Source organism: Diadema setosum, chromosome 14, assembly GCF_964275005.1.
Source record: "Diadema setosum chromosome 14, eeDiaSeto1, whole genome shotgun sequence".
NCBI classification, from domain to species: domain Eukaryota; kingdom Metazoa; phylum Echinodermata; class Echinoidea; order Diadematoida; family Diadematidae; genus Diadema; species Diadema setosum.
Genome location: NC_092698.1, coordinates 19,995,008 through 20,066,915, shown reverse-complemented (window position 1 = coordinate 20,066,915; position 71,908 = coordinate 19,995,008). Strand labels below are relative to the sequence as shown.

Sequence of the window (71,908 nt, the reverse complement as noted above, 5' to 3'; positions counted from 1 at the left end):
TGAGCTAGAGCTTGTTTTTGAAGGTCACAAAAAACTGCAACCAATGTTTTTCTTTCTTTTCTTTAAAAGTGGGGGAATTTAGTAACAACAACATCAGAAAGAAGAAGGAATTTGTCGGTGCAGAGGATCGTCATTATAATGAACTGCTTGGGACCTCTGAAATTTCCTCACTCTGTTGGTTATCTTGTTATATCAGTGATAACCAAAAAAAAAATAAAAAAATAAAAATATATATAAAAGGAATTGGACTTGCAAATTTAGCTCATTGTATCAGGTATCCTGTTATACCAGGGATGAAAGCGAAAGAATATAAAAGAAATGGGACTTGCAAAATTACTGTGTTATATCAGGTATCTTGTTGCATCAGGGATAAAAACAAAAGAATGTAAAAGGATTCAGACCTGCAAATTACCTTATTATATCACATATCTTTTTATATCAGGGATAAAAACATAAGAATGTAATATAGGAATGCGACCTGCAAAATTACCTTGTAATATCAGGTATCTCGCTGTTTCCAACCTTGTTACAGTGGACTCCCTTTATATCGAAGTCCTCGGGACCGGCAGCTTTCTTTTCTTACTGTATGACAAAATTTTGTTATAACCGAACAAATAATAAAAATACATAAGAGCGGATAATGTTGCGGCCTGAATTTTTTACTTCGTTGCAGCCGAAATTCCATTATGACCGTTTTTGTTATAACGGGAGTGCACTGTATAACGCTTTTCCACTGTACTCATCCATGTGGTTCATCACTTTCATGATCACAAGATAAACCTGCTAAATTCTAATAGGAGTATCTTTGAGTAGTGTAAAAATTGTATTAATATTTGCTCATTAACCTGTTGAAGGCGAGTCCCGAGAATACTTGGGCAGGTGTCTATGATAAATGTGTTTTGTAGCAAAGTCAGCCTGTCCACAACGGGTTAAGTGATTCCATCAGTGAATGAAGTAGGCATTCTGTGGAATAGAAATAGATATATATTATTCATTCATGGAAAGAAGAACTACTTTAAGTAGAGAAAATCTCTTTCTTGTTATGCACATTTCCAAAGAGTCCTGTCAAGTGCATACCAGATGTAACACGGCATAAGTGGCTTATATTTTCCTCCTGGGAATTCTCAACGTGAGATACATTGTATTAAAGTGAGATTCTGTTTTCTAGTGAGCAAAATGAAATTGTCTGTTTGTGAATGATGTGTTGAATGCTGAATAATTGCTGGAGAGAAATCATGTATTCAATGTCGACAGCAATTGCCACTAGCCCACATGCTGTCTTTTGGTAACACACTTTAGCTGAGGAACTGACGTTTGCGCTACATTTTTGTTCCGTACATATAGTGTTGTTCTTTGTCCTTTCATTGATACTTGCATTACTATGCTTGGAAAATGGGCCTTTCTCTTATATATGTTCTGGAGAATTTCAGTTTATTTGTACAGACTTGCCAGTCTCAATATGTTGCATTTTCTTTATCAAATTTGGTCCTTTGTTGCTCATTCAATATCTTCCATCCATGAAAATAGATTTTCTAGGGCAGATTTGTAGGATGTGACTCCACAGGTATATGATCTGTAGTTTTAAATCTATTATTTTGCGAAAAAAAAAAATATTTTCCTTTCTCTCTTTTTTTTGACATACATGTATGCATTAATTGATGTATGGGATAAACAAGCTGCAGGCATGTTACATCCAGAAGCACTGACAGAGAGGTACATATACAGTGTTAATCTTTATATGTGATGTAACTCAGGGAAGGAAATAAACCGCTTCTTTTCTAGAAGTACATTCCCACATTCCTTTTATTGATTTTGTGTGTTATATTTCTCTCTCTTTTTTCCCCCTGCCCCCCCCCCCTTTTTTTTTGGGGGGGGGGGTGGAGGTGATGGAGAGGGGAAAAATGCTGATCATTGGATGATGCAGTTGGTGAAGAGTGTGTGAAAATCTGATGTGATGGGGATCTTTTTTTCTTCCTCCCCCACCCCCTTTGAAACCGTATCTTGTGGATGCCCATGTAGCCCTAGGTAACAAACCTAAAATTACCCTTGGATTTTCAAAAATGATTTGTTTTGTTTTTAGAAATGGCATGTACAACAACTTATGCAGGATTGAGAAGAAGAAGAATAAGAAGAAGAAGGAGAAGGAGAAGGAGAAGGAGAAGAAGAAGAAGAAGAAGAAGAGGAGGAGGAGGAAGAAACATTGCAGCATTGGGATTGTGGAACCTTGATAACCAGTTTTATCTAACCTTTGCCTTAGAGATTGCACACTACACAAGACAGAATATACTTGTATTTGGTATAATGCATAATCTTCGTGTGTGTGTGTGTGTGCGTGTGCTTGAATGTGCATTCATATTTCACAGGGTTTTTGTATTATCAGGGAGGTGTATTATTTCATCTTCCACCGTCTTCGTGTATGGGGAAATTATTTCCAGATATGAGACCTGCTATATATTATACAGAAAGTAAAAGTCGAGGAGAGCCAAAATACCATGATTGTGTCCCCGTCGTGGGAGCTACGAGAACGAAAAGGATAGCGAGACCAGCATTGATTTCCTGCTGTGTTCCTGATTTCTTTGTCTAATCAAAGAGATAAGATGTTGGAGCGAGATAATATCCAGTCGATACACATACATTCGTAACATAATAGTACCCATGCAGAGCTGCATTACTACGCCTTGCAAGTTTTGTCTGTTTGTTTGTTTGTTTTAATGGAAATTCTACAGATTAATGTAGAATTAGGTACCACAGCACCTCATTTCTGTCGAAATCTATATCTGGGGGGATTATGGTCACCCTACGTTTATGGTCACCCTAAGACATGACATTTTGAAATTTCGCACTTTTTTTCGGACAACAGTTCTTGACCAGTCCTTATGAATATTCAAATGAAAGTTGATGATGTCATGCCCGCACAATTTTTCATGCATTTACATTTACACATGAAATTCGAAAAAAAAAAAATAGCTAATACAGGTAAAAGCATAGTCCCATACCAAATATATCAGAGTTAACATTTGTTCTTTTTTTTTTTTTTGGATGGTCTTAAGGCAAGGTTTATATTTACAGCTGAAATATGAGATTTTGTGTCGTTTCTGTATATGAAATGAATAAGGAATAGTGAGAGCATGACATCATCAACTTGCTGATTTGAATATTCATAACGATTGGTCAAGAAGTGTTTTTAGAAAAAAAAGTATGAAATTTCAGAATGTCATAACTTCCATACTTCTTATTCCATTTTAATGATTTTTGCACTGTTCTGTGGGGGATTTCTCTTTCTTATGAAACTGATAAAATTCTGGAGTGGATTTCTCCATACGTTCAGGATCTCAATGCTGTCGGTGCTTCTTGACTCCCAACGACATTGCACCTCCTCGTTCGTCGTCCGAGAGGGGAATGTCCGCAACAACAAAGATATCGTCTGATACTTGGTACGCCTCTGTTTGTGTGTGCGTGTGCGTGTGCGTGTGCGTGTGCTTGAATGTGCATTCATATTTCATAGGGTTTTTGTATTATCAGGGAGGTGTTCATCTTCCACCGTCTTCCTGTATGGGGAAATTATTTCCAGATATGATACCTACTATATAGTATACAGAAAGTAAAAGTCGAGGAGAGCCAAAATACCATGATTGTGTCCGTCGTGGGAGCTACGAGAACGAGGATAGCGAGACCAGCATTGATTTCCTGCTGTGTTCCTGATTTCTTTGTCTAATCAAAGAGACAAGATGTTGTAGCGAGATAATATCCAGTCGATATGCATATTCGTAACATACTTAGTACCCATGCAGAGCTGCATTACTACGCCTTGCAAGTTTTGCTTGTTTGTATGTTTGTTTGTTTGTTTTAATGGAAATTCTACAGATTTATATAGAATTAGGTACCACAGCACCTCATTTCTGTCGAAATCTATAATCTGTCTTTTAGAGACAAAAACAGACACACCAGATCTGTCTCAATCTCATATTTGCGGTTTTCAGTGTTACAGTATGCCAAAATATTCCAATAAACAAAAGTTTGATGGGTTTCACGGTATGTGTATTCCAGTGGCGTATCTAGGGAAAACGGCGCCCGGGGCAAGCACGAAAATTGTGCCCCTAATTTCTGAAAAAGTGTTCAACCCCAACCCCATCCCGGTAGGGACTTTAAACAAAGTCCACATGATATGCTTTTTCAAGCACTTAAAAGGGGTATCTTGAGGGTGATTTAAATGTAATGAAATTTGATAAATTTTGGCGAGCGAGCGCAGCGAGCGAGCCGAAAATTTTTGTATTTCAGCTTACAAAACATGGAATTCTTGTCATTTTGTGCTTATCAAATCTTACAATTCTAATCAAGATATAGTGACGGCTTTATAGATAACGATTTATATCAACAAACTGAGGACTTAAAAAAATACTCTAAATTAGTGCGCGCGAGTGAGCCGAAATTTGTATATTTCCGCGTCATCATCACGTTTTGTTCTTATCTCTCTCTTTTCTTTTTTTTTTTTTTTTTTTGATAAATTTTGGCGAGCGAGCGCAGCGAGCGAGCCGAAATTTTTTTGTATTTCAGCTTATACAAAACATGGAATTCTTGTCATTTTTTGCTTGTTAAATCTTACAATTCTAATCAAGATACAGTGACGACCTTATAGATAACGATTTATACCAACAAACTGAGTACTTTAAAAAATACTCTAAATTAGTGCGCGCGAGTGAGCCGAAATTTGTATATTTCCGCGTCATCATCACGTTTTGTTCTTATCTCTCTCCTTTTTTTTATGGATAAATTTTGGCGAGCGAGCGCAGCGAGCGAGCAGAAATTTTTTTGTATTTCAGCTTATACAAAACATGGAATTCTTGTCATTTTTTGCTTGTTAAATCTTACAATCTTACAACTGAGTACTTGACAAAATACTTAAAATTAGTACTGAGCGAGTGAGCCGAATTGTATATTTCCGCGTCATCATTACGTTTTGTCCTTATCTTTTTTGATTTTTGATTTTTGATTTTTTTGATTCGCTGCTCTGTGTAACATTTTCCCTGTTAAATATAAAATGACATGTGTGAACACAATAGACATTGTCATTTTGTCCGCGTCATCACCACGTTTTGTTCTTACTTTCTTTTTTTATATAAATTTTGGCGAGCGAGCGCAGCGAGCGAGCCGAAAATGTTTGTATTTCAGCTTACAGAACATGGAATTCTTGTGTGAACACAATAAACATTGTCATTTTGTCCGCGTCATCATCATGTTTTGTTTTTATCTTGTTTGATTTGGTTTTCTGCCCCTCCCCCTCCTTCCGGACGAGTTTTTTTTTTTTTTTTTTATTTCTTCTTCTTCTTCTTCTTCTTCTTCTTCTTTTCATTTTTCTTTTCTTCTTCTTCCTTTCATTTTTCTTTTCTTCTTCTTCTTCTTCGTTTTTTTTTTCTTCTTTTTTTTTTTCGTTATTTTGCGTCCCCAAGGAGTGGCGCCCGGGGCACGTGCCCCCCTTGCCCCCCCCCCCCCCCTAGATACGCCACTGGTGTATTCTGATGAAGAATCATATTTTCAATTGTTCTGAAAGAATTCATGCAACAGTTTCTGAATCGATTTTATGGGTCAAGGTAGATAGTAAAATTTTAGGTTTTGAGTTAAAGGGATCGTATAGTTTTGGTTGAGACCTAATTTCAGCTTTCTAGCATTTTTTGGTGAGATAATGAGAAACCTCTTTAAAGATATGAAAGAACGTGTAATTCTATGAGGAATTCAGCATTTATTTGATCGAAAATTGGTTTTGAAATGGCTGAGATATCCAAAAAAGAGCAATTCTAATAAAATGTGGGACCCACACATTATTACGATCCCTTTGTTTTACTTTGTTTTTGGATGTGTCAGTCATTCCAAAACCGATTTTCATCATATAAACTTTGAATTCCTCTTAAAATGGTATGCTGTGTACTGTATCATAAGTGTTTTCTTGGTATCTCGCAAAAAGTTGAAAGCCCAATTCTCATCTCCACCAATACTGTACCATCCCTTTAATTGTTGGTGCAGTGTACTTGCCATATGAGGGATCAATTCACCATTCTAATGAAGTTTTTGACAATCTGGTGCAGGATACTATTGATATAAAAAGTAGATATGATGCACCCTTTTGTTTGTTGGGTGATTTTAATGCCAGGACGGGTTTGCTTGATGATTTTTTTTTTTTTTTTTTGATGTATAGAGGATGTGTTGACAGATCAGACTGGATTAGGCTTTTCTAATGATGTTTCTGATATGCATGTAACTGCTGATGGCCTAGATATTCTAACTTCTCGTGATAATACTGATGTCCATGTAAATAATAATGGAAAGTATGTTATTGATGTGTGCCAAAGTTTTGATCTCAGGATTGTTAATGGAAGGATAGGGGAAGATCAGTCTGTCGGAAAATACACATGCTTCAACAAAAATGGTGGTTGTAGCACTATTGATTATGTTATTGTATCTCGCCAGTTGTTTTCTGTAGCATTACACACTTCAGTATTGATGTATTTGATAAATGCTTATCAGATGTTCATTGCCCTGTCAGTGTGACCTTGCAATCGCAAAATTCTAAATCTGCTGATGTCGACACTGTTTTTAATAATTCTCAAAACACTGCAGTAAACAATGCCGATTTAGATTCACAGCCTAATGAAAGTCAACGTTATTTGATATTTCAGTGGAACAGTGACAGCGCTGCAATATTTAAACAGAAAATCAAGACTCGGCTGAGCTAATGTGTGAAAATGTGGAATGTTTAGATGGGAATGCAAATCCAGACAGTATGGATTTTTGTTACTCACAATTATGCGATATGTTCGTCAATGTTGCACAAGATGTTGGCATTTGTGGTATAAGTGGAGACAATCTCGTCATTATGTAAACACAAATGAGACTGTCAATAAGGATAAAAGCAACCATCAGCCTTGGTTTGATGCAGAATGCAGAGCTGCCCGGCAAGAGTATTTGAATGTTAAAAGTCGATTAAAGAGGAAGCTTAAATTTCTGGGCAGTTCAGGAGCTTCTTGTCTATTGAATCATTATGAGTCTACAGGAAAGCTTTACAAGAATTTATTAAGACATAAAAGAAGGACATTTCATAGAGATTTGGCTGAATCTCTCCGTTCATTACAGGCGTCCAATCCGAAAGAATATTGGCAATTATACTCAACAGTAATAATGAACGCAAGGTAAAGAAAATAGGAAATGTTTCATTAGGGGATTTTATTAATCATTTTAGTCGTTTAGGTAATAGCCAAGATGACAAGCCCACAGGTCTGGAAGATAGTACTTCAGATTTTTTTTTTTATTTATTCATTTTTTTTTTTCTTAGGCAGATGGTTCCTTGGATGCCCCAGTCACTTTGGAAGAAGTGGCACTAATGATTAAGAAACTTAAAAATTCAAAAGCCTTTGGAAAAGATTTCATAAGAAATGAATTCCTTAAGAATTGTCCCGTAGAGATGCTTCATGTGTTAGTAGAGTTCTTTAATGTGATACTGGACAGTGATATCGTTCCAACTGAATGGTGCATAGGGATTATCATTCCTATTTTTAAGAATAAAGGTAAAGACACAAAATCTGATAATTATAGAAGAAAAACTCTTCTCAGTTGTCTGGGAAAACTTTTTACTTCCATTTTGAATCATCGAATCTCAGAGTTTTTCGAAGCTGCTAATATGTTACGTGAAGAACAGGCTGATTTTCGTTCTAATTATTCTACAATTGATAATATTTTTGTTTTGAAGACTATAATTGATGTTTATCTGCAAAATAAAAAACGCTTATACTGTGCATTTATTGATTACAAGAAAAAATTTGATCTAATTGATAGATCATCTTTATGGTACAAAATGTTGAAGATGGGACTTAGGGGTAAACTGTTAACTGTCATTAAGAACATTTGTGAAAGTGCTAAGTCATGTGTGGCGGTCAGGGGGGAGATGTCAGAGTTTTTTACTTGTAACACTTGTGTACGACAGGGTGAAAACCTTTCCCCACTTTTATTTGCCATTTATCTGAATGATTTTCAAGAATACATTAGAAAATCATACGGTGGACTGAAATATTTGGCAAGTGAGATTTCTGACCACCTGGATTCTGATAATGTCAAAAAAGCTTTAAATCTTTCTTGTTTGCTTTATGCAGATGATACAATAATTTTAGCAGAAACTCCGGAGGAGTTGCAAAAAGCTCTTGATGCTGTGGATAATTATTGTCAGACATGGCGCTTGACTGTTAATGCTAGCAAGACTAAAATTGTTATTTTCTCCCGTGGGAAGGTTAGAAGAATTCCTGAATTTGTTTATGCTGGTGATCCACTTGAGGTTGTAGATGACTTTGTGTACCTTGGAGTTAAATTTAATTATAATGGTAGTTTTTCTTTTTTTTTTTATAATGGTAGTTATAATTGTTGTTTTACCTGTTTTACTCTATGGTTGTGAAGTCTGGGGTTATGAGTGCATATAGACCAAATTGAAGTGTTCCATAGGAAAATTCTTAAGAAAAGTTTTGCTTGTGAACAAATGTACACCTTATTGTATGGTTTATGGTGAAACTGGACGTGGAGTAATTTGAACCATATTAAATGTCGAATGATTGGATTCTGGTTGAGATTAGTTAAGGAAAAGAAACCAAACACTCATGTACAATTTTCAAATTTCTTCTGCATTTACAAGGAGACATACACTCCCCGTCAAAATCACAATGGTTATTATTTATCGCAAATATTTTTGATTATGCAGGGCTAGGGAATGTGTGGTTTAAATATCACAAGGGGTGGATTTAGTGCTGCATGGATTTCACACACTTCAAAAATTAGACTTTTTAATATGTTTAGTCAAGAGTGGAGAGCAGCCACATGGTCAAATAGAATTTGTACAAATTATGGAATGTTTAAGGATAATTTGATGTTTGAGAAGTATTTACAGGTCTTGTGTAAGAAAGATTATAAGTAAATTCAGATGTCGATCTAATGGATTACTCGTTAATAAGGGCAGGTTTGATGCAAGCCTGACAGATGAATTGCACTGTACTATGTTCATCTGCAGATATAGGGGATGAATTTCATTACATTTTTGTTTGTCCCTTTTTCCACAAAGAGAGACTATTGTATTTATCAAGTAGCTTGACGACCAGTAGACCAAGTGCATTACATATGGCCAAACTATTCAATTCAGCTAATGCTTGCCATTTGAAAAAAAATTAGCCAAATTTGTCAGAATGATTATGTTTCAGTTTTCTTCAAAACCAAAGAAGAAAGACAGTTGTTTTGTAGAAAGTAAAGTAGATGTGAATGTGTGTACACGTAGTGGTAGAGTAGTTAAACGTCCTTTACGCCTTGTTTTGTAAACATGTTTATTTATATCTGTTATTTTCACATGTACATGTACATTATCACTTATATTTTTGTATTCATATATTGTAAATATGTTTGTACTCTCATACCCCGAGATGGGGTCGATAGAGTCAATAAAATCTTACAAAACTTACAAAATATCTAGGGGTATTACCGTCATCCTACCCCAAGCGGTATCATGTATAAACATGATTATTTTACATTATAATGTGTGTCTGTGTATACTTCGCATATAACATGCAACAAAATGTCACCATGCAGAACGGACCAAAACTCCAAGATCAACCGAGTTTGGTGATAACCAAAAGTTAGTATTTTCAGGTGGAAAATTAACCTGTGCGACCTTATGATGATGATGATTATGATGATGGTGATGATGATGATGATGATGATGATGATGATGATGATGATGAAACAGCATTTATGTAGCGCCGTTTATCTGTAGAAACATTCAAAGGCGCCCGGTTCCCACAATGTGTCACTCATCATTCACAAAGTTGCTGGAAAAGATAAGTGTTCAGTTCAGACTTGAAGGTATTGAGGCTGTTGCAATTCCGAAGTAGGTCTGGTAGAAAGTTCCACAGACGTGGCGTAACAGAAAGAAGAGAAGGCTCTATCCCCATACATTTTTTTAGGTGGGTATATTGGGAACATGGAGAGTCAGTCCAGTACAACGTAGTCCTGATCGTACACTCGACGTACACTGATAAGCGCAGATTATGTGAGTTTCATGATGCAGGATCATAAATGTGGATGTGTACTATGCGCGGTCTGTTTTTACGACGGCTGATAGTTTGACAACAATTCCTCCAACGATTGGGGTCGGGTAAAAGAACTCATGACGCGACTATTAATAATTAAAGGGATGGTACAGTATTGGTGGAGATGAGAATTGGGATTTTAACTTTTTGCGAGATACCAAGAAACCACCAATGAAGGGACAGAGGATACCATTCCAAGAGGAATTCAAATTTAATTGGATGAAAATCGGTTTTGGAATTGCTGAGGCACCCCAAAACAAAGCAAAGCAAAGCGATCGTAATAAAAGTTGGATCCCACCTTTTATTAGGATCGCTCTTTTGGGATATCTCAGCCATTTCAAAACCAATTTTCATCAAATGAACCCTGGATTCCTCTTAAAATTACATCTCTTTCATATTTCATTAGAGATTTCTCATTATCTCACAAAAAAATGTTAGAAACCTGAAGTTAGGTCTCAACTGTACGATCTCTTTAACGTGCATATCCACAAAGATTTGTAATCTGCAAGACATATTTTGATGTAAATGTCCAATTATCCGATCTAGATATATTTAGTAATGGGCTATATAGAAAATACCCATGCAAGATTTAACGAAAATTAGATATTTTGCTCGTGTCGTTGTTGGGTTGTTGGTGGGATAGAAGGACCCAACTGATCGGTGACAAACTCGCCAATTACAGTATAATGGACATGGCTGAGTAGTTAGTCAGTATTCCTTTAAACCAGGCTCTTGCAAACGACATATTATCAAATTACACCAAAACAAAGCGAACATAATTATTATAAAGAGAAATTCCATAAATTTGTCATTGTTTCTGATAGCCAAAGACTAAATTGATGCATACATCTGCCATCTTAAGATACCTGAGAGGAAGCTGAAACATCATTTTCAGAATAATGTTGTGACTGCACGAAACTTTTTTTTTTCTTGCTCGGGATGGGCCCCACCATTAATGATGTTTTAAATGCTGATGATGTCCAAAACGAAAATCATGTTCATCGATTCATTATCTTTATGAATCGACCGAGTTATGTATCTGTCCGTCTACATTATGGATAAAAAAAAATTAGGATAGTATTCAAGGCAATTTCGCAAAGAATGATGCTGATGAAACAAAAAGTATAATGTTTATATTATATATATATATATATATATATATATATATGTGTGTGTGTGTGTGTGTGTGTGTGTGTGTGTGTATGCATGTATATATATATATATAGAGAGAGAGAGAGAGAGAGAGAGAGAGAGAGATACATATATACATAATAGATATATATCGATGTCAAACTTTGTAGAAAATTGACATTAATTTAGTCTATACTGCATTTCGATCAGGAATATTACATACACTTATATAGGCCTATACTTAAAAAAAAAAGAGCTACTCCGAATAGTTCCCTTTAAAGGTACGATGAGATGTTCTGAATTGTGACGCCACGTAACGGCTGCGATTACGTTTGGTGCAGCAATCAGAGGCACGCATGTGCTTTTCCCATCGCATTTTTTTTTTCTCGACAGGCGAAGCATTTGAAAGAGCCAGATCGCAGGAGGGGTTAATGACGATTACGGAGCGGGTGCCAGCGAGCGGCCCTGGCGATGATGATGCCAGAGGCTACGGCAGTCATCGCGCCGGATGAGATCCATTTTGCACAATTATCATCCGTAGATTTGGAATTGACCATTGCATCTATATTTATATATACGTAAGGCGTCACGCGAGAGGGTTAATGAAATTTAGCCCCTAGCTTGTGTCGGGCGAATACAGAGTTGAATATTTCTTTTCTTTGGCGCACTGCGGAAAACGCTCAGAGATTTGAACGTGAGTTTCTATTCCTTTTCAGCTTGGATGTTTTCGGACATTTATGCTTTCGATAATGATACAACAAATAATGGGATTTTAAGCCAGGCATATCGTGTTGGTGTGATGTTGTTTGACACTCAAAGTGAATTTGTCCTTTTTGCAAGAAATTATTGATGCGGCGGTCAGTTTGTGGCGGCAAAAGGTCATGATGGTGATTTCCTTCCTCCATGAAGTATGCCAGCAGCGTCACCTGTGTATCGAATAGGGAGGGAGCAACGGTCACACTTTACGCAGGATAGCTCAATTATGGTATCATCCTTCACATTTCTTTTTTGGATGGGGTTGCCATGGCAACGTTGCACTTTTTCGCGCCTCGATGAGTGAGGACTCCTGAATGCCCGTCCGCCTGCTTGCGTCCTGAGAAGAAAAGAAAACCTCGAGCGAAGCAACAGCACCTGGCTCCCCCTCGCGGTTCTCAGTGAAACGCGGCTGAAGTGTGGTATCACTTTTGAATCATTGAATTAACTGGAGCAACACTTCATATATCTGAATAACACGTTTTTCCCATTTTCAGGTGGAATTACGATTGTATAATATTACTAGTATACATTGCAAGACAGGGATGTAATTCGGGTTTATTGGCGACTAAGGTGTATGGATGCATACGGTGTGTGTATTTGTGCTCCTCAAATTTAATTCACTGAATGACTGATGAAAAGCTCGATGCAAGTTGCCTTTCGCGCACCAAGAGGTTTAGTTGGAACGCATTCTCATTTGACACCAATTGCTTATACTTCGGAATAATTTCAAATTTGGAATTCCCTCATATCCTTCACCGCTATAATGTGCATGGAACCGCCGCTCAGTCATGTTGTACATCTTTAGCTCTAAGTTGCGCGTTACGATGAGAAATGGGCCGTGTTGTAATCTATATTATTGGCATTAGTTGCCTTTCGCGCACCAAGAGGTTTAGTTGGAACGCATTCTCATTTGACACCAATTGCTTATACTTCGGAATAATTTCAAATTTGGAATTCCCTCATATCCTTCACCGCTATAATGTGCATGGAACCGCCGCTCAGTCATGTTGTACATCTTTAGCTCTAAGTTGCGCGTTACGATGAGAAATGGGCCGTGTTGTAATCTATATTATTGGCATTCCCTGATTATTATGTGGTACGAAATTCCCAACCTTGCACCACTGGACTGTGTAGGATATCACTTTTAGCTATGAAATGTCGAAAAGTATCAACAGAAGACTTTAAAAAAAAAAGCCGCACACAAAAAAAAAATTGACTTTTTAAAACCAATGATACGTTGTTACAAAATATTGTAATAAGTGATGATAACAACGATGATTATCTTGAGAGACTTTCATGAGCAAAAGTAAAAAAGAAGAAGATAGAAGTAAAAAAAAAAATGAATGAATGAGTACAAACGAATAAAATGAACGTGACGAAACCAACGTATGAACTCCAGAAAGACACGCGTCAATCGATTGTGCTAATTATACTCCCTATGAAAGTCATATGAGGTACTTAACAGGTTATTGAACAGCTTGATGGTGTTTAATTCTGTTTTAATGGCGTCCGGTCTTCTGTGCGAAGACAGCGAGGAAGTGAAACTGAAGCAACAATTCTTTTGAAGGCAGATTGGATTCCCTTTGTCAAATTGCCCAGGCCCCTATGGCTGCTGTACTCTCTCTCTGTATACAAGTGGAAACCAACTGAAGGTGATTATTTATTTGGCAACGATCACGACAGGCGAGCATATCATCACTATATTTATAGAACCGTTTCCCGAATCACGGCATTAAGGCATTAACTGCATTGGAAGTTCTGCTGGAATAATCTCGACCTGCCGTGTTTGGCATCGACAGACGCAACGACGGCGAAAAGTTCTGCTCCCCATGAAATATACTTCCTCCGATATAATACCTGCATACATCTCAACTCTGCGAAACTCTTGGGATTTCTGTGTGTCAAAAAAGGAGAGAAACGCCGGGCTCTGTGCGGGTGGAGTGAGGAACTTTTTACTTCGACTGATTAGTTAGGAAGTCCGAGCATCCGTTCTATTAGGATTCCGAGCGCTTTGTTGCGTCTGAGGTTGCCGAGGCTGCGCAAGAACTTTCTACCTATCATAACATGCAAAGATTGTGATGAACAGCACATTGTTTGCGAAGTGTGTTTGAATGTTTTGATCACTTTCACACATGCAGGCGTCGTCTTTAATGTTGTATTAGAGGTCTAACATGAACCTGTTTTCTCACGTGAGTACAGAGCCTACACAAGTCAGTGATCACTGTACTTATTCGTTCCGAGGCAAATCTTAATTCACGCTTACTATTCTTTGGTATACAGACAACAACGCCAAATTCTAACATTCCATCCAACGTTCATGTACATGACCGAGGAATCACGGTGATTCGAAACGTCCCGCCCTTTCTTGTTGTGTCGTTGACGAATCCGACGTCGCTATAAATAATCGACTCCGATGAAGACGAGGGTTTACAGCCAGGATACCGTCACCAGTATGTCGGGCCAGACTTCTGGTCACCATCGGATAAACACCTGCAACTTGGCTATCACCAGTCGTGGCTACGAACACCTGTACAAACTCCTCTTCATCGGCGATTCTGGTGTAGGAAAGACTTCGCTAATATGGCGTTTCTCCGATAACTCGTTCAACAATGCCTTCATACACACGATAGGTAAGATAACATTCCGTCGACGAAATTGTTGCAAATCAGAATAAGGTATACACGCTTTGATTTAAGACTAATGTGTAACTGCATGTCATAATGAGGAAGTTCATGTTTGAGATAAGACCCAGCAAATTTGCGTACGGCCGAACCCGGAAGGAGTATAAATACCACCCTAAGCCGGATAGCATGTGATTGTCATGATTGTTGTATGTGAGAAGTTATCTATCTACCCCCCCCCCCCACCACTCCTTTGCTAATTTGCATTCTATTCTAAACGATTCTCAAGTTAGTCCCAACATAATGGCCCCTTAGCCTTAAGGAGCTCCTACCATTTTTAATTTCACATACAGTAATGTCATGTTTTGGTATCCACATATACTAGTAAACAGAAACAAAAATGACACCTATTATATGGTAGTGTTGAAGCTGACTTGAATGAAAAATAATGAGAGTAAACCAGCAGACTCGCATGATTGAACACACACACACAAACACACACACACACACACACACACACACACACACACACACACACACATATATATATATATATATATATCCGTTGGGTATATATCTGTCGGGAATATATATAGTTTGTACATATTCTTCTTATGTATGTATATATATAATAATACAGACATAAAAAATGTACCGGGTAGTGAAGATTATGTATACAAATTAGCAGGAGACTTGTAAGGCGATGACATCATCTTTTTCTATAGTTTTTCCTATCATTTTGATTGCAGAATATACTCAGGGTACTGAGGAATGGTCAGGAAACCATGTAAACCCTGCAAATTCCACAAGATATGATTGTTATCGTGTATGCATCCGATTTTATGGAAACTGTCATCGTCTTTACCTCTGATCGGTCTGATTAACTCTACTTATCCCAGTCGGGCTAAATATGAATTCGGAGATACATAATACTGTATACATATACGTGTATATATTACTAGTATGCTTGTAATGTAAAAAAAAAAGGGGGGTGAAATCTTGAAAAATGTATGGGCCCATTTTATCGAGAGAAAAAGAAAAATCACTTATCCAATATCCTGTATAGGCCTCTTTCTTGGATGAGAGGAAATCAAAAGTTACTGGTTACGGAGAAGTCACCATATGCTTCGAATATGGGATTAAATCTGAACACAGTATTTTAAGGAGGAAGTAGATCAATATGAACGAAAGACCCTGCTATAAAGTAGGAGCAGGTCGATGAATCCTATATGAAAAAAAAAATAATGAGACTTATACTGGGTAGATGCACAATGATAGTCTATCGTCATGGTGTTTTCCTGACCTTTTAACACCAACCGACACTGTCTTGATCACGCATTTTATTATGCTGTTTCCGGTGTATTCCTTCTCCGTGATGATGTAAATAAAATTATTGAATTATGTTTTCACCCCTTAATTTGCATGGATGTTTGGGGTCCCTTGCCTTGGGAGATGTGAAAAATGTAGATGTGCTATATTCAAGTACAATATCACTGGGCTATATATACACAAAACTTTGCATTGAGAGTTTCAGGTTAAAACTATCGGCAGAGGAGACTCTAAAATAATACTTTTCCCTGATGGGCGCATCCCCGAGGTGAGTAGTACTTTTGAGAGCTCTGAGGCCCATAGTTTTTACCAGAAAATCGAAATTAGGCACAGTATTTGTTTTATAATTTAGATTTTCAAAAAAATTAACTGCAAAAAAAAAAAGGAAAATATGAGGCGAAAAGTGTAGTGGATGCGACGTTGTGGAGGTATCATGGAGGGCTCGATGTCACAATCAAAGAGTAAATAGGTCACTATAGCTTTGTGCCATTTTATACAGAGTGACCGTAAGAAGCAGCACGTGATGTCAAATTGCCTTGTGATGTCAAAATTGCTTTGTTTCATTTCACAGAATGACCGTATGAAACAGCGAACGATGTTAGATGTAATGTCCATAATGCTTTGTGATCATTTCACAAATAGTGCACTATTTGGAAAATGGCGTCATAAAAGTGCAATGACGTAATTTTCAAAATAGTATACCATGCAGTGCGAAACAGGCCAATGTTCTGAAATAAATAAAATACGTTTAATTGAGTTATTTAAACCAATCAATAGATGATTATTTTTATCTAAATTATGATAAAGATTATACTTCGATGTTGAAAGTGATCGCAAATCATATGACAATATAAGACTATTTCAGAATGTTGGCCTGTTTGATACTCCATTGTATACACTGTACTATTTTGTAAAATGACGTCACTATGACATTTTTGAAATAGCGCACTACTTATGAAATGATGTCACAAAGCAATGGTACTTTCACTCTGAGAAATGTAACAATTTCTAATTAATTCTGAGTTAGCGCGCTGCTTCGTACGTCGCGGTGAAATATTACAATTTCTAACAAAGAAATTGTGACATCACAGAGCAATTCCGAATGCTGGGTGCTGGGTTCGTTGGTCACTTTGTAAAACGTCATAAATAAAAATCCTGCTTAATACGGTCACTGAGGATCCCTCCACAACATGGCATCCACCACATGACTTCTCGCCTCACATTTTCCCTCAACTTTGTGTATGTTTGATGGTAATATGAAACAAAATATACTCTGCCTAATTTCGAGTTTCTGGTAAAACTTTAATCGGGCCTCGGTGTCTCAAAAGTTCTATTCGCTTCGGGGTTACGCCCCTCGACAGTGAATTTTAAAGATTACCTCTGCCTGATGAAGTTTTAACCAGAAATGCTCAAGGCAAGGTAGGTCATATATTTATATACCCTTACTCTACTATTACTATACTACCACTACTACTTTTACTACCACCACCACCACTCCTACTGGCACGCATGATGATAAACGAAACTAATGATATACGAATATTGGATATATAAGCTGTATAGGGTAATCTGAACGAAGTGACAACTAAAAAAGGAAAGTTAATCGAAAGTTATCTTTGAGAGATACTGAATCATGAATGCTGGTATAGCATTACGAAATCACTTCTTTAACCACGAGGCTGTTACAGCAGAATACATTCAGCACAATATAGCAGCTACAGCGTTTGAATATTCCTATACGAAATTCAGCCCTCAACTCGTTGTATCAATAATCTCTGGTTATAGCTTCATGAGATTATAATGACGTGATTGTAATGATTAACAGTGCCTAACTCTAACGGAAAATTTCAAGGCGTACTAGAGCCCCAGCATAAAAATGAGATTTTGTATATCACATTCAAAGTGAAGGGCAAGATTTGATACGCTCCGCCAGACAGCATCAGTGGCTACATGTAGTAACATAGAAACCTACAGGTCCTCGCTTCAGACGCAAGCGCATGAGATTGGCAAACCCAGTATAAGTTTTGCTGGTTGGGAACCTTCAAATTGCAGTCCTTTGAAAACGGAAAGAAAAGCACTCTATATTACATATTCCTGTATAGATTTCCTATCCCAAATAGTCTTCAGACAATAGCTTTACCAGACAGTGCCATGATAGCACAGCTACACAATATTATACTTAGTAGTTTGAAATACCCGGAAGTGTCCTATCTGCGGGATGACGTCATAGGGTCTCCTATAATTTATGCAAATGAAGCCAGGGTGTTTCCAAGTCCGTACTGTAACCGAAGAGTTTTAGTGGGACTATTACAAGAAAAATGGCGAAAACATACGATTTTCTCTTCAAGTTACTGTTAATAGGTGACTCAGGAGTCGGGAAGACGTGTGTACTATTCAGATTTTCAGAAGATGCTTTCAATTCGACGTTTATTTCAACGATAGGTGAGTGTTGTAGTGGTGCGCTCTTCGAGTCTGTCGACTCATCGGAACTTGTCCCACACATAAGCACTGCCTGCCGCCTGCGTGTTTCTGCTGCTTTTGCCTGAAGTTACGCAGCATGCAGCAGCGCCACGGCGAGGCGAGACGCGAGTAGTGTACGTAGTGAGTGATGTGACCAGGTGGTGAATCCTGCGACTCTGTCGTTCACGTACTTTGTCCTTGATAGTTGATAGCTTTTTGAACGAAGAAGGAGAAAAAAGAGACGATGAAGTTGTCATTGACAAACAGTCTTGATACGTCAAACATTTGACATAGATTCTTTTAAAACCCATACTCGTCTTATCGATCTCGAAACTCGAGTCTATTTTTGTGTGTTTTTACCTGCATCGTCATCGTGCATGTATGTAGTTTACTGCAATGCCCGAGTATGGATTCAGGGATGGGTGACTCAACGGGCCACATCTGAAAAACATACCACTGCACTGGTGTGGCCATGTTTGTATAAGAGTGTGGAGGAGAATCCCCTGTTATAGCTTCAAAATTTGTATCACCTATAATCTAGAAGGCATAGAGCCTAGAGCCGTGCCATCTGGAGAAAATCCTGTGGTTGGGTACACTGTCTGTAGAATATGATACAGTACATATTTGATACAATACGTATACATACATAGACGTACAGGGTAGTGGCCGAGCATCACAGGCTCAGGCAGGACCTGATGTGTTGCAAACAGTGTTATTATTTATTTGTTTCTATTAATTTTTTTATATTTTTTAATACTTTTGTTGAAGTGCAATAACAAAGAACGTCAAGTTTTAAGGTGTAGGGGTAGTGCCATCATACATGTGATACTTTTTTATTTTCTATTTATTTTTTTTTTTTATGTTTGTCCCTGAACAATAAAGAGCTCCAAAGAACTGCACAAATCACCCCTTTATGAGCTGACAGTGTGCTACAATGTACGTTCTCTCAGTTTGATACATCCAGGTAACGTTTGTTGTGTTTGGATGCAACTGTGTACTGGACAGTACACTTTAATGTACATCATAATCTGAATCGTGCATTAATTGTTCTTACCAATTAAACCAATGTCCTACAGCCCATCAGGCAGATTTCCTCAATTCTTTGGTTCTGGCATTTGTCAGTGTCTGTAAATATATGTATAAATTTACAATGTGAGCATGAATGATCCCGTAATGCTTTCAACTTCTGCAAATATTTCAATTTGAGACTATTGTATCATGAGATGAAAATACAGAGTACATTTGTAAGAGGGATGATAGGGATTGGCTCATTAGTTTACATTCCTTGTGTCACAGTATTTCTTATGATCTTGTCCATGTGTTTGTGTGTTTGTTTACAGTCCCTTGGAGACGAATGAGATCACCTACTGTGACCTAGGTTATTCCCCAAATAAAATTAATTGATAAACAGATCATGTTGTACAAGCTGCATCTATTGAATAGACACTTTACTTTCATGAAACTTCCACTATTAATTATAACAATCTTTTCACAAGTAGTGATTTGTGAGCCCAATTTTGAAAAAAGAGATCACTCCTTGGCTTGACAATTTTATGTACATACAGGCTGTGGGCGTTGTACAGTGCATAGTCTATGTGCCATCCTTATGTAGTTCTTTTTTTTTTAGATTGTATCGTGCAATTGTAATAGCAATGGGGGTATTCCCCACTGTAGGCTATAACTCAGAGATAGGTTTACTGCTGCTGAGAATACCATGTACCAGAATGACCGACAAGTGACTAAAAGGTTAATTATGAAAACATTTTGCATCTGGAGTAATCTGAAATAAATTACTTGGTGGATTACACTCTGGCTTCTTGTAATACAAGAAAGGGAAAATGCAGAGTGGGAGGCGGTTTGTAATGTGTAGCTGTATGCCCAGTCATCAGAAAACAAACAAACAAACAAACCAACAGGCCACGTGTGAGACTTTGTTCTCTGACTCATGATAGTAAAAGGAAAATCATGTTGCAATCGCCATTTCATTTATGCATGCATAGCATGTCAAAACTTGTTGTTACCATCTATTTTGCAACCAAAGCCAAAGAAGGTAGACTTTGCATTATACTTTATGTGTTTTATGTCTATTGGACAGCAAAACCTCCATGCAGTTGTGTACGCTGTACATGTATGTAGATTATGTAATAATTGCAGAGAATAATGCAGCCAGATGTGCAATGGACATGGCTACTTCAGCGGAAAAAAAAAAGACAAAAAGATGAAATGATAAATAAATGAATAAATAAATAAATAAATAAATAAATAAATAAATAAATAAATAAATAAATAAACATTATTTGGAGTTGAGTTAGGATTTTAATGGCAGGTTCCTACAAGTACTGTTTTTCTATTACCATACTACTTGATGTGTTTGATATTTTGTAAATTATAAAAATGTTGACTTCCATACACTGTCTCACTACCACATACTTTCTTTTGTCTACAAATATTCTATACAGTCTTTGAAAAATCATTTGGCTGTTTCTGTATTTCTGTTCACTCTAATGTGCTGTGCAGGAATGGAAAGGGGGCAGGAATCTCTAATCAAGATACAGCAACTTTGATTTCATTTACACTAATTAGTCATCAGCTGAAAATACTTTGCCATTACTTTGCTAATTGTACTTGTGTACATGTATGCCTGTTTGCTTTGTGTTTCGTCTTCTTTGGTAATTCTATATAAAAATAAGGCTCTCACAGTTTAAAAATTGTGGACCTGTACAGTGTATTTCATGTAGGAAAGTAAATTGGTGGTCTCAAGATCACCAGAAGAACGAGATCTAAAGAAAAGGGATATGATTTGAAGTATTTAACACTAACATTTCTTATCGTATTAAACATGAAATAACATGATTGTATATTTTTAAACAGTCTGTTATGATGCCAGTCACCATTTTACAGCACCCTGTGTTGAAAGTCAGAGAGATTGCTTAAGAGTCTACATGTACGTATGGTAGTTTCATTCAATTTGAAAGCAGTCTCCCACAAATTAGAATAAAAAAGAAAAAACGAGCCAAGTGAATTCATGCAGTTGTACAAAATGTATGTCGTATGCTGCATTGTTAGATTGCACAAATTGATGCAGTGTGAATGTAATGAGTATGAGGTGCACAATTAGTAGCTAACTTGGCACATGCAATTGTTACACCAATCAGAATCATGCACTGTACACTCCGACATGGTGATGGTAACAATACACCCATGCTCTGCGCCAAGTTCTCGAGTGTGTTTTGTCATGATGTTTGTACACTAGTCTGCTAGATGTCCTGTTTCGGATGCTACAGTTAATGAAGGTGTCTAGTTGCAAAGGTAGGGCAAGTAGAAATGAATAAAAACTCAACAATGCAACGAGAGTGGACATCACCAGCTCTGGAATAAAGATTTGTAGTGATTCCCAGGAAGAATTATGAAGCAAAACCCTACAAACTCTCTTTGCAAAATACCGTCGCAGTACAGTAAAAAACTTCAAATACAGCATTGCAAGTCTACGTCCAAGAATCCACGCAGTAATCATTACTTTTTGCATAGTCAAAATACTGCAAGAATATACATTGTACCTTGTAAAAGGTTAACAGTAGCACTTGAAATGAATTAATAAAAACTTATTGGTCTGTAATCTTTTGTGAGTTTACAAAAACTTTGTAGATATGTCGATGGTAATTAATGATAATAGAAATAATGAAGAAGAAAATTCTAATGATAATTTTGTAGTGGTAATGAGCAATTATTATTATTATCATCATCATATTCACCATCACAATATTAGAATCAGTGTTGTAAATTTGAATTTTGATCTACTTCTTGTACCTAAACCTGAAGGCAAAGTTTATTCATTATTGGTAATTAATATTGAAAAGAAAATTGGAACTTACAGATGTGCATGTATTGTACAGCTTGTACTGTAGGTGACATGTCTGACTCAGAGTCATTTTAAATTATATACAGTTTGTACAATAAACTGTACAGTAGAGATAGAAAATATGATTTAGTAGTATGATTAATAAAAGGGTGTTTATTTTGCACCTTATCTCGAGACAACACAATGGAGATGAGTACAAGACATGTAGAAGTCAGAATACAGATTTTGAAAGGATTTTTTACTTGGAAAAAAAGCATGTGAATTTTAGACATCCCAATGATAATTTTAACAGCGTGTTGTGGTGATAGTGAACCTACAATTGTGTACGTTTAGTCTACTGCTTTTAATACTAATATCATCAATTATTCGTCCATGGACATGGGATGACGTGCCCAACAGCTTCGTTACAAGGCCAGCATCATAATCGGCAAACCTCAAAGCACTACGAGCACGAGTCACCCCAACCATGACTCAATTCGCATTCTCAATGAGTTTCCACGTCGGACAACCCACTACCTGGGTGCGATGATTGCGCTCTACCAACATGTGTACGCTGTTTGATGTTGCGGCAGGCGTCGTTCAGCCCCAACTATTTTGCCCGCTGCCAAGAGAAGTTCAAGGTTGTCTTAGGGCATGCCAGACAAGCTGTTGCCCATAGCAATTTGCAAATGACATTGATTAGCTGGAAATTTAAGGAAATGGTAAGCCTACATGTGCTATGATGTGTGAATAGTGGATGCAACTTTACATGAACACATTGCTACAATGTACATGCAGGGGTCGCACTTAACTTTTTTTTTTTAACTAGCCAGGCGGACTACTTAGAATCAATTTCGACACTGAAGCAATATTTTGGCTAGCGAGACGGACTAGTAACTTCAGAATTTTATGATTTTTAGCTGGTCCAACGTGATTTTGGGTGGCCAATGGCCAGCGGACCATCGCCAATTTTGAACCCTGACATGTACTTCAAGTCAATGCATTTAAAGTCTGAGATTGTCCTTAAAAATAATTATTTTTTTTTTCCAGAATCTCTGTTTCCTTTATAAGGTCATGTATTTAAGTGCAGACATCTTTTGTATAAAAAGAACTCGGAAATAGTACACAATAAGAAATATGTTCATACATTGTGTGTGTGATATTGTGACAAGCAAAATTAGTGGTCTATCAAGTTGAGTAATTATAAAAGTTAAGCCCTCATAACACAAATTACGCAGTCCTTGGTAAATTTTGCTTTTACAGTTTGGCCAGTCCTTGTGTTCAAGAATTCATAGATTTTACATTCAATCTGTTAACAAAACCTCAGTGAATTTGATATGAAGTGTGCTGATAAAAAAAAAAAAAATAACAGCAGAAGCGGATCTAGAGGGGGGGGGGGGGTTGGGGGGGTTGCAAACCCCCCCCCCCCCCCAAGAAAAAAAAAAAAAATCCGGGGACCATTTTTTTTTTATCTTATCTTTTTTTTTAAACTTGTAATTTTATTTTTTTTCTATTTATGGCAATGACCTCTATACCTAAAATAGTGGTGTTTTAGATGCAAGAAAACGCCATTTTCACACACAGATTTTCAAAAATTCTCCCTACTGTGGGAGGGGGGACACCCCCCTCCCACACCCTCCCCCCCCCCCCCCCTCGCTCGCTCCGCTCGCTCGGGCTCAGTCGCTACGCTCCCTTGCATACCGCCCCCAACCCCCTCCTTTATAAAAAGCTAGATCCGCCCCTGAACAGAGATAGTAAAAACTTAGTAAATTTAGCAACCAGAATGGCAGGCAAATTGTTTTAAGTGATTGACTGTAGAAATCACCTTATGCATTGTGCATTGCAGTGAGAAAACCAACTACTACAGTATCCGAATCCGATACTGAATTAAACAAACTGACCGCAAAATGATTTTAATATCATTTTTGCCCTATAATACATTGTATTTGAGGTGAAAATGGAGGGGGGGGGGCGTGTGTGACAGCATGGTATTGTCAAGTGCTGGTCTAAATTGGTGTCATTCAAATCGTATCCTAACAATACCAGGTACATGTAGAGTAACTACGGCAGTATGCGGCCTTGCAGCCGTTCGCGGCAGGTACAGCATACACGGTAATATACCGTTAAACACAGCACTGCACTGAGTATGCACACTACACATATGCTAACACACTAGCAATCAACAAAAACCAACCATTAAAATGGGCACGATCTCTGACGAAAATGAAATTTTCTCACCTAAATGACAACATATCACATCCAAAATGAAATTTTCGGTACTTCTTAACATAACAGTTAAGAAACAATGGTCCAAGAAACTGGATTTTCTGTCGTTTTCTCGATGTTCATGGATTTTGAAAACATATTCTCACGTAAAATAGAACTTTCGCGAGCCGATGTGGGCCGCCATTTTTTTCGGAAAGTGGATGTTACCATCGAAAAAAAATGAGAAAAACACGAGAAAGACATCACCAACACCGCCAGATTTGCGATCTTCTTTGCGGCCAATGCATGTGCGCCCGCTATTTTCACGTGCTTTCGCAATGGGAATTGGCGCTTACGCTATGTTCGCGAGACATGTGAAGGCGTTCAGCTACAGATCGCGGAGCACGCGCGTATTGCATAGGGATTGTACATCGTGCCGCAAGCAGAAATACTACGTCGCATATCGCCCTTATCGGCGAAAATTGTGCCGGGTTTTGCCCTGGTAAATCATGAAAACTGCATTGGTCATTGGTAAATTTCTTTTATGAAAACAGTTGCGTTAATTAATAATCTTGTCTATGATATATGAAATGGTTGAAAATAATTTGCCTGATTTGCTTACAAGTTGGAAAAACCCTTAACAATGCTTAAACTGCCGCAAACGGGATATTTTACTCTAGTCATCCTTTTTCCCAAGTGTACTGTGAAATGAAGAGTACTTGTGCAAAACTACATTGTATGCTAGTTTGTTTTATGTGTAGGAATGCAGAGACGGAAAATATCAAGTTTTATGCCACCAGGTAAAAATTGTCTTTGCACAAACAAAACGCTACTGATATTCACTGAAGGAAGTTACAAATGTAGTCGTCAGCTATGTTTAGGAGTGAACAAATTGTGTGTCTCTGGAGAGATAAACTACAGGGTGGAATGATACAGGAAGGAAAGAGACATACAGTAATTATATTCAGGGAGTAATTTTCCTGGTATCACATCGCAGTTTGCTATGCATTTTTGCACCACTGTTACACAAACTAACTTTTGTGTAGTGTCAGTTTTCTTCCACAAAAGCGTACAGGATACCATTCGAAATATTGTTCATCAGCCAAAATTGCTAATCAAATTTGAGTGTGAAAATCATTCCCTGATATTATATTTTGGATATATCTCCCCCCCCCCCCCCCACACACACACACACATACACATACCTACACTGTACACTGTATGCACACATACTGGTACAATGTAGGAGGCTGTGGTTATGGGCACTCACTGTAAACGTCCATATTTTTGTGTGATTAATTTTTCCCGCTAAGCAGCTCAAGAACATATTCACGGGTTCTTGAATTTGCGCTTCATGATTGTCAACCCATTCAAAATGTGCAGAGAAAATTGTTCAGATTTTTTGCGGGTCTTAGAATTCGCGCTAGCCAAAATGCACGAAAATTAATGCACTGTGAAAATTTGTGCATTTACAATAAATGATTGTTTGAGAGGGGTAATACAATGTATGACCACAGGCAGTTCGGTAGCCAGAGGCTTAATGCCTGCTAGCATGCCGTGCCACCAGCGTGGACTACAGTGTATGCACGTACCCAGTTTGTGAGTAAATAGAAGTTTGTATGACTCAGCAGCCAAAATGAGGAAGAGAGAGAGAGAGGGTATGCGAGGTCATAATGCTATTCTCACCCGCCAGTTATGTGCCAGTGATGTCCCTGTGAAATGCGGCAGTAGGGGAGAGATGAGGTATGGGCAACTCATCGGCCTGTCACTGCCCTTCCTCATAGTTGGTCATGTGTGAGATATTATGCAATCGAGCTCAACGCTTTTCTCTCTCCCCTTGGGCACCAAGAAGTGTCCTCACTTGAATCGACAGTGACAGTGTCCCAGTTTTCTTCTGATGAGCTGACTCACCCTTCTCATTCTGCTTCGCTCAACTCAAATTAATATAATTTGGAAATATAACAGTGTGTATGTACATTGTATATGTATACATTGCCCTCCAAAACATATTATTCCCCTTCCAGTGATGAATGACATATATACCTGTGTAGTGTGTAAAAGATCACCATATTTCACATACTGTACTGCCCTCCAAAATATGTTACGGTACTCCCATTCCTGGAATGAATGGCATAGTGTCTGACAGGTCAACTTAATAGCTGTTATTTCTTACCAAATCTTTAACCAAGTAATTTTGTTCAGCTTTCTTACTACCCTTGAATGTATGATCTCTAGATTGTAGTGTCTCGTGTAGATCTTTGACTTGTTTTAAAACAATTGAGTTGGAAAAGTATGCTTGATCCAATGATACTATTAGGAGGGCAGTGCTAAATGTTGAAGAATGGCCTTAATTGCATTCCTTGCAATGTTTGACCAGAGATAAGCTTTAGGAACTCCTTAATGAACTATATGAGCCTGCATTTTAATTTCAGCCTTGGACTGATAACTTGTACTGTATTTGCATTACATTTACAATCCATGCAAGGACAGGCGCGGTGGAGCACCCCAATAATCTCGCAGAAATCCATCGGCAGCCGAGCCTCATTTGCATAAAGTAAACAACATGTACTCGCGTAGTTGAGAAAAAGTAAACAACTTCTTAAGCTAATAACAATTTAAGGAAACCTATTTTCGGATTAAAATTGAGTTAGTTTGAATTTGAAAACATGTCCGAATATGCACATATAACATACTAAAGGATTTGACAATGATAAAATGTGAAATTTTAACGAAAACCTGGCGAGCAAAATTACCAAAAATATGCCTCGAAAATCATCCTAAAATTCATGAAGTGTGATTGCGGAACCAAAGCGCCATTCGAACAGAGTACACCGAAATTTATTTATCTGCTTGCATTTTAAATTTCATACCGTAATATTCCCGGCCATGGTTGTGTCGGAAAAAACAGAAGGTAATGCCAAAAATGACACGAATGCAAAGCGTACAGGTCGGTCCCATGTATATATAATCGCGTCACTGTAGCGTTGCATGTCACAGCACACACAACGCATTGCTGCATGCAGCGTGCGCGGCAGCAGCTCAGCAGTCACCGTACCGCCATGCGACACTCAGCAAAATTGACTGCGTCACATGCAAACCAACAATGAGCATGAAATCCTGAATCTCACATACCACGCATGCCCAATATTACGGGAAAAGAAATGACGTCATTTTCAATTGTTTCGCTGACTACAATTTTCTATTCCAAACCCTGTAGAAACAAGTTGATTTCTCAAAAAGTACAGATGGAACCAAGCGAAAACTTTCACCATATATGGATTGAGGCCTGATGAACTTACGAGTGTATGTTGCCAATTTAGGACACATTGGAGCCCGGCCATAGTCCAGTCGGAAAAAAACAGAGAGCATGTTTTGCGAGAGGTGATTTTCGAAATGCTTCAATATCTCAAGTTCTTGTGCAGCAAATTTCATAATTTTTTCATCAAAAGGAAGGTTTTTAAAAACTTAGATAGTATGGGAAGTTTGAGTTTACTAGCGGCACGCATAGCGGCACAAGGAGAAGGTAAAGATTTGACTTTTTCATGCCCACAGTTTCGGGCAGCCGTGGATGCCCGTTGGAAATTCAAATAGAACGGGGCGATAATGAGATGCAAATTGGGGTGCTCCACCGCGCCTGAGGATATCCTGTACTGTAGATCTCACCGAGTAGAGTTTTTCTTAAATTTTGCATACATTTTTTGAAAAAAAGATGGCTCATGCATGAATATGTGCCATTTTGGCATTGCAGATTAGTGCATTGAGGCAATATCAGTCCTTTTGCAAATATATTGTGAAATACATGTACTTTGATGCTTTTCAAGGCTTGCAAAATACAATAAGTTATAGAATCACTGTTTTGAAGAGATCTGGTACATTTCTGGTTACCTTGCTTTATCTTGACTGTTCAGTTACCGGAACCATATTTTGGAGTATAGCGTATGAGTGGTTGACCTTTTAAAGTTGATTCTACATCTCTGATGTGTTGTTGCATATTATTCTACACCCCCCCCCCCCCTCCCCGGGTGTGTGTGTGTGTGTGTGGGGGGGGGGGGGGGGGGAGGGAAGAGTGGTCAAGGTACTTTTTGGTCATCATGTCATGTCAAGCATATCGGCCCTATGGATGCCTGTGCTGTCCATATTCATGCACCATATGACCACTTGCTTGATATAGGTATATGTAGAATGCATCGTGAAATCACTTGTATGTTTATCATAGTGTGCTGCCTTGTAGATGGATCGTTGGATACAGTGACCCAGTTATAAATCTGTTTCAAGGTTCTACAGAGTTGTGATGCACTTTGCGTTTCAAGTGTATCAAATAGAAATGCAGTTTATGACTTGATTTGTTCATTTTTTTTAGGGATTTTTTTTTTTTTTTCAAATGTAACTGCAGTTTATAACTTGATTTATTCATTTCTTAAAGGTTTTCATAAACTGAATTTCTTGGTCGTAGGTTCGTCTTTTAATAAAATATCAAGTATGGAGTACAGTATTTCTACCATCCATGTGTCATCACCACATCTCTCCCCCTCCCCCCAGACAAACAAGCAAACAAACAAACAAACAAAACAATGACTGTTGAGGCCAGATTGATGAGGCATGCATAAAGCCCAGATAAATGTGCATTCAGCTCGTGGAGCCTGTCTTGACCACCACGTTGAATCTGTATGCCACGCATTCGGTATGGGGCATCGTCAGTATGAGCAGCTTCCATTCACCCCAAGCACAACATCCTGATGTCGGCCTGTTCCAGGGATGAATGTTGGTGTTTTGCTACCAAACAGATTATGAGTGACTCAACTGTATTGATCTAATGTTGGTGACAAATTGTAGAGGGATTGATATGACAAGCAATGCCACACACACACACACATAGTGTGTCTACATTGTACATTGTTGTATACATGTACACATACTGTACATAATGTACATTTGTACACATACACACATATGCAGCTGTATATTGTATGCTGTACACACACATGCACACGCCCAATAATTTTGCATGTTTGGGCCAGATGCAACAGACATACATGTAACTATGGTACCCTTTCAGGGGAAGTTTAAAGTGCTGTTTTCTTGAAACTTACAATAAACTCATTGCCACATCTTTAAATACATTAAATGCACATATTCACATACATTTGTATGATACAATGATAATATGCCTTCAGGATTACATTCCAGTGACTTTGTGTGAGTTTTTGTTATCATCTTCATGAGACTGAATTTAAGCTTACTGACAAAAATAAACACTTATGTATTGAAAAGAGAGAATTGACAATGAAGTACAATCTTGTAGACAAATGTGACCCGCTACAACAAAATGGTCCTAAAGTCGCGCACGGTCGAAGCCGTCAAAATCGAGTTTGAAGTCAGAGCATCAAAATTGGTCAAAACTTACAATTTTCTGAATTTGACATATTATTAGAGACTGACATGTCTTCTATCGTCTGTCGAAATTTTGAAGCAAAATGATGAAAGGAAAGACCAAAAAATAGCGTTTTTCTGGGCCATGTTTTTTTGGCGTTTCAACGAAGCAGAAACTGGTTCGAACATTTGGAGTGAGCGCCACACATCGGCTCCGCCCCTAACAACGACCAGAGTGATCTCATTGGTCAGTTTGCTGCTTGCCGCTAACCGAAGCGTGAAGCTCGCACACTGCCCAGTCGACTGGTGCGTGCTGGCGGGGTGCGCTATGCCCAGCCGCATTGAATGAGCATTTCGGGGGTTGCTAGGGCTTACCTTCTATTGTTCGGAGGTGAAAACTGACTTACGTGTGCTTTGATCGTGATTGCGTCGCAAGGAGAACTTTTAGGGCGCTTTTCTCGAAACAGTGATTTCCCAGACGTATCGACATGCTCTCTTTTAAACATCGATATCTCCGCATCCGATTATTTGTATACGATGTGTTATATATCAATTTAAAGCAGAAAGATTAGGGATTTGTGTCATGCAATTTTCAAATAATCGACCTCGCCCGACTTCAGGATCATTTTGTTGTAGCGGGTCACAAATGTATGAGTGAATGAATAAATGAGCATGGAGAAAAATGATACAGCTGCATTTAAAGCTACATGTACCATTCAGAGAGAAACTTTGGTTTTTAGTGAGTCCCCCCCCCCCCCCCCCCGTCTATCCTCTACTGTTCATCACCCAAACTTCTATGTCTTCTTCAATCCCCAACAAAAGTATACTGTACTGCACTCCAGTTTATGTTGATATTTCTTCACTTTCATTGACATCGTGACTATATTAACGTTAAGATGGAGAAAAACAAAAACAAAACTTGAACGGAAATGAAATGAACGGAAATGAACATGCAGTCCAATGTCTACATTTGCCTGTCACCCATGACCAAGCAAAGTAATCTAATATGTGTGGGGTGTTGCATGCAAGATCTTTGAACATGATGTACTGTTTATAAAGCTACATGTATGGTGATTCCAGGAGGTTAACATTAGAAATTTATTCCTTGAAATTTCAAGTAGTTATAGAACTAAATATTGAAAATGACCACATCTGTAGTGAAGGAACGAATGTGTACAACATAGATTGTACATGTGATATTAGACTTAAAGTAATTGAAGTTGTACACAAGATGAAGTGTGCCATGAATCTATACTTGTGTCTGTATGTAGAGACAGAAAAACCCTAAAAATTTCATTCAGACATGTCTCAGTGTGCTATACTTTCATAGCAATGCTACCAGTATGAGCTCTGCCAAGTATCAAGTGCTATCCTTGAATGTTATTTTTGTTTTCTTTCCCTCTCTCTCTCTCTCTCTCTCTTGCTCCTTGCAGGAATTGATTTCAAGATTAGGACGATAGAATTAGATGGCAAGAAGATCAAATTACAAATATGGTGAGTACGAACATTTTTTTTATCTATTTTTTTTTTCCCCCTCGGCTACTCAGGGTAATTTTCTGCTGGGCCCTTGTAGCCCTAACGTACTGTGTATATTGCATGTGACAATCATATTTATTGACGAGTAAAGAGTGCTATCATTGCATTCACATATCTTGCAATAGACTAAGATTTGAAAATTTTAAAGGGAATGGCTAGTAACTGATCAGTGGGAATCAGTGGGAATTCTGGGGGATGATTGTTCCAATACTTGTTGGATTCATTTAAGAGTACATTATATATCTATTGTTGTGTGAAAATGATTTGCTTCAGAACGGTCTCATATTCAAGTAATATGCAGTTTAATGCCCCGTCACTGTACAGGCATGCTAACCTGGAAACATTAAACTGCACATTACTTGAATATGAGACCGTTCTGAAGCAAATAATTTTCACACAACAATAGATATATATATAATGTACTCTTAAATGAATCCCACAAGGATTGGAGCAATCATCCCCCAGCATTCCCACTGATCAGTTACTAGCCATCCCCTTTAAGCAGATGCTTGTCCGTAGTATAAACGTGCATTTATAGCTGATACTGTTGAAGTGCAAGGCAGTACACATATGAAGAACTTACAAAAATTCAGTGAGTCAAGCCTGTCTTCTACTATTGTTTTTTTATGCAGTTTAACAATTTTTTTTTTCTTTTTCTCCCCATTGAAACATCTGCTCATTTGTAGATGTTTCAGACCTCATCCTTCTCCTCTGTATGAGCTTCCTTAAAGTTTGTATCCTATTTGGTGATTAAGACTGGCACTAGGATATTGCCAGATGCTGAGGGAGATTACACATCTCCAGGAAAAACTGAAGCAGATATTATGGAAAAACCTGCTTCTCAAAGAGTGACAACTGAAAAAAGAAAAAAAAAAAGGAAGATATGAAATCTAGCCAACAGCAATATGGAGATTGAAAATGTAAGGGATAAGTGATAATCAAAAGCTGAAGCCTTGTGCTTGATTCAGTATTTTTACGTGTGGGTCCACTGTATCAAAACACATTACTCAACACACCACACACTCACACACAAACACGCAACACACGCACACACATGTATCTTAAATACCACCGAGGACAGTCAAAATACTTTGTCTGTGTCTTGTGAGGACGTTCATCACAAAGTTGTGTTTGGATTGTGTAGCTTAGTCATACCAAGGAGGTATCACACACTTGGTCGCACAGAATGACTCTTCTCCAGTATACTTAATACATGTGAATCTAAATGTTGTGGAATTGAAAAGTGAATCAGAAGAAGAAGAAGAAGAAAAACTGCATTGATGTAGCAATGTGAACGTGTGGATGATGCTGAACTATTTCAGAATTCTGTCACTAATATATCTTTGAAAGTACATTAACAAACATTATATAGAGCACACACCCTTTTGAATGACTGTTTTTAAAATAATTTTTAGAACTATTTCATTTCAATTTTGGTCAGTTTCAAAAATGTATTATTTGTGCCTGTACAGATAAGATGGGAAAATAACTTTATGACCAAATTTGGGCAATGAGATGTTGACATCATATTTTTACATGTACACTGTATACACACATGTACATGTCTGTGTTTTGTGTGGATTTGCAGCGTAAAGATTTGTGCAGTCTAGCGCTGTCGCAGTGAATTATATGTCGTGTACACTTGTATCTGAAAGCCTGGTGTGGAGACACCACAGCTGCAGATGTTTAATACTGAGCAGAAGGGGTGCATTTCATCTGCATTCTCTCAATATGCCATTCATATGTAAATTTGATCAAAACATAACAGATTTATTGATCACATGGTTATGAATCACATGATGTGGATCGTCAAACTGCCCCATGTGTCAAGCCAGACATACATTCTACACGTGTATCCACTGTACACTCTTGTAACAGTATGTTTGCAACTACAGTAGATCTAAAGTACCCTTTGTCAACTGTGGCTGATGACTCTGGAATACAATGTCATATATGCATGTGGGCATGCATTTTGTTTGGCGGCAAACGTCAACAACCACTCAAGATTCCTGTTTGAAAAAAACAAAAAAGTCACTCGAACTTTGACTCTTGAATCAGTGGTCTGTCAGTGTACTGCATTGCTTAGTCAAAGCAGTTGATGTTGATGACATCACAGATTACAAACAAAGGGTACCGTAAAGGTTGTATCTCAAGTGCACCATTTCACAATGTAATATTCACCAGGTAGCGTTTGCTTTTAGAAATCCGAATCCTATGATTCGAGTGCACCTGTCACTTAACAGGACTTGAGTTTATTGCTTCTTTTCCGTATTTCATTTTACTAGTATTTGACTACATCATGAGCAAGCTGAAATATTTGTTTATTGTAGCGCCTTCAGACTAATATCAATTTGACATTTTCACAGATATAGAAAGCTACTGGTTGGGTATTATTGTCTGTATTATATTGCCAACATTGCCAAGGATTGGTAGTCAAAGATCATATGCAGACCAAAGTCTGCTCTGTGTAGTGTTTGCGTAGATGCCAGGCCTTTAGACCTTTTCCGAGTAGACGCTTAGTAGATTATCTTCAGCAAATTTGAAAGACACATTGCTGTTGAAGCAGAATATGGAAGATGAAAGAGAAAGGTCACTAAAAGATGATGTAGTATGATGACAGACGAAAGGCGACTGCAATAACAAACGAAAGTTTTATTTAGCATAGATTTTAAAGTTATGAATGTTACTGGAGGGTGCTTTGAAATTATCAAAGAAAAAATAACCTACCTCTGTCATTGACAGGTATGATGTGTGTGTTATTTCACACCTATCGTACCTGTCTTGTAAGTGCAAATGTTTTGTAAAGGGCAAAGGACTATGGGCAAAATTTGATAAAAAGTGAGAATGTGTGCAGATAGAGTGCTATCAACATTCAGTCTACACCTCTGACATTTCTGTGAAAATCTATTACATTGTGTATGTTTCCGTAGAATATCTACCATGTTTTTTTTTTTCTTTTATTCAAATTTTGAATATTGTTTCTATGTTTGTTTGTTTTTTCTTTCTTTCATATCATCAGGGACACAGCTGGTCAGGAACGATTCCGAACGATCACAACGGCGTACTACAGGGGAGCCATGGTGAGAGAGCTGACGATATGGACAGGGTCCATCTCATTCCTTATGAATTGCTTCTATAATAGGTGGTAATTTGAGTCCACATAACAAATTGAGAAAGAACAAGTGGATCTTGATTGTGAAGTGATCATGGAGAAGGTTAAATATCTTACTTTTAGGTAGAGATCTTCCCACCCCTCTTTTTTTTTTTTCTTTTTTTTTTTTGGGGGGGGGGAGAGTCTTTCAAAGTCATTGACAGAGGATGCAATAAAAATGAATGTGTCATGTGATATCAAGTTAATCATAAAAAAATATAGTGTCCTGTCCCTGTGGTTATACATGTGTGCTTGTTAATCACTAGTGCTGTATCTGGATAAATAAATTACCTATGGGGGTTTTGTAAGAATGAACAAATGCAAAAATTATGAAAATTTGAGGCAAGAAGGTATTTGAGCATTCAAACAGCAAACTTAAATGCTCTTTCTTCCTTTTCAATTTTTCTTTGTCTTTTTGGATATAATTGTTCTCTTTCACAATTTTTAGAATAGACATGTACATGTATATGTCACACCTGGCCTGGTGTAGATATTTCATAAGTTGTCAAAATACATCAAGGTAACTCGGCTTTACCTAGCCTACTGGTTTTGTGTCGTTGATCTGTTTGGTTCTACCAACTTTGTACCCATGTCTTTCACTTTCTTGTATATCAAGAGAGAATTTTAGCCTGATAAAAGTTACGTTGCTACAAAACTACTGTTAAACGTTTCATTTTGAGAAGAAGAAAAAAAATTGCTACAGTGGATCATTCATTTTTTGTGGTACAAAGCTGAATGCTATATTGTGTATCAACATTGTGTACAAGTAGATATGGGTGCTGTTTGTTATTTCGAAGGTTCGTTAATCCGAAACACACAAATTCTATATACCTAGAGGTTCATTAATCCAAACATTTGTGGTGTTAATTCGAAGGTTCGTTATTCCGAAGGTTCGTTAATCTGAAAATGAAATAGGGTTTGTTATTCCGAAGGTTCGTTGATCCAACAATGATATAGGGTCTGTAACGAATCTTCGGAATAACAAGCTTTGTTACATTTTCAGATAAATGAACCTTTGGAATAATGAACCTTATTTCATTTTCGGATTAACAAACCTTTGGAATAACAAACTTTATCACGTATTTGGATTAATGAACCTTCGGAAAAACGAATCTTTGAATGACGAACCCTCGGAATAACGAAAGTTCGGAATAAAGAACTGTAACCGTAGGTATTTTGTTGGTATGTGCTGGGTCATGCTGTAAATTGCTGCAGGGAGCATCATTGTAGTATACATTTCTTACCTCTAGGGATGGTCATATATCCTGTTTACATGTACAGTAGTTTGTACTTTCTTTGGGGGTCATCTGCATTTTTTTTCCTTATCATGTACGTTGTACGTTTGTTTTCTGAAGGGCATCATGCTGGTATACGACATCACAAATCAGAAGTCATTCGACAACATCAGGAATTGGATCAGGAATATTGAAGAGGTGAGTCAAATCTCCTTGGCTGGATTTCACTGGTAATCTCTCTCTCTCTATCTCTTTATCTCCCCCTCTCAGTCTCTCTCTCTTTCTGGCTATTTTATCTATCCATCTATCTTAACATTAGTTTCACAATAACTCCCAGTCTTTATTCTTCATTCAGACTCCGATTTAGATGTGAACCTGTTACGAATGTGGGCTAACAAACGGGCTGGTGCAATACTGGCAGGTAAAAATGGTGGTCTAAATTTAGTGCAGAGACCACGTTTGAACCGCCCACGAGGATTCACGCAGGGCGGTCTGCGACTCTACACCAATACATGCATGTGGTATACACTGCCATTGTTTGAACTTGCTGCCAAGTATCTGTGCTGGAGCTACATATATCCACAGTGCCAAGCAGGAAGTAAGCTGATGAAGGCACGAATAACCACAGAGTAGAGAGATTAGCAACGTCTGCTAATTGCACGTATTATGTGAAATAATTGTAGGCTTGTTGTTTTTGCGTACCCAATGAGCCGCAATCGGTTCATTGTATGATGTGTTTTACCGTGCGCAAGTGTGCAAGGAATTGATAAGTTACAGTTGCACATCTTTAAACTTGTGTGTGGTAGATACAAAATGAATGATTACATGGTATGTAACAGTCAATGTGTCCGGTGATACATTGTCCCGGGGGGGGGGGGGGGGGGGGGGTAATAGAGAATGGTGTTGATTCCAAGTCATGCCTTGTTAAATTTATTCACAGAATTAATCTTAAAAATTCCCTGAATCTTGCATGTTGCTCTTCCTCACCCCACTGAGTAGCAATGACAAGTTATTTATTTGTGGGGGTTTTTTCATGCACCATTACATGCTTGAATATGGGAATTCTAACCATTGTGGATGATTTATATTCATATTTTTGACCTTTGTACAAGTGTAGGCTTGAATGTATGAATTCCAACCAATGTGATTTGGCAAGTTGTAAAAACCAGAGGTTTTCATGATGATATTCTGTAATGTCTGAGATCTTTGCTGATTGGTCATCCAAAGGATAAACTGCTATGTACTCTCTCTCTCTCTCTCCTTTTTTTTTTTCCATCAAGTTTTACATGTGTGCACACAATTTAACAAAACTATCAGTAGCAAGGTCATGCATATTGAATGTAGGTGTGCTGTACACCTTGATAACCTGAAAGAACATAGTGTAGGTAGAATATGTAGGTGTGAACAGGAATATGACACATTGCTGCATAGCATGGATGCCAGATTGTGGAAGATACAATGAGGCAGATTTGTAACAACAACTTTCACCATAGCAAAGAGGATGGGTATGAATCATTCACCATGCATACTATAGAACATGACAATTTCTTTTGGGGTGGGGATGGGGATGGGGGGGGGGGGGGGGGGGAATGGGGAGGTTTCCGGCTTTCCAGCATCCATTCTACTAAATTATGTTTTACATTATGAGGTAATAACTTCATAATTATAGTGTGAGGTCAGAAGACTGCATGTCCATTTTGCAGAGGATGGTAAATTTAGACATCTGACTACTTTTTTTTCTCTCTCTCTTTCTTGGCTGAATATTTGTAGAGTAATGCATGCTGTTTGTGCTTTACATTGTACATGTTTGCATCCAGCACTGTCAAAAGCTGAAATGCATAAAAAGATTATCGGATTATCCAGTTTGAATACTGTATATGCCATATATTTCGCGAGTCTAAATTTTCGCGAATTGGGAATTCCCGACAATTTCGCGAGTGGTTAAATTCGCGATCGTGGAGTCCTGTACTAAACAGAGAAATGCATACATGTACGTCACATTCACATTGGGATCAGAGTCAATATTTTCGTGTGTCTTAAATTTCGCGAATAGCACCCGACTCGCGAAATTCGCGAAAATAAAAACCTCGCGAAATATTCAGTGTATACAGTAGTATAATTATTTTTAATTTTTAAATGTTAATCATCAGTTTGTCTATACTAGGGAACCATGTATTATATGATAAAGGAAGAAATGCTGATTTTTGCAGAGGGAAAGACAGTTCGTCTTGTCGCAGCCACCAGAGTGTAGCCTGGAAGCCAATTTGGGAGAGTGTGCTGCATCCCAGTGTTGCGCCTCCTTCAATTCAGGAAGTGCAGTGGTGCAGGGATCCCCCCTCCAGCAAGCCACTGGGTTCTGATTCGGCAGGGGGACATTAGTCATCCCCTACCTCCAAGAAGATGGATCATCACCCTCATGTCCCTGTGTTGATCCATCATTCCTCCCATCGGCTGTGGTAGTCTTGACAATTGTCTCCTCAGACCCCTTTGCTGATACCTCCATTGTACAATTTTCCTCCTGCTATCTGTGATAGTCTCCACGCATGTTTGTTCAGACCTCTTTTCTGATTCTACAAACATTGCTTGTGTTGGTATTGACAAGTCTGATAGTCTGAACTTTTATCTCTTCAGATTTCTTGTTTCCCCTGTTCCTCTGATTGGCTTTGATAGTCTTGAAAGCTGTTTCCTCAGACCTTTTTTGGGACCACATTCCACCCATAGGCTGTGATAGTTTTGATGAGTGTCCCTATTGACTGTACACTGTTTGGTGCAGTAGTCTTTGCAGACGTTGTCATTTTTTACCCGTTGACGCTGTTAGTGTTGACAAGTTACTCTTGTAGATTTCCTGTTGCCATGTTCCGTCTACTGGCTGGAGAGAAGTGTCTTTCAGACCTTCTTCTGTGGCTACATTCCACCTATTGGCTTTGATAGTCTTATATAATGTCTGTTCAGATGTTTGTTGCTCCACCCAACCCATTGGTTGTGATAATCTTTTGATTTAACAAGTTTTGCTGCAGATGTCTACTGGCTGCATTACCCTATCCATTGAATGTACATACAAGTTTTGGTGGGTGTGATTTCAGACCCTCATGTTGCAATTTGTCTCATTCCCTGCAATAATGTTTGAATAATGCATCACCCCCTCTTCTTGTTGCAGTGGAATGGGACAAATTTGGAGAGAAGAGACAGACATTTGTGTGGCTGGTGATAATGACTCTTTGGCCCGAATTCACAGAGGTGGTACAAATGAAACCATGGTCTAAACCATGGACAAAAACCATGGAGCGCCAAGTGTCAAACGGAATATTTCGTTACGAAATTGGTCATTTCGTCGTCAAAATGACTGTTTCGTTAACGAAATTATCATTTCGTGGACAAAATGTACATTTAGTTACAAAATGTTGTCATTTCTTTACAAAATAATCATTTCGTCGACGAAATGACTGATTTCGTAGCAAAATATCCCATGCGACACTTGGCATTCCATGGTTTTTGTCAATGGTTTAAACCATGGTTTCATTTGTACCACCTTTGTGAATTCGGGCCTTTCAGTCTGTATTTGGGGAATACCCGTGACAGGAATAGTAGAAAGACATAAAACCAGTATGAGTCACATGTTTAAAGTCAAGTGTCCATGGTCATGATGGAGAAAAGGAGGTCACCATTCCATGACACTGATCTTGATGCAATGCAAATTGATTTTGGGAGCTTTTACTTTGAACTGACTTTGAGTATTTTTGCAGGTACCGTATAGAGTGTGCATAGAGTGTCCATGAATAATCTAAGATCTGCCATTTCTCAAGCATTGAATATGAACGTACACAGAGGCACAAGCATGCACTCACTCACACACACACACACACACACTCCCTCATTCATAATTAGTCTTCAGGAGGAGCATGGTTAAAAACGTAGGACTTCAGACATTTTGTCAGTATTAAAGTGACTGCCATACAATATGTGGATTTTAGGGAACACTGTACTGGTAAATAGCTTGTATTCAATACATACTACATTGCAGTATAGATATTTTAGATATTTGCATCAACATCATCCATTAGTCCATACTTCACTCGCTGTAAAATGTCAGTGATATTGAGAAAATTTTCTGCTTTACATGATTCACGAGAAAGCATTTAACAAGCGTGATCACAAGTTACACAGCATAGCAGATATCCTGCATTTAAAGACAGGGGGCGGATAGACTGAGTTAGACGCATGCTGTCATTGACAGTACTTCAAGTGTGAAAGAAATTTCGCTGTGAAGCAGATAAACTATTTGGGCGTGAAGCATCAAACTGCATGCCTGACTGTTTATTGTGTATTTCACATCCATTATGTCTGGCAGCTTTACTGAAAAAAGGGACAAAACTAAGTAGAAGAAGATTTACAAAATTGCATCAGTGCGCTTGGTATGGAGTTACATGTATGTGCAGTGATCTGTGAATCTCATTTGTTAGCTATACAACTTATGTAAGAATACTAATATACAGTTTGTATGAACAATTCCCATTTTGTGTAATGAGCGATTATTTGCAATTCTACAGTGTAGACTGCAGATGTACAGTTTGAATACGAAAAAGGAAGTACAGTAGCAACATTACGACAGTGGAGTACAATGTAGATTTGTGTCCATAGTGATTCTGTCTTTGCTTGGGAATTTTGCTTTTTGATTGAAATAACATGAAACTGAAAGGAAGCCAGTCAAAGCATGAGAACTACCAGTAATGAGAACAGGACTCACAATTTTTTGCCAAAAGATTTCTGTCACCAATAGTGGTCCATAAAAGGAATGAAAACTTCTAGATATCTCGCGATAATGTTTTTTCCAGATGTCGAGCCTGAGCTTGTAGTGGAGCAAAAGAATAGACCCATTGGTGCTAGCCATTTCCATTACCCGCAGACATAAATGCTGAACATTTTTAATAGTTCAGTGAGAGAGGAGTCTGCTCATTGCTGTATATCCTAACTTTGGGGTCAGTTGCCAGCTTTTAACTCTAAGAATCCCAGAACCCCTGCTACTGGTATGCAAATATTCATAAAATTTGGTGATTCATTCATTTAAAAAATGGTCCACCCTCAGGCATCTTGCACTCAAATATACAGTGCACATATCCCCATTGATATGTGTGATTAAGTTTTTGATAAAATCCTGAAGGCTAATTTTACATAAAAATGCTGCGTGATTATGTGTGTCATCCGTGTTGATATCCTGTTATTTTAACTCATTTCACTTCAATCCACAGATGATAATGGGTGTGGTAAGCATGTCATGGGGGTATTTAAAGCCAGGCAGCTTGTTTAAATATTTTGTTTTGTGTCCAAGAAAAATCTGCGTAGAGATTTGTGTGTCTTTGCTATTTTCCCGCACTTTGAACTCGGGGGTGTTTTATAAAGCTGTTCTGAAAATTACGAACGACTAACAATTGACTGGTGATCAGTTCTTGTGCTGAATTATTGAAATTCTGATAAGTATACAACTGCAGCACATCACAACTGATCACCAGTCGCTCGTAAGTTGTTCATAACTTTAAGAACAGCTTTATGAAACACCTCCCTGGTGTCTTCTTGGTATTTTGTCTTGTGATATGGTCAGAAAGGTCCATTGTGCTTCAGTGGTGTAGGACATTTCTTCATTGTGTTTCCACAGATGGCATTGATAAGTTTGCCACACTGTTATATCACACTCCTCTCCTGGCCTTGGTTGTCTAGCAGATCCCTTATTAATGCTGATTGGCTCCAGCCAAAGCAAATCATCCACTACCGTGTGAACATTACACTCTTAAAAAAACTGCTTATTCAGCTTGTCACTTTCTGTCGATAATTATACTTTTTTCATGTGTATTGTTTGACATATTTGTATGCCTGGTACACAGCCATTAACCTCTCTGTTTGGGTGTGTCTGATACCTAATATGTAAATTTTGAGAAAATGTGCAATGTATTTTGATATCTGCCTGGCTACAAAATAAATCAGTTTGATCAAATCAGTATTAGCCCACTATGATAGATCCTGGAAGATGGTCCATGCTCAACACTCAGAAAAAGTGCAAATTGTTTGCTACTATACATCCATATGTTCACGGCTAATATACATTGTGCATTGTACAGCTATTGTATTTTAATACGAGGCTGATAACTCTTGACTGGGGCAGTTGCGTCTTGGCCCTTAAAGTTCTGTGGGATTTCATTACCAGACTCTACTCTCTGGTCATCAAATTGGCAACTCTGGATTTTACTGCATATGTACAGTATATGTAGTGTATTTGAGTAAGATATATACTTGAAGTCACTATGGATGCATGAAGTCAGAATCCTCTAAAATGTCAATTGCCAAATTTACAGAGGAACTATTAACAGGTTCTTGAAATTATAGTTAAGATTTAATTATTGTTTCTGTCAAATATATACCAGTAGCTCAATGCAAAGTGTACTAAGTGAAAGAAAAGAAATAAATTTGTGATCATAAATTGGTATGAGAGATTGGAAGCATAAGAAAATAGAAAGGAGTGCTCTACCAAATGACATGATGTATCACCAATATTTGTAGCTCTGTTTTCATGGTAATTTTACATAGTTCTGATTGCTCCCCGTAATGTACATAGTAAATACCATTTATGCATATCCAAGATGGCTCATTAGAGGTAATCTCATAGTATTTGAATTTTGATCAGAAAGCAATGTAATTCGAATTGTACTCCTGGAAAATTAACTCGATAATTTATATCAGAAGGACCATCATTGTACATCCTATCTTAATGATTTTTATGGATCATAAACTTGAAGCTTTAAAATATGCCTGGTAAGCATTCAGTCAGTGTGCCATATTTATCATTTTTCAGATGATGCTGGTAGTGACCTAGAAGGAAAAAAAATTGTATTTGGTACTGTATAGGGAGTATATATACGTCATACTTCTGCAGGGTCTAATCATAAATTTTTATCTCATATAACCATGGTCATGTGACCCTGTCAGATATGATTGGTGCACAGAGTCGTCAACCAAGATATTACTAGTTCTGCTTGTGTTTTCGTCAGTACCTCTTTTGCCCTGGAATAGTGAGCATAGAAGTGTAATAATCATCAAAGCTGTCACCACGGTAGCATATACCCCTACATTACTACCCCATACTCTGCCCTCAGTACCTCTTTCACAGACTGTGCTGGTCTGTGGGTCGCTCAAATATTCTACTCACAGCAACCGCCTGGAAAGTTGAAAACGAAATTCAAGGCCTACTAACTGGGGCTTGCGCCCTGGTAGAATATTTGTGAGCAAGCGATGAATGATGTGGAATCTCTGGAAATTTGAAATTTTTTGCCTGATGCATCGAACGTGTGCACCACAGAAGCAGGGATGAATCATGGTTATTTTCAGGTTTCTGTGATTGTTGTTATTTTTGGTTCTTTTTGCAATGAAGAGTCATAAGGAGAGAACAAATATGGCTGTAATTTTCCCACCACAGTTGGAACATCCTTCTGTTTCTCAACTGACTGTCATATACAAAACATGATTACTGTATCTATGAAAAGGATTTTAAGGGAATGCTGGGTAGTTGCAAGTGTTAACAGGGACATGTTATACACAACTGTAGGACACAGCAAAGATGTAAAGTGTACATATGTACATTGTATACTGTGTACATTTTGTACTAATATTATTACCAGGTATTGTGCCATTTTATAGCCAGTGTGTTTTGAAGTCTTTGATTCTTTGTGAGGAATTAAATGTCAAAAGTCAGATGGATAAAGGAATAATCAAGTCAAAGTTTTAAAAAAAAAAACAACAACAACAAAAAACAACAACAAATAAACAAAAAACAAAACGCTTCAGGTTTCTGTGTTGTGCTCACCAGCACAACATTATGATGCATAGTCCCATGTGTCCATATCTGTGTTTGCTTTCAGTCAACATGCTGGGAAATGAAAAGCACAATAATTAACAATGCCAAGACTGACTGTTACCTGCAGCTTTCTGAGGCATTGGAATGCTATTGAATCACATATTCTGGCTAGAAAATATTGTAACTAATCACCACTTAGTTTAGTTTCACACCAAACACATGAACATGTAACAGGACGTACAGCTCATTTATGAATGTTGAAATGCATTGTACAGTACTTTGTGTGCATTAGAGTTACCGGTGATACTGATAGAGTTTTTAAAGAGTTAACTCTACCAAGGTTGGTACAGAATCACTGCAAGGTGGACCGAAGCAGTAAGAAAACAGCAAAACTGTCCCCTATGTGCCAAGGCAGGCAATTTGGCATGGCGCACAAATAATAAGCACCTACTCTTTTAGTTGTCGGTCCAGTGTGACCAAGTCTGACCTGTACACCTCATCACTTCCGATCTGTCACTCCGTTGACTTTTACGTCCATATTTTGTTTATGATTACTTTTACAGCATGCGTCAGCGGATGTTGAGAAGATGATCCTTGGGAACAAATGTGACATGGATGACAGGAGAGCAGTATCAAAGGAGAAGGGAGAACAGGTAATCGAGTTCGCTCACGTCCAAAGTAGATTTTTTTTTTTTTTTTTTTTTTTTTTTACAATTTCTGTAACAATTATATTTTAGTGCTTTGTTTTTGTCAGTTGATTTGTTTCATGATGTGTTCATCACTTCTTGAATGCATTCTTGGCCACGATCTGGGCTGGATGTTCCCCCTTCTTTTCTTTTCTTTTTTCACAAGTACATGTACATTATACACAGCATTTTGTGTGTGCCTTTATGCGTCTTTTTGGAAAGAAGTACAGGTATTGCAACTGATTGACAAATTGCCCTACATTGACATAAATAACCACTGAAAATTGATTAGTGTTTTATTAGCAGCCATGATAACAGAAATCATGGGCGTACATGCTTGAGCAGGAGTCACATCGATGTAGGGCAATTTGTTGATCAGTTGCAATAAAAACATCTTGACGGAAGAATTTCATGATTATGAAGATGTACAGGTATGTTTAGATGTCTTTCTGTGTTCGTAGAACACTGGATAAGAAAAACAACGAAAACGATGCATTGCCATATAGCAGTAGCCTTTTTTTTTTTTGCCTCCCAGAATGTGCTAATTTAGTGGAGTTGCAGAGTGCTGAAGCAACAGATGCTTTGAGAAAAATAGTCACAATTAATCAAAGATCGTCATGCATAATGCCCAGAGCTTATTTGTCTGGAGACCATTTCTACAGGGGCATGTCAATGTAATGAAATGCATTTGCCTGATAACTAGAACAGTTCTGCACAAAATATCTGCCTCCCCATTTGAAAAAAAATAAAAATTGAGCAAATGCTGAAATTTCACAATTTTGGGGATCTGGAGAATTGCTGAACTGGATGCAGCATTTTGGCTCAAATTTGAAGTCCCATGATTTTGCAGTATAGATTATGCTCACAAAATGCCAAAAACAGAAGGAGGTATCAGGCCATACTAAGTAGGTAAAGTCAAAATAAAGTTTGGAATGTGTTTGTCATTGCTGATTTGTTCCATCTTCATTACCATCTTAGTCCTGTAGGTCAAATATTTTACGTCATGTTGCTGACTGTGCTGATTTTTAAGATGTCCATTTTTTCCCCTCTTTCTATGCAGCTGGCAATAGAGTATGGCATCAAGTTCATGGAGACCAGTGCAAAGGCCAGCATTAACGTAGAAGAGGTAAGTAGGAATGAGTGCATGCCTCTACGGTATTCCAGGTTTATTCAGTCATTGGAACATTAAAACAAATTGTTGTGCTACTGCATATCATGAATCTTTTTTTTTTTTTCTTTTAATGCTGCTGCTTTTCTTTTTTTTTAAAGCATTAGCATAAGTATGACACAATGAAATGAAAAATGTTGGATCTAGTGACTGTATAAGATATGATGTGCTTTATCATGCTTGATGGCAGCAGTAAGGTTTTTCGTAGGAAAATGTATTTTATGAGAGGACCTGCTTGAATATGTACAAAGTCATGACGGAACAATCTTAAAATACTGAACAGGCCATCCGCTTTTTTGATAAGAAGAGAACGCTAGCAACGGAGAGGAAATGATGCAAAGTTTTTCACTTCATTTTTTAGCATTCTTTGTTGACAGGTTTTCTTCATGCTTGACAGAGACATCAAGTTGAAAAGTGTTGAGATTTCACATGCTATGCCATTTATTTCATAAAGTGAAGAGTAGCACAAGGACCAATAGGATATGGTGCATTCTTTCCATATTTCTCTTAGCCCTTTATGTGCCAATGAATCAAATGTGCACAAATTTCACACACAAAGCTATGGATGACAGATCCAGTGTGGCATGCAGAGGGTTTATTTCATTCACCTTGTCTCGTTGGCAGGCTTTCGTGACACTTGCCAGAGACATCAAGTCGAAGATGGACAGGAAGATGGACGCCACAGGTCAGCAGAAGACGACCGGCGTGAAGGTCACGGAAAAAGAGTCGCAGAAGAAGAGCGGGTGGAAATTCTGCACTTTATTGTGATGTCCATGCCTGTCGCAGTTGGAGACTGGCCCCGCCCCCTTTCCGGGGGATTCCCCCAAATCATCTCTGAGATAAAATCGCCGCGGGCAGGGTGTGCCAAGACCAGTGGCACAAGGACACTCGGATATCATTTGATGGACCAAGTGCACTTGGTGGCTAGACCAATGTCTTTAAAGGCATAAGTCCCTCTCGCCTGCTCTGGATTATAAATATATACATATACATATAAATATATATATATTATTTTTTTTCCATTCCCATAAGATGAGCACCCCTTAGCAAAGCAACCTTTTCTAACTTTTGCCAAGACTAACATAAAGGGGTGAAGTGTCCTGTGATGGTTTGCCTTTATATTTTTAGCTTCATCCTGCATTACAAAACCTCAACAGCAAACTCTGCTACGGAAAACCCAAATTTCTTTCAAAAGCATAGTTTTTTTGTGGGATATGTGGGAGGTCTTTCTGTATGGGCTGCTTTCTGATGACATTATGATTAAAGGTGTGTGCACAGGAAGTGATGCAAGCAAAGAAGGAAATGCGATTCTCTTCATACCAAAGACTCATTGGTTTATCCTCTACCGTATTGCCAATTTGACTCACCATGTTATTGTGGAAATTGTTTACAAAAAAACAAACCAAACAAAATATTATTTAGTGTTTGTCTGAACTGTGCATTAGCCTAGAAATATAAATCAAAACATGACAATGTATTGCGTTATTTTTTTAGCAGAATGGAAAAGATTAAGGGATAGCAGTACAAATGAAAGAAAACACACACATGTACACACAAAAAGCATGTCCCCTTCACTGAAATGATATGTCAGACAAGTTTTGTCTTCTTGCTTTGGGATATCTCCATGTGCTCAAGTCTACCTATGAAAAGGAGAATGTAACCAAGCCATTTCTCACTGCTTATCTGGAAGCAGAAGGGAGAAGGCTGCCCAGCAACCAGCCTGAACACATCTTATGCCGAGCGGCTCTATAGAAACGAGTAGTGGAGTCCATTGGACATTGCTCACTTTGCTGTCTTCTCAGAGTGTGATGCACCCTTTTAAGGGTACAGTTCATTTTTTTTTTCCATCCCAGTGATTGATGGTGAAGAGAGTGTCTCCAGAAGCACACATCACAAGTGGTGGTGAACCTTAAAGACTTGCTGGTAAATTGTGAATATGTCTGCTTATCTACACATACAAGCTGACATTTTGTACATCTCCTCATGTCTGTGTCGACTAGGAAGTATCAGTAGGTGTGGGTGCTTGTTTAGACTTTGTGTTTGGAATTGAAAGCTATTTGTTCTTTTTTTTTATCAATACACTGTTCAAAAAAGTTACCGCCCCCCCCAAAAAAAAAAAAAAAAAAACTGAACTGTACCCTTATGAACTGTTGACATGCCACGACTCCTAAAAATAATAAATGTATGAAGTTTTAATGGGCATTCTTTGAGAAATATGTTTCAGGTCAGTGAAAATATATGTCTCAAAATTTGCTCCATTTTTCTACTTTTTATGTTGTAAAATTTATATTATGATATACTGTAAGTAATAATGCATGCAAGAATGTTGTACATGTATTGATGATGAATTGTAGCTCCGCAGAAAAAAAAAAGGAGACATGTGAGACATTGTGTTTGCAGTATAGAGAAGGGGAATTCTATCTAGTTTGTTTTTTAACATTCTCTTTTCCCTCCCACTGGTCAATAGTTCTACATGATGCGATATTTGAAGTTGCACTCTGTGTAGTTTCTCACAGAGTCTTGCTGTTTTTGGAATGATTGGAATGATTTACCAACAATGAGGAATTAAAGCACCTCAATATTAATATATTCCTGTGTGTGTTTTTTTTTTTTTCTTTCATTTTTTTTTTCTTTTTTAAGTCAGGACCAATTACTATGTGATATGACACTTTGCCATGGTGTTATGGATATGTGGAGAATATGCAGTCATTATCTTTCAAGATTAAATATTCAAGTGGAAAAGCTGACTTCCCGAAAATGGTAACCATTATCAACGCAAGTGATGTGTATTTAATGTATCGGGGAATATGAGAAAGTGGCTTGGGGAATAGATTGTGGATTATACTTGTGGAAAAATATTTGAACTTCAAAGAAAGCAAGCAACAAACCTATAATAGTTAAAATGTTGAGAAATGCAAAATAATCCCAGGTTGTTCCACAAAGTGATGGGCATTCTGGATGGAGGTTATCAATGACATCAATGTGTGAACACGTGTTGTCCCAAACTATAGTTAATGTCATTTGTGTTTGATGGTTTCTGAGAAAACTATCATGGGGTTTAATACGGGCTGTGTGAGGAATTTCTAAATGCGTACGAACGAAATAGTTGAAATATTACCAAAGTTTATTGAAGGGGGATAATCAAATTCAGTGTATCCATGAAGGAGGATATTGGTGAACTAATGTGAGAGCCAGATAAAAGTTGACGAGTGCTCATGTGATCAGTAATTTTAAGCTTGGTGTGAACTCACCCCAACTGAAGGTCGCATTGACTTGATCACAGTGCCCTCTGAACTGACAGCATTTGCATCACCTACGCAAGCCGACTTGTCTTCAACAGGTTCTCACATTCTGCTCACATGTTTGTGTGTGTGGTGTTGTACGCATGTGTTATGTATGTATGTATGTATGCTTATATGTGTGTGTATGTGTATATTATGCAGGGCTCCACGTTAGCGGTGGCCCAGTGGCCCAAGGCCACTAGAACCAATGTCAGGCCACCAAATTTCTAAAATGGTTATCTTTTAGTGACCCAAGCTGGCTGCTAAAATTCAGAATGAATCTGTATATTTCATTTTATTTCGGGCCACTGCTTTTCCTTTTCAGGCCACCAAAAGTACAAATTCAAAGATTTTAGTGGCCCAAATGGGCCACCAGATAAAAATGTTAGTGTGAGCCCGGGTATATGTGTGTATGTGTCTGTGTGTGTGTATGTGTTTATGCATTTGTGTTTGGGGTGGGTGTGTAGCACAGGTGTGTGCATGTATGGACTTGTGCTTGTGCAAACACATGCAGATGAAGAGATTAGTAAGTGGAAAGAAGGTATCAAACAAAATTAATGGGACAAAATGCATCATTCCTAATGTGGGTTTGTTTTCTGGTACTCTAAACAAATTCTTTGAAGAGTATAGGTCTTTCTCTTAAAAAGAGGGTGGGGGAAGAAGGGATATTGGGAACAAATAGGCTTTCTGCCAGGGAGGTGGGTCCCTGCTTTATGCTGTTGAAACAGGCTCTTTGTGCGGTGCTCACATAATGTAGCATGCAACTTATACTAAAATGGCATGAACGTGACGGACATACACACTCATAAGTGAGATACCTGGAAGATTTGGCCCAGACATTCGCAGAGAATGTAGATTCCCTGAAAACTTCACAGCACTTTTGCCGCCACATATTCTGCCAATTTCTGTTGATGCTAGTCTCAGCCTCATATTTCGTCTACCAAAAATCAACCACAGATGAAATTTGTGTGGTACCACCAGGCCGTGCAAAAGATAGAAGAAGCGGAGGGAAGATTTAGTGTGCTACCTTCAGAACCAGCGTCAAAGAACAAATTGTTGTTAGTGAGGGAAAGAATGTGTAAACGATGCCTAACTTGACCCTTCAATTAGACAGTGCAATGGAAGACTATTGAGTGAGAGATGGTTTTCCTTTCGTAGGACTTTGTACGGTGAACTCCTGTTATAACAAAGTTTTCCTTCATTATATCGAAATTTGGTTATAACCAAACAAATAAAGAATAAAATACATAGAGCGAATAATGTCATAGCCTGAATTTTTGCTACATTGTAACCATAATGTAATTATAACCCTGTTTGTTATAATGGGAGTGCACTGTACAAATCTTTCCAAAAGTCAGCCCAGACACTTGTCCCCTTCATTGCTTGACATTTCATTTGCCATCTTGGGTGTGCCCCTCGTTCAATCCGACAATAATGTCAGAGGCCAGAGAGGAGAATATTTGGGTTTAATCTTTTTCTGGAGTAGCCGGGAGAATCATCCTTGGCTGTCTTGACTTCAATAATGAAACCTGTGCAGAGGGTTCCCCTCCAAATCATTGATTTCACTTTGCACTTGCCGAGTTCCCAGTTCTATTAAACTCATTGATTCAGCCTGTTTGAGTATAAAACTTTCTTGCGAAAGCTAAGACATGCAATAAGATCTGTCACGGTTCATTCATTCATTTAATCACTGCCCGTGATCACAATACGTAAGTGAAATGCCTGATCTGTAAATATAACCTGTCACTGAAATGACAGAGATTGCTGCCGGAGACACTTTTTTTTTTTTGTAAGTTTACTCACGTGTAATCAAATCCACCAAAAAAAAAAAAAACTGCAAATTCTTCTTCCCCCCGACATTCTGTAACAGTAATTGTAACAATGCATCTTTAAGGACTGATGTGTAAATTTTAATTTCCAACAAGTCCTCACAGTAAAAAGAAACGAATGCATGAAAAGAATTGTTATAATTTGCTGTGGTAAGATTTTCAAAAATATAGTTCAATTTCACTTTGATACAGAGTATGCACGTGTGATTGGGCTTTCTGTCGTATGTTTTGTGCAGAGAAGAAGTACAAGTAGTAAGCACTTTTTCATTATCTGTGGTGCTTGCTATTTTTCCAGATGAGTGTAGTCAGATGGTAAATCACATGCACCATGATTTGATGAAAACCATACACTTGCCAGTAATGCACTTGAAAAGTATTTCTACTTTAAATTTGCCTAGCTTGATTAAGAAACTATATTCAGAATTTATATATTGTATAGGTAACTGAGATGAGTAAAGATAGGTAATTTGATGTGGTACGGTGGTGTATGATTCTGTTGCGTGGTGAACAATGTGGCTTGTTATAATCAGCGAATATCTTAGAGGGTGATAGTTGGAAAGAGCCGCTAAGCTACGAGAGAAGTGTTTTTTTTTTAAGGAGATGGCAAGTAGCAGAGGGCAGTCTGTACACATCAATACGGAAATGTACACAATAATTATGTGTGTGGTTGATAGTAGTGTAAGTAATTGAGTGTTAGACTGTATGCCGAGTTGTTGGCTCATCAGTTGATAAGTTTGTGTCAGTTGCTACGAAAGGAAAGGGACACAGGCTATGGTGAGGTGTCTTGGAAGCTCTGTGAGCTGCAGGCCTAATGCTAGAAAAATGGATGATACAGTGTATTTGCAAAAGATGAATTGGGGCGGCAAAATTCAAGGAGAATATTGCTCGACCATCTGTTCTGTTCCTGTAGCAGCTATGTTTTTATCATTTTCACGTTGCAGCCATGTTGATACACGAGAACATGTGTGTGTGTGTGTGTGTGTGTGTGTATTGATGCTATGGTGTGGCAAGTAGTCATGAGGGTTCTCCTGATGTGTATCTTTCTTAGTACATACTATGTGTAATAAGCTTGGACCTGGTCATGGCACAGAGCAATGGGATATTACTAAGTCCATTACCAGGGCCTTAAAAGTTGTCGTGTTAATAAGTGTTCTGTACATGTTGATGTATCTAAGCTGCTGTTAATGTGAGAAGATAGTTGCAGTATGTTCTGTGATGATAATGATGATGATATAATACAGCGAAAAAGAAAAGTCTCTCTTCCAATTCTTTGTGCAGCTTTTGTATATTGAATAAGTTATCTTCTTTCGCCCTTCACGTCAATAGTTTTGCAGATTGTCCCATCATTTTACAATGGGCAAAAAAAACCAAACAAACAAACAAACAAACAGTTTCATGGCTATTCTTTTTCAAGAGACATGTTTTCAGATTTAAAAAAAAAAAAAAATCTTCTCTGATTTGTGCTATTGAAATGGAAGTCTTTACAATCATTTTGTTTTCCGTTCCTGGGTAATTTTGAAGTGAACTTTTCTTATAGAGAAGAATACAAATTCATTGTTCAACAGTCGGAGAGGCCTAGTTCTATTAGTTGTATCGCGTAACTCATAATGTTTGTACGTGGACAGCTGTGAGGTGATAGCAGTTTTGCATATTTAGTATGAAGTCTTTCCTTATTTGTCAATGAATTGATGCCTTCGAGTCCCATCTTTAAAGAATACACTTTTGGGTCTCCCTTTCAACTTTTGTTCAACTCTTAGATTCAGGTTTTAAGACTTCCTTGTATTTCACAAGTGAAAGGAAGTAGATATTTGATATTTTAAGCCAAAAATTCAAGTATCGATTTGATGAGAAAAAGTGAATGAAGACTGGCAACTGCTGACTACATGCAACTTGAGTGTTGAAATGATGTAGTGTCTGTAAGTTGTAGTCCTACATACTCACATCCATGCTAGTAGTTTATAGTAAACCTGGTTGTCAAGGGAGGTTTTCAGTGGTAGTTGAGGAAGTCTGGTCTGGTCTGATCACAGTCAATCAAATCTTTCCTGTACTTGCAAAATGTGGCATTGCCAGTATTGTACATGTGTGTTCAATTTCTGTGTACCGTATATCATTCTCAAAACCTGTCTTCAGTCTAAAATATCCTTATCATCTCAAACATTGGTCATCTGTGCAGTTTGAGGAGATACAAATACTGAGTAAAAATAATCTCTTCGAACATCAAACACAAAATCAGCTGTTCTTGGGAAATTGTCGCCAAGGCAACAGATCCCAGCCTGTGACTGGATGTACTTGGATACAGTGTGTCCTGTAGTTAATTAATAACACTATGTTGATGAAGATGTATGAACAGCAATGTCCTGCTTTCAGTGAAGTGCTGGTGTATATAATTATGCCCTCTATCCCCATAGGGCGCAAGAGCTGTAATTGTGAAGGTAGCTATTAAAGAGGACTGTGTTTTGTAATCAGGACTATCGCAATGCAGTGGAAAACATTGTACAAAAACAAACAAGCAAAAGGAATTTCCTTCTGCTGTACAGAGGACATGGAATTTGCTAGTAATCGGGGTTTAACAAAATCTGTCAAATGGCAGGTAACAGCGCTGTTCATCTTTTCTGTGCATATGACTTCCAAGAGCTGCTGCCCTATGTTTTGCTGTCTGGACTGCTGTAATGGAGCTCTGCTTATATAGTACATTTATGTTCAACCATTTGCATGTTTCTAGAATTTTCACCATTAGGTGACTTGAAATACTTTAAAATGTGCTTCCAAGATGCATCGGTAAGAGAACTAATGACAGGTAATAGATGTTTTCATTTATTTTTCCTTTTTTGTTTTTGTTTTGAACTTTCCATGAGAGCAACCCGTCGGAACATGGGGTAGAAAAGCAGTGACTCTATATGCAGATGTAAAAATAACCAGAAGTCTCGGCACTGCGTTTGCCAGATATGACTGTATAAAGCCAATATGCAAACTTGTGACAGATGTACTCGTCTTTAGTGGTGTACATCTGACAAATTATGTGTAGTGTGTGTACATAGCCCATACTGTTTCCTGGTTGGAAAGCTGCTCTGAGGTCTTGTTGGTCCCGTTCTGCTCTCATGCCGTGTGACGAGCATTTACGTAACCAAAATGAAATGAGTCGCATCTTGGGGAGATTTATGCAGTTGTTTGCGTCAAGAGCACAACACAAGTTGAGCCTGAACTGCCGTTGCACTGTAATAAGAGATAAGTGTGTCAGCAGTTGATCGGCTTTTTGAAGCATTGAATTTTAAATGTGATCACACGATTTCAACATCAGATGCAGGCACGCAATTGCTCATATCTGTTCAATTGACAGGTCTTCATATCTCTCTGGTCTGTATTGCGGCACTTACTACCTTTTATGCAGCGGGGTAATCATATCTCCTCTTCTTCTTTTTTTTTTTAATGAAGACAAAGTGCTTGCTTTTGGGATGCAGTGGGTTTTGCTGGGGCTATGTGGTAATGTATGGAGAAATTTAGGAAATGATGCCAATTGAGTAATGTTAACCACTTGCATCTACTTGCAAACAGAACACTTAACACCTAAGTGTTTACTGTTATAATTTCTAGCTCATCAATTCAGAGATTTTGTGAGGCAGATCCTCCTCTTATGAAATTTTTGGAAAAACACTGAAGTTTGACTTCTCTTCTTTTGGAAAACCATGAAAAAGAAAATAAAACCATGCAGTTATATTAATTTTGTTAAACAGAGTTTGAGTTAACTTAAAACCACCCAGTAGACAAAAATTGTTATTGAAGAGAAATGTCTTTTTGAAGAAACTCAGAGATGGAATGTAGCTATTTGCTATTTTGCAGTTGAAAGAAGTTGGTTAACACAGAATTTTTTTTTTCAAACTTCCCCCAAATGCATATGCAATGTGGTTTCCATGCCTTAATTGCTGCAAAATGAAGCATACTGCTGTTTATTCAATTGAAAAAGAAAACAATAATACAGTATATTGCATCTACTGTTCTAATCCATTCAGATGAAGATGTAATAACAGTTGAAAGAGAATTGACTGTGGCATAATTATTTTACACATGCAAATTACACTTTTCTAGTCCTCAAATCTGAAACACACAATATGTTACTTTTTTGTGTCTTACACAGTGCTTTAGTAATTTGGATCCTTCATTCTCCCATGAATTATGCAGTATGACAATGATTGTAATATCTTTTGATTTCCATAATACAGAGACAGCATAGTGACACAATTTTGATTAATAATTCATGACCATGTCTAATGATAGACTCTTGATTTTGACTCAAATCAGTCCCCGTCAACACAACATTTATGTACGATGTCCATAGCATTTTAACCCATTTAGGATGAGCTGATTTTGCCGTAATATGAATCTCCTATAGACACCTGCCCGAGTAAACTTGGGACTAGTCTTTAACGGGTTATCATGGTCTGGAGAAGGAGTCTCTGACAATTTGTCTCCTCCATTCTTCTTTTCTTTCTTTTTTTTTTTTAGTAATGGGGAAACAGTGCACGTAGAAATGAGACCGTCGTCACGGTGTTACCTTCCTGTATATCTGCAGCTTCATGATAACCTAAGGAAGATGTGGAGGCAAGCAATATTATGAGAGCTTGTGCTGATTAACTTACTTCACTTTTGTTTGTATCTTTTTCAATTACTCTGTGCATTTCTTTGTTTATGAAATCGTATATTGTATGATATCAAAAATTGATTATTGTCTTTGTACAGTAGATATGGAGAGGAAAAAAAAAAGAATAAAGGAGGGAAACGGCATGTCTTACCCAATAAAACTGATCATCACCCCTTCCGCTGCATTGTGCATTTGTGAGTAATGTGTGAAGCCTTATATAGGGCTGTCAACCTCGAGTGAAAGTTTGGAGTGAGACACTGTGAGGGAGCGAGCGACCACACCCAAGGGATCGAAGCGATGGTGGTAGGGAGGGGAGTTGGGGAAGGTGTGAAAGGAGAGTGTCTCCCCCTCCCCCCTTCCCCTGCAGGGAGCTTGACAATTTTACATTTTAAATGGTGCACTCAGGTGCATACCCATCAATAAAGATTTTAAGACATGCATAGAGAGAGCATGCCTGTGGATAAATCTTGAAAGTTTAGGTTCAGGCATATTGAACTTTTGGATTATCAGGGATTTGGGGGACATTTCTGTCTGTTGCATTATTTTCTGTCGGGGGGGGGGGGGGGGGGTTCAGCGTGAGAATTCTTTCATCGGAGTGAGAATTAAAATTTGGTGAATTGTGCATTTCTATTGCTGGTTGCGTAAGAGTTGGCAGCCATGCTTACACCATGCCACAAAGGGGCAACTGGTAAAACGCTGACGGTGTGGGTATTCACTCTGTTGAGCAGAAGTGAGTACAGTGTATATTGTGTGTCTGTGATCTTGTACACTGTATTGACCCTTCCTTCAATTCCTTGGGTAATTTTCAATGGAGGAACCCGAACCCTAACCCATCCACTCCTCGTCATCAAAGTGGCATTTCTAAATTGTAGTAGATTATTGTATGTAGTCTACTGGACAGAAACATTAGATACCTCTGGCTGAATGCATACAGTCTGCAAAAATCAGGAAAAAAATATAAAACTTTACCATACTGAGATAAAAATAGTTCCCTAAACCTTTGCTGCCAACTTAAGAATTGGTTAGAAATACATGTAATTGCCTCATCTGTCTCTTCAACAACAACAACAACAAAATATTCTGTAGAATACATGTGTATAAATATAAAAATATTCTGTAGAATACATGTGTGTGTGTGTGTGCACTTACCCATGGTGGAAAACACACAGATAACCAAGGACGTCCTCGGTTCGCAGACCATTCCAAACGGTCTGCCTTTGCATGTAGGGGTATATGTTTGTAGGTCTTTAATAAACATTATTGTAATAAGTCCTCGGTTGTATGGTAATATACGAATGAGTCCTCGGTTGACAAGAGTCCTATACTTACACACAGGTCCTTGGTTATGTGGTGAAATTCTTGTGGGTAAAACAGGTCTTCGGTTTCCACCATAAACGTGTATGCATGTGTGTTTGTGGGATCAAGCAGGTGAGGAAAATAGTTTCATCCTCCCTAGTGGGGTGGACAGTAAAATGCGCAAATCAAATCCTTTACAACTGATACAAGGTTATTGTACTTAAAGTAATGAAACAGCCCACTCAAAACACACACACGCAAACACACACACAAACACAAGAAAAACCGTGGTCACTGGGCACAAACTGATTTTTGTCACATTGACCCAAGTTCTTGACTCCTTTAGCTGCTCACAAGAGACCAAGTGCTTACATCATGACTGCAGTCCATTATGACTAGACAGTCACAACTCACATGATCGCACAAAACAGCAAACCAAGCTCACTTGTGCCCTCGAATTGACAACAAATAGATGGGGCTGACATGTTCCACACAATATCATTATTCCCTCCAGATTTCACTTTATACAAAATTACATTGTAAACAATTGTACTAAGCTCTGTACATCAAACCTTTGTAGGTTCAAATCTTCCGCCTGTCTGCCACAAACACATAAAGACAATATATCAATGTCGCCTGCCCACCAGAAGGGCCCTAGCTTGAAATTTAGACCCAAAATAGAATTTCGGTTTGTGACATAATTCAACAGTTTGAAAGCTTTATATGATGTAACCATCATCGATTTGTGATTCTTCAAGTGCGCAAGCCTCGGGGTCCTTCCACAAGGCAGGTAACAAATAATGCAGACATCTTCCAGATATTTAAAGGTTGCAACATCCATCCACTGCACTCATAACATCTTAGTCCAAAAGTTTCAGCCCGTTTCTCAGATGTTCACGGAGGACAGACTTTTTCAGCTGTATGTGCCCCAATGGGACATGTTGAAGCTTTCTCATTAGCATCTCTACTCCCTCACAATGTCTAAATTCCACTTTTCAGGGTATGTCTCCCTCTCTCTCTCCCTCTCCATTTGCCCCTCCTTCCCACCCACTCCCCCATCTGTAATAGATGCTGAGGAGAGTCTCACGCAAATAACCTCTGGACAATTATCCCAGACCCTTCCCCTGACCTTAACCCTTACCCTAGACCTAAACCTAATCCTCACCATACCCCATTAAGTCTAACGCTAAATCTAACCCTAATCTTTACTCTATCCTTGTCACTAACCAGTATTTAGCCGAGGGGGGAGGGGCATTGCCCCGATACATCTGAGGAACATATTGGCTGGAAAGTGCCAATGTTTGCAATGAGACAAGGGTGAGGGTATTACAACGTAGTACAATGTAATACAAGTACATGTACTCAACTGTTCAAGTAGCTTGTAGAAAATGTCTGTACACTATGGCCCGAATTCACGAAGGTGGTACAAATGAAACCATGGAGCGCCAAGTGTCGCACGGAATATTTCGCTACGAAATTGGTCATTTCGTCGACAAAATGACCGCTTCGTTAACGAAATTATCATTTCGTGGACGAAATGTTCATTTAGTTACAAAATGTTGTTATTTCGTTACAAAATAATCATTTCATCGACGAAATGACTGATTTCGTAACGAAATATTCCATGCGACACCTGGCGCTCCATGGTTTTTGTCCGTGGTTTAAACCATGGTTTCATTTGTACCACCTTCGTGAATTCGGGCCAAAGGGTTTCTGGCAGTCAATGGCTGTAATGAGTTAACTTGGACATTGTTTCAATGCATCTGCAAGTCTATCAAGATTCAACGAGTGCACTACTACCAGAAAAGCAAGCTAAGAAATACACAAATCACCAAGACTAACAAATCCTAACAAATTATACAAATGATAAATATGGCATTTCGATTCTTCAGCAGAGACCACTGCCATACAATACGGGGAAAGATCACATATCTTAATGCTTGTTTTCATCCCTTGATGGCCAGGAGATACATACACCCTACATTCAAAGGAAAAGTTAGCCATTTGCAAGAGATTTCACACACAAATTTGTTCAAAATTCAGTGAGCTTGCCTCAGCCAGTCCTCTTCATCCACTCATCACCTCACATATGTTACAAATTGGCACCAGGCACCCTACAAACAAAAACAGAAACATAAACATGGGAGAGATCAGTGCCTTGAAAGTGTGTCTTTGTCTTTTATTGTATTTCCTTTTCCTTTCCAGACTGATGACACACATCACAACACTTCACAATGAAAAGTATGAAACATTTAAAACCAAATGTACTGCTGACGCCCACCCAAGTGTATATAAGGTAGTACGACAAGAAATATCTGAACACAATTTCAAACTTAACTACACATATTCTTTAAGAATTGCGCTGCTACAGAATACACTTGGATTTAAGATAAGTACTTCATAGTTTCACTTGGCATAAAAAAAAAAATTGGTAACACTGGGAAGGAAATGCCAAAATTCTAACAAGCACAACCTTTTTTAAGTGTGATTAGAAATGCAAAGGGCATGTAATATTTGTATAAAAGCCTTGCATATTAGTCATGTGTCTTACAACAGAGGGATAAATAATTATATTTCTTTATTTTAAGTACTAATTACCAGACCTGTTAATCATGTTGGACTGGCATGATCTACATATCAGTATCCAGAAGGCCCCGAGAAAACTACATTGTATGAGGGAGATGCCGGTGCGTAGGCAATCGTAATTCTTACATTAGCGAGGCATCCATACTTTCTTTGTCGGAATGTGAAAAGATGGTTGATTTTTCACTGAGCCTTCCACAGAATACAGGAGACTTGGCAGCCCTGCACTATGCATACATCAAGGTGCTCCTAATATTCGTGTCGCCTCCAAAACTACAAGCCTAAGATAGCATAAACTCCCTACATGACGACAGAGTCAACATTTTGATGCCTTGTGAATATGACATAATCATCCTCTGCTGCCTTACATTGATTCACCAGATTTTGGAGCTCCAGCTATTCTAGCAAAAAATCGAAAAGACCCATAGGTAACCTGCACATTCAGTTCAATATGGTTTTAAATAAAATGTAACAAATAGAAGGAAATAGGATAATCAACTGAATAAATCTTGTGTACATCATTCACATCATTTTATGACTTGGGATGATGCACATACGTATGTCTTTCATTACAGATCTGGGTCTTACCCCAAGCCTACCATATTGCATTCTTTTCTTCTTCTATTTTCAATTTGGGAATAAATATTTGCAAAAGGAGGGGATGGGGAGAAATCACATAAAACTTGTTTGAAATTGTTTTCTTCATTGCAAATGAATGAGATACTTATCGGTTTAGACTCAAGTGAGTAAAGTAAGAATGGCATTTAGTACATGATTAATTCATCGTCAAAAATATTATTACTGGGATACAACTAAATTTTACATATTAATTGGCATTCTAACACTCCACTCCAATGACGGGCATTCAGCCAACTTTGTCAATTTACCAAGTATCATCTCAATCTATCTGTCCTTGGTACTGTATCATCATCTGATATCAAGACTGGTACCTATTTCATGATAGAATTACAAAATGGACAGGCCACACAGTGTGAACAGAAATTTCACTTTGTATCTTTGCATGCCTAGTACCAGTCACATACAAGAGCTCCGGCCATTATCCCTTCCTCTGATTTAAAAAAACAAAAAAAAATTATACCTGAATTATGATGTCATTGTCAATGCGAGTTTGAATAAAGCATATCTTTCCTCATGGATTCCCTTATTCGAGAGATTAACAATGGGCAAGAAAGTAATCACTGATTCTTCCAGTTTTGTCATTTCAAATTACAATTGTAATTACCATGACTGCATACTTGGGCAGATTGCCACATGTGACATGATACATTGTATATTTTCAAAAAGGGACAGATTTTCCCCACCCCCTGTCACGACGTTTGCTTTGTCTGATCAAAAAATAGTGTGGCTGAAGACACCAAAAGAGCTGACAATTTCCTAGCCCCCGAACCTACTCAGTGCCGGGGGGCCAGGACAGTAGCTTGCCACCAATGACATGAATGTGGATGTGGTAGACGGACTGGCAGCCATGCTTGCCATCATTCACTACCAGGCGGTAGCCGTCAGAGAGACCTTCTTGCTCTGCCACCTTCTTTGCAGTGTACATCATCTCACCGAGTAACTGGAATTCAAGAATTACAAGGACGATAATTATGTAACAATCACAATACAAATAATGTACAAACAAGCTGTCTGTGTGAACAGTACAAACAATACATCAAAATTTTGTATAAAACTCTACCTCACATTATCCTTTCGTTTTTTTTTTTTAATGAAATGAAAATGAAAAATAACGGAAATGTTACTGATTTTTCATCAACTCAGACATTTAAATTTTGTTGTATATGAAAATGGACTTCCAAATAATGTAAGATATTTCCAGTGATGAGAAATGTATCAGAGCATAAACATTGCCTTTCTTTTACCCTAACTCATGGATTATTCTCATATTCTTCTTTTTGCTGAAAATCTAAACCTACCACCATTCACAGTGAATTGAGGAAGTGCATTGCTAGAGATCGATCCATGAGTTTTAGAGAAATAATATTCATGTTCAGATGAGGAATGCTAATGCAAGCAGATGACTTTGAATAAAATCATACTGAATGTTGACAGATGTGGCATGAATATACATCATATGTATATTAATGTAATCTATTTACTTTGTCTTTAGAGTGATAGCCCCTTTTCAGAGCTCCTACTGAAGTACTCATATACAGAAAAAAAAAAAAGAATCTCAGGCAACTGATGGGTATTTGTCATTATATTTATATCTCTCCTGTGATGGTACACTTGTAGCAGCATCTTGTAGGAAGGCAGATTACATTAACACTGCAGCATCCAATCACGCTGAAAATATCAAAGTCAAGTTTCTTTGAAAACAGGGCCCCACACCCACCTGAACATGCTCCTTCTCAACTGCTGAGATCCCAGTGATTGGTACCTTAGGGATGACAAGAAAATGTGTTGGAGCTACGGGGCTGATGTCACGGAAGGCAAGTGTCTGTTAAAAAGAAAAGGAGCCATGATATTTACAGTAACTGAAAGTGTACATTTTTGCATGATAACTCAACTGTGCTAGGCAAATTTTGATGAACTTCATTTGTCCATCAATCAGTGAAAGAAAGTACATTCTACATCTCTGTATTTTTGATATCTCAGAAAGTTATCATGCAAACTTATTGAAAATTTCCACACTTCAAAACATGCAACATCTATGGAATATTGCAGAAGCATGCATAGTGTTTAACTTATTGACCAGTAACCACTATGTGTGTTAACCCTAAAAGGGCCGGGGGGGGGGGGGGGCGGAATCCGCCCCCCCCTCGACGTTTCGCGCTATAATTCTGTAACGCGAGAAGGCCTCATCGCGAGGCTTCTTGACTTTCTTTGTTCAAGTCTCGCGCAACTTTTGAGACCAAATTTGCAACGTCCGCGCATACTTTTGCGAAGCCACGCCCATTTTTGTAACGGAATGTCGCCCCAAAACGGGCACAATTTTGTGATTTTGTGTACATTTCCTATGGAAAACAGTGCTCTGTCATGAAAGGCATAAAAACCTGATTATTTTTACAATTAATCACTTTCATTGATTAATTTTGTGCTAATTATGGTAGAAAAGTGGTCAGTGACAATTTCCAATGAAAAAACAAAGAAAAAACAAAAGTTGAAAAACAAAGAAATACATAAGAAATTCTGAAAACAATAGAATACATAAGAATTGAAATGAGTTTTGGAAGTTTTTGTGATGTACAATTGTTGAATATGCTAAAACAGATTTACAGATCAAAAATTAGACTCTCAGTGCTTTTAATTAAGCTAAAATATCACCTTGAGCTTAATTTGCATAATTAATTAATTAAAATTAGAAATTGATTGTTTCAAAAAATCTTATAACACAATCTTGTAGATTATGACGCGGGTCTCACGCATGCAAAATTTCATCGCGATCGCACCACCGATGGCCGAGATCTCAGGGGGGGGGGCGGAATCCGCCCCCCCCGGTCTGAGCATAGCCAAAAAAGCCCGGCCCCTTTAGGGTTAAGGATATAAGAAATGTCTCAGTTCTCATTCAGTGTGACGTTTACACATCCAGCACACTTGAATTTTGGTGGGATAAGTTATAAGCTGATTGATAATAAAAGATACTTATAACAAACACTTTAATAGTTGAAAACAAACAGCCAAAGTCCAACACAATTCTGTACAATTATAATGTTTAGCACACATGACTCCATCAGTGGGTATCAAAGGTAACATTTCAAACTTGAAATTTATTTAGACTGTAGCTTGGTTTTGGAGTAGCTGGAACAAGTTAATTTGGTACCCCACCCCCAAATAACTGTAAGCCTTCAGGAGCCCCCCCCCCCCTACATTTGTACATTGTAACCCTAGGATCCCAGGCCTCATTTTTTATTCAAACTTTTCCCCCTAAGTAATAATAGTAAGAAATACAGTGTATATTGTTATACAGTTGGAAATGTCAATGTTGTCAGCAATAATATAGACCATCTACCTGTAGTAAAATAGATCTAAAGCAAGACATCCATGATTCAATCATAATGCTCTCAAAAATTTGACTGCCCGCTACATGTATGTAGAAGCCTATGCTTTTGCGCATGGTAAAATTTTGGCATGGGAGGTTGAACCTTGGTTTTTTGTTTTTGGGGTTTTTTTTAAGGTTTTTATATACTATTTAAAATGATACAGGTTTATAGGTCTATGTCTAATGCATGCCGCCCATAATTTGACCACAACGCCGTCCAGAATTTGACCACCTACTGCATGTAGAAAACTATGCTTTTGGGCATGGTCGAACCTTGGCACAGCAGGTCGAACTTTGGTGTGGGTGCTGTATACATAAATTCAACATTTTATTTGTGTGGGGTACAATAGCTAGGTGGTCTCTACACAAAATACTGAGTGGGCAACCACAGTCCAGTTCACCCCGTCCCTCCCCTCACTCCCCCCCCCCCCAAAAAAAAAAGAAAAAAAGAAAGAAAAACAACAACAACAACAACAACAACCCAAACCCCAAAATGACAAAAATCACCAATGAATGGACATGATCATGATGAGAACAAGAACTGAAATACAGGTGTGCATTATAAACTATAAATTACTGCACTCTTCATCGTAGTTCATGGCAATGGGCACTAAGAAGTTCTAATGCACTTTTGTGCCTGGCAATGCTTGATATCAATTGATATTAATTAGGAGATGTTCAACGGCCATTTCATTAGCAAGCGAGCACACTTTATCAGTCACACATGACTGACAGTAACACTTGACTAACACTAACATACAGTGGAATCCCATTATAACAAGATCGTCAGTTCCAGGTGATTTTTCTAGTTACACTGTATATCCAGACTCTTGTTATACTTATCCCAACACGTGGGAAAAGTACATGCTCTTGTAAAATTGGGTCAAATGCATCATACTTTCAGTATCACATGTATATAACGATGTCATGTTGATGAACAGAATAAAAACAGAAAGTATGTGAAAACTGCAAAAGCATTCTTGCAAAATTTTTTTTTATATTACAGATTACCAAAAAAAAAAAAGATTGGATATTCTTGAAGCTTGTCGAATGTTTTAGATTTGACAATGAATAAAGTACTTATCATGTCGTAGATTTGACCTTTTTTCGTCATACACATGTTAACTGATCTTCACATAGTTAAGAGAAAGTTTAAGGAAAATTAACAAAACTAATGGAACGCCAGGTCACTATCAGCACTGCATTCAGCGCAACTCGTGTAGACGACAGCTGTGACTTCAAATTTCGTATCAGTTACATTTCATTCTTTGACAAATTACAATGTGGTATTAATAGTCCTACTTATTTAATGATCATGGTGAAAATTTACATCACAATTTATACTACCATCATTTATTTCCTTCAAGGAAACCATGCCCATAATCCAATTTTTCTCTTGCTAATATTGCTGATAAATACAGTGCGATGCTCAAAACACGTGCTTGACCCAGAAGGCTTTACTGCTGGAGCATCATGTGCTTCCAGCTTGTTGTGATGCATAATGTTGAAAGCGTGATTTGCCTGAATGTTTACATGAAGAGGAGATTGAAGGATGCTGTTTACAAAAAATGGTACCGACTGTTGTTGATCGTGAAATCGACTGAGAATGAGGTACTATTTACTAGACTGGATACAGCTATACAGTTGAGTTAACTTAAATTCAGGCATACGACCTCATCGTATTTTAATTTTGAAATGAAATTCAACTTCTCTCATTACTCTACTACTACTATAATGTTACACTTCTAACGTTAGTGCTCTAAACAAACTTGAGCTCATTTGAGCTTGAGCGGCTAATCAGTGCAGCATGTGCAGTGGCAGTGCAGTGCAGTGGCGAAACACAAATTTTGTAAATTGTACTTCGACACCAATGCAATGGTCACTCAGAGTTTGATAACAGTTGCAATCAAACTCGTAAGCAGTTGTCATTGTTGCAAACAGTTTTTCTTATCGCATTTAAGAAACCTACAATTCGCTACATTTGTAAACATTTTTTTTTTTTGAAAGGTTTGACTTTGAAAGGCGACACATCAAACAAACAGTGACAGATACTATTGTAGCAACTCACAGATCTATGCATGGGACTGAACAATAAGGTGTCATTAACGCACATCGTATTCACCACGACTCTTCCAGGATTAAGGAATTAACTTACATTATCATCTTCATAGATAATGTCAGCAGGAATTTCTTTTCGTATAATTTTCCCGAAGATCGTATCCTCGCCGGGTTTGGCTGTTTGTGCTTTTGCCTGTTCGTCCGACATGATTTTGTCGCAATATACCAGGGAGGTGAGAGGCTGAATATACACGCACACGCACACACGAAGCGAATGAACGATCCGACGCGATTGCGATCCGATTTCGTCTGTGATGAGGTGGCGTACAGTAGAAAAAACGACGTGATTTGATGCATTTATGCAGAGACTCCAACTCTCCCGCTTTCGACGGGAGATCTCCCGCCGAAAGCCCATTTTTGCAAAATCCCCCGTTCTCCTGCTTGAGATTTAATTTCTCCCGCCCTGGCTCTGTGTCTCCCACTTGAAATAATTTCTTACTTAGTGTCATCGTATGTTTAAAAATAAGCCATATAGACTGCACGAGAGAGCATCTAGAACCTAGAGTCGTGAATAAAGTTGGAGTCTCCCGTTTGCAAGGGGTTTCAGGCGGGAGAATCTCCCGATCAGAAGGTGCTTGGGGTTGGAGTCTCTGTTTATGTGTAGGTCTGTTATATCACAAAAACATCCTACCATATAAAATTTTCGCAATAAAGCCTAAAATATAAGGAGATATCACTATTTTTCTTAATAAACCATAACTGTAGACGGTTTAGTCTAGAAACACTTTTAATGTCTTTTATTATAACTATTGTTCATATTTTGTGTATTTATTAAACAATACTTAACATCGATAATACGGATTCAAATTTTTACAGTGGTTGTTTCTAACCCTAACTCACATTTTAGAACTATTTTAAAGCACTAATGCTGGGTTTTTGTTTCATCTGCAAATGGGAAATAAATACCTTAATAAAGGTCCAGTTTACCTTTGGGAGCAGTGATTTTAAAAATTTTCAAGATATCACATTTGATGCATATGTGTTGGTCTGTTGTATCACAAAAACATCCTACCATATAAAATTTTCGCAATAAAGCCTAAAACATAAGGAGATATCACTATTTTTCTTAATAAACCTTAACTGTAGACGGTTTAGTCTGGAAACATTTTTATTATAACTATTGTTCATGTTTTGTGTATTTAACAATTTCATGAAGCATTTTGTCCGACAAATTTGTCGGACAAATTTGCTCTCAGCTAGTCAGATGCAAGGATTTCAGTAGCTTTCAACAGTTTGTCAGAAAAATATCCGACCAAAATGCTTCATGAAATGCCCCCTGATCCACAAGAATCGAATCTGCTCAGTAGGCCCCTTCAGGGAAGTCGAGACGTGATAGTTTGAGTGCATGCCATAACAAAGGGAGTTCAGGTAGTAATAATTACAACTGAAATTGCTTCAAAAGGATGAATAATTCCATTGGCAATTTCAAAATTTAATGTACATGGCCTAATGTAATATATCCGTAGCAACAACAAAACAGTGCCATCTCCCGAGGCCATCTCCCCAAGAACTGATGTCTCCGTTGCTGCGGGGATGGCCAGAAACTTTGATTGAATTGGCCAACGATTGTTGGTCAGTTGTTGTATGGAATAGGCCTACAACATTGTAGATGAGGCCCAATAATACGGCAACAGAGACATACCGGAAACCGTACTGCCTACAAAGCCACTCTTTATGCACTTTTATTACAATTTTTTTAGACTGTAAAACACTATAAGGTCTAAATAGGCCTACCTAAATATAAAGTAATTTTGACACATATGTTTATGTTAGTGTTATGTATAGATTATCATAAATGCGCGAATGTAAAAATGCATGAACAAAAAACGCAAATTTCGAAAAGCAATATTATTTCTAAGACCCTAGTCATCTCTGTCTCATAATTTTTAGGTGATTTTCGTTATGTTCCGAAGGCTCGTTAAACAGAGATAAGGTTCGTTATTCCGAGGATGTTCATAATACGAAAATGAAACAGGGTTCGTTATTACAGTACAAACATATTTGTGACATGTTTATTCCGAAGTGTCGTCATTCCATAGGTTCCGTCATCCTAAAATGAAAAGGTTCGTTATTCCGAAGGTTTGTCTATACGAACACGGACGGAGGTTCGTTAATCTGAAAATGAAAAGATGGTGCGTACATACTAAACAAACCCTCGGAATCCAGACGAGCCTTTCATATTTCTCATTTGAATTAACGAAACTTTCGAATAACAAACCTCATATCTTTTCCGGATTAACAAACCTTCGGAATAAGTTGAACTTTCGGAAAAACGAATCTTCGGAATAACGAACTTTCGGAACAACGAACTGTACCACGTTTAGCATAATATACAAACCTGTTTTGGTAACACTGTCGATTGCCCGACTTTCTATCGACCACAATAGAATGGAAATGCAGGGCAATTTATGGGTAACACAAAGTACTTCATATAGGTGTGTTTATCAAATTAGCAAATTAGCCACTGATGTTACGTTAAATTTATGGTGCCGCAATGGTTCATCACAATGACCATCTAACCTGTCTATACAATGATTTCTTGTCTATACCGACTTCAATTCGTGTTTTCCTTGAGAGGGGGTTGGGACCCACCATTCCCCACCCCTCCCCCCCAACTCTTTAACAGGTAGGGCTCGCCTAACAAAATTGATTTTTTTTTTTTAAATTTATTATTTTTTTTAAGTTAAAAGAAATTTTCTCCCTTTGGTCATACGCAGCACGGTTGAGGGCTGGTAATTGCCCCATCCGCGAAATGTTCACACCACTCCCCCCTTTTTTCTTTATAGACGCGGATATCATATTTTCAGAAAATTTGATCGGCAATTAAAAAAAATACGCAACAATCAGAGAATTTATTCTTTTTTTTTTCATTAGAATAGATAACGAATTCCATCAAAAGTGTACACTAGATCCCAGAATTTCAAGTCTGATTAAGGCGCAGCAGACATCCCCCTCCCACGCCCAGTCCTCCGTCTGCTTGGTCGAATTACACATCTGAGAATTTCGTTTGTTTTTGCTTCAAATAATTTGAATGAATAACCTTGCAACCTATCGTCTTTTTTCACTCAAAATTTTCTAATATTCCATCCAAAGTGTGCACCAGACGGTTGAATTTCAATTCTATAACAAAGCTAATGCTCCCTCGTCTGGGAAGGGGATTCCCGCACACCCTCCCTCTGCTGCGCGTATAAGATGGTGGATGTTCGGGATGATAATAACCCAGAGGTAATCTCATCTTCTAAATTCCTGTACACTCATACAAATCGATATGATGATGATTAAAAAAAAAATAAAAGCCGATTTGTTTGCATGTTTTAATTTAATTTTTGTAATAAAATCTAACAAATATAAGGAAACAGGATAACCAACTAAATAAATCTTGTGCATATCATTCATGTCATTCATATCATTTTTCCCTCTGGAGGGGTACTTTATTCATTCATTTGCAAACATTATTTTGTTATCAATAATTTCAATCAATTCATAACACAATTAATTTTTAATGAATACATTCACAAAGAGAACAATAAAGTACTTTGCTGTTTTTCAGTTTTCGATTTTTCTTTTCAAAACAATTAGTATTCCAATCTAAATCAGTGTTTGATCAAATCTTTCTTACCAAAATATTAATACAGCTGTAACTTTTCTTTTACAGGTACATGACTATTGCAAAATTGCTTCGATTTTGTTACGGGTAGTTCTTCATTATTCTTTGTTACATACGAATTATTATCACAATTTGGAAGAACGTTTTCATGACTATATTCACTTCTGCTATAAGTTTCATCCACAACTTTTGAGTTGCCTTTTCAAGTTTAAAAAACTTAAGATCCACTAACAAATCGTCTAAATAGAGAACACGACAAAATAGACAAATACATCAAATTGAACATGTAAATGAAACGTACACAAACCCCCTCTTTCGATGGGATTTATTGAAGTAGATCTCCTCACCTTTTCTCGCTTAGAATTCCAAAGAAAACTGTAAACCATTTCATTCATTGTGTAATGATTTTTTTCCTGGAAGGGTAACCACAAAGGAAACATAAACAACAATAGTGAAATTATCAATGATGTGATAATTACTTTTCCATATAATGTTAGATTTCTAATTTTGCAAAAACTTGAAAATGAATTTCACCTCTCCTAATTTTGAAAACCAGTTGAATTGTTCAGACTCTGCTCTTTGTTAGAATTATGTCCAAGTATTTTACAAGGTCACTATTCCAATTCATATCAGTTACACTGTACTCTTGAATTGTCATTGCTACTGCTTTTGCATCACATTTAGAGTTGGTTCAGCAATCTGCCGAAATGTTTGACTTTTCTAAATGCGCCTTTATGACATGGCGGACTCTATTGAATTGCTTCCCCCCCCCCCCAAAAAAAAAGAAAAAAAAAAGAGATAAGTGTCATTAGTCGTGCCATTTTACATCCTCTCTGCTGGCCTCATTTGCTAGAAAAAAAAGTAATACTCTTCATGTGAATGTTCCGCTTTACTAATCTTAAAGACCGTATACACTTCAGCTATATACAATTTTAAGTTTATAGATAACAATGTAGAAAAGAGGCAGCCCTGTCATATTCCCCGTTTCATTTCAAACTTGTCTGATACCCATCCATTCTCTCCTTGAGTATACGTATTTCTTGATTCGTAACATAAAATTATTTTCTGTTTCTTTTGATACAGTACATTTCTTCTTCTTTTTTTTTGTGCAAATCTTTTTCAAATTGAAGAAAGCGTTATTACTATTCCACTCCATTATTCAGACAATTTGTCAATTTACCGCATATTATAGGTCTATCTCAACGGACAAGTCCTTGACATGATGAATATTTAATTTAATACATCTTTGAAATGATTGTTACTGGGAGCAACAAGTCAATTTTACATAATCATCTTTCGGCATTATCACCATTATTACTCCAAAGCATATCTATGGCATTTAGCCACCTTTGTCAATTTACCGCGCATTATAGATCTCAACCTATATGAAATTGAAATGAAATGCATGAAATTATTGTACAGTAAGGCAGAACCTCAAAAAAGCAAAGCTTGTGGTGAGCTGCCTTACAAAAATACATTACATCACAAACACAAGCACAAAAAACAAACAAACAAACAACGAAAACATGATAATAGTTCCCATGACAACACTGAAATATCGCTATATAGCGAACACTGTGCTTGCTATAATGTGGCTTTACCTGATATCAAAACAGATCTCCTTACACATAAAACATCTGGACAGGCCACACAGTTTGAACATTAAGTTTCAGTTTGTATCTTATCATACATCTAGTACCGCAGCCATGCATTAATTATCTCTGACCGTTATCTTTTCGACATGATTTACAAAGAAAAAAAAAAACCACCGAATACTGTATATCTTACTGACTTATAATGATACCATAAAGTCATATCTTTCTCGATTGATTCCTTCATTCGAGAGATTAACAATTGGCAAGAAGAAAACTCAGTGATATATATATATATATATATATATATATAAGTACATATGCATACTATTCATGATGTTGTTACAAATGCATTAACCTGATGACATCCTTGCGCAGATTTCAAGATGTAACATACTTTTTATATCTATTTGTAGTCGAGAAAGGAGTAGATTCTCTGCAACTCCCTTGAGACTTTTGCAAGAGCTAGATGACTTCTTTGCCCTTTTAAAAACTTAATCAGTGCCAGGGGGCCAGGACAGTTGTTTGCCACCAATCACATGCATGTGGATGTGGTAGACCGACTGGCAGCCATGATCGCCGTCATTCACTACCAGGCGGTAGCCGTCAGAGAGACCTTCTTGCTCTGCCACCTTCTTAGCCGTGTACATCATCTCACCGAGTATCTTGAATTAAAGGATTACAAGAACAAACAATAATTAACAATCACGACGTAAATAATGTACAAACATGCAGTCTGTATATGGTACAAATAATATCATAATTTTGCATAACACTTTATCCGTCACCATACCCCTTCATATTTTATTGGTAATTTTATTATACTTATGTTACTGCTTTATTCATCTCACGTTAATTTTATAAAGTTACAGGCTTTAAAATGTACAAGTGTATTTATGAAAACTCACTCTTAATTGTGAAGTGTTTCCAGTGATGTCAGGGAATGTTTCTTTTAATACATTTTAGAGCATTTGCTTTTACTCTTTAATATTCGGTGCCAAGTAAAAATGTCAAGGGTAAAAAAAACGTCATTGGTAAAATAAATATTGTTCGGAAAAATTAATGTCATCACGAAAACTGTCGGGGGATATAGGATGCAAAAGTGACCGCAGTAAAATGTTATAGACAAAAGAAAGAAAGACAGAAAATAGAAGAAATTATGTCTGGAACAAACTTAAAGTGTTGATCTGGCAGAGGCAGGTGTGTCAGAAACAGGGATGAAAAAATCACAAACAAAATATATTATTATATAGATGCTGTAACATTGTCCACCAATGGCGGAAGCGTCTGTTTCACGTGTCATGTTAATTTCTTTTTTTTTTTCTTCATGAATAGTCAGGTGGAAAGTAAACTTGTCAGCAGTAATAGTACATAAATGGAGAAACGTATACATGTATTTCGAAACAACGTGATCATGAGAGGTATAGAGTAAATACCTTCGGAATAACGAACCTTATTTCACTAACCTTTCTAAATAACGAAACTCATTTCATATTCGGATTAACGGACCTTCGGAATAACGAATCTC

The 71,908-nt window shown here is 37.8% G+C and overlaps 3 protein-coding genes across 3 annotated transcripts in view; 1 reads left to right on the top strand and 2 right to left on the bottom strand.

The window, feature by feature from the left end:
• Nucleotides 1-18,210: 18,210 nt before the first annotated feature.
• On the top strand, nt 18,211-47,994 carry LOC140237987 (ras-related protein Rab-8A-like). The gene is made up of 7 exons (XM_072317915.1): nt 18,211-18,388; nt 31,253-31,313; nt 34,375-34,435; nt 35,862-35,939; nt 44,145-44,234; nt 45,328-45,393; nt 46,060-47,994. The coding sequence occupies exons 1-7, from the start codon at nt 18,265-18,267 to the stop codon at nt 46,201-46,203; spliced, it is 624 nt and encodes a 207-aa protein (XP_072174016.1). The 5' UTR covers nt 18,211-18,264; the 3' UTR covers nt 46,204-47,994.
• Nucleotides 47,995-58,138: 10,144 nt separating this feature from the next.
• On the bottom strand, nt 58,139-65,369 carry LOC140237864 (uncharacterized). The gene is made up of 4 exons (XM_072317795.1): nt 65,219-65,369; nt 61,417-61,521; nt 60,473-60,639; nt 58,139-58,591 (listed from the first exon to the last, which is right to left on the bottom strand). The coding sequence occupies exons 1-4, from the start codon at nt 65,327-65,329 to the stop codon at nt 58,570-58,572; spliced, it is 405 nt and encodes a 134-aa protein (XP_072173896.1). The 5' UTR covers nt 65,330-65,369; the 3' UTR covers nt 58,139-58,569.
• Nucleotides 65,370-70,839: 5,470 nt separating this feature from the next.
• LOC140238056 (uncharacterized) overlaps nt 70,840-71,908 on the bottom strand; it is a 6,359-nt gene continuing 5,290 nt past the window's right edge. Inside the window, exon 3 of the mRNA XM_072317979.1 lies at nt 70,840-71,045. Coding sequence (XP_072174080.1) covers nt 70,875-71,045 — 171 coding nt within the window. The 3' untranslated portion in view covers nt 70,840-70,874. The remainder of the gene's footprint in view (nt 71,046-71,908) is intronic.

Excerpts from the sequence above, each read along its gene's own strand:
- LOC140237987 (XM_072317915.1), top strand. The coding sequence starts at position 18,265 with ATGGCGAAAACATACGATTTTCTCTTCAAGTTACTGTTAATAGGTGAC. Across the intron at positions 31,314-34,374 it reads AAGATCAAATTACAAATATG|GGACACAGCTGGTCAGGAAC; the intron begins GTGAGTACGAAC and ends TCATATCATCAG. Across the intron at positions 44,235-45,327 it reads CAAAGGAGAAGGGAGAACAG|CTGGCAATAGAGTATGGCAT; the intron begins GTAATCGAGTTC and ends CTTTCTATGCAG.
- LOC140237864 (XM_072317795.1), bottom strand. The coding sequence starts at position 65,329 with ATGTCGGACGAACAGGCAAAAGCACAAACAGCCAAACCCGGCGAGGAT. Across the intron at positions 60,640-61,416 it reads TTGAGAAGGAGCATGTTCAG|TTACTCGGTGAGATGATGTA; the intron begins GTGGGTGTGGGG and ends CTTGAATTCCAG. Across the intron at positions 58,592-60,472 it reads TCCTGGCCCCCCGGCACTGA|GGTGCCTGGTGCCAATTTGT; the intron begins GTAGGTTCGGGG and ends TTTTGTTTGTAG.